This window comes from Festucalex cinctus, chromosome 6, assembly GCF_051991245.1.
Source record: "Festucalex cinctus isolate MCC-2025b chromosome 6, RoL_Fcin_1.0, whole genome shotgun sequence".
NCBI lineage: Eukaryota > Metazoa > Chordata > Actinopteri > Syngnathiformes > Syngnathidae > Festucalex > Festucalex cinctus.
In genome coordinates, this window is record NC_135416.1 from 25152942 (window position 1) to 25225030 (window position 72089).

The 72089-nt window shown below is 42.4% G+C and overlaps 2 protein-coding genes across 4 annotated transcripts in view; both read right to left on the reverse strand.

Moving 5' to 3' along the window:
* Window positions 1-8026: 8026 nt before the first annotated feature.
* smarce1 (SWI/SNF related BAF chromatin remodeling complex subunit E1) lies at window positions 8027-35109 on the reverse strand. Of its 3 annotated transcripts, none has more exons than XM_077524675.1 (11): window positions 34942-35109; window positions 20855-20903; window positions 20623-20666; window positions 20320-20418; window positions 19579-19659; window positions 19123-19254; window positions 14116-14287; window positions 11897-12069; window positions 11714-11815; window positions 11041-11317; window positions 8027-10923 (listed from the first exon to the last, which is right to left on the reverse strand). In XM_077524675.1, exons 2-11 carry the CDS (start codon window positions 20859-20861, stop codon window positions 10718-10720), a joined length of 1293 nt encoding a protein of 430 aa, XP_077380801.1. In that variant the 5' UTR covers window positions 20862-20903; window positions 34942-35109; the 3' UTR covers window positions 8027-10717. The 3 variants fall into 3 exon arrangements, with proteins under 3 accessions (XP_077380801.1, XP_077380802.1, XP_077380800.1); XM_077524676.1 differs by having other exon boundaries at window positions 11077-11317; window positions 20314-20418; XM_077524674.1 differs by having other exon boundaries at window positions 20314-20418.
* Window positions 35110-45822: 10713 nt separating this feature from the next.
* Window positions 45823-72089, reverse strand: part of LOC144021297 (insulin-like growth factor-binding protein 4) — a 28877-nt gene continuing 2610 nt past the window's right edge. Inside the window, exons 2-4 of the mRNA XM_077525460.1 lie at window positions 59553-59716; window positions 55877-56002; window positions 45823-47980 (exon numbers count right to left, since the gene is read on the reverse strand). Coding sequence (XP_077381586.1) covers window positions 47843-47980; window positions 55877-56002; window positions 59553-59716 — 428 coding nt within the window. The 3' untranslated portion in view covers window positions 45823-47842. The remainder of the gene's footprint in view (window positions 47981-55876; window positions 56003-59552; window positions 59717-72089) is intronic.

Genomic DNA, 72089 nt, shown 5'->3' on the forward strand with positions numbered 1-72089 from the left:
CACATCTCAGTGCATGGAAGCGTCCTCACAGTCCTTGTTCCACAGTCCTTGTTCGATGTCTTGCCTTGCTTTGTCTTGCGCCCTTAGTTTGCCCCTTGTTTTCCTCCCTAGCGGAGCGCCTTTAGTTGTCCCTGTTTTTGAGTGCCCTTGTTTATTCTCCAGTTTGGAGCTCTTTTTGTTCTGCCTTTTTTCCCTCCTTGAGAGGTGTTTTTTGGTTCATTGGATTAAAGCTGCAGCCTTGTTGGCCAACTTACACTCTGCGTCTGAGTCCTACCTCCTCGCATCGTGTCAGCAAACACCTAACATCAAATAAAATCACATAGTCAAAATCACATAATACTAGCATTTAAATACATTAAATAATACATTTTAATCCAGGTGTAACAAAAACTTTCTACAATTTCACAAAAAATAAAATAAATAAATAAAATCAAAATTATTGTGAAAATTAGCCAAAATAAGACTTAATTTCAAGAAGCCTCTCCTTATGCTGTATTCGAGGATGGTCGGAAGTCGGAAATATCCGAGTTGAAACTTCCCAGTTCCAACCTCAAAGCTTTTGAGGTGAAAGTAAACAACCAAAACAGCGGAGAGTGATGAATTGTTTTTTATTTTGGTCCGCAAAACTCAATTTGACCTCCAAAACTTACCTTTTTGCAATTTTGCTTAATTTATTGTTTTAATCTTATTTCATAACCATTCCATACAGTTAAGTAGTTTACCGTATAATTTAATGCAGGGATATAGCGGCAATACTATCACGTACGTTGCCTTACATGAAGTTATGGTGAATATTTATGAATGAAAAAAGCTATCTAGTTTTATACTCGAGTAAATTGTGTTTTGCCATTCAGAGTGACGCCACATTGTAGTCCGCCGGTGAAGTCGGGTTGTTTTTTTCCGACTTCGCGAGTGGAATTTCCAAGTTCAAGGGGGCGTTCCCGGACGCACTTCCTGGTTTGAACTCTGATATTTCCGACTTCCGACCATCCTCGAATGCAGCATTATTATAGGGTAGATGGATCATGCCACGGACTTCCGGGTTTCACACACCAGCACCATTCCGCCCACTGCGCGGCCGCATTCCAACACTCACGCCCCCTAACAGGGCATCTCAGCTCTCTAAAATGCTTCGGACAACTGACAGACACACGACACACACACGCCCGTCGACGGGAAACGCGCAACCGAAGGGCACAGGGGCGGAAGCGCAAGTACTGGGACGAGACTCACGCGTTGCAAACAGCAACCGGGAAACAGCGCTGATGTGTGAAACCCAGAAGTCCCGCCTCCTCCGTGCCATATATCCCATAGCGCAGAAGTAGGCAATCCTGGTCCTTGAGAGCCACGATCCAGTGTTTTGTTTTGTTTTTGTTTTTATGTCTCCCTCTGCCAACTGACAAACAAACTCTGGAGAAGTCTGATAACAATCCTCACCTGTGTTAGAGGAGGTAGACATCTAAAAGATGCTGGACTGCGTCATTCGAGGACCACGGCTGCATACCCCCTGCTATAGTAGAACATCCATCCATTTTCCTAACCGCTTATGCCTCACAAGGGTCGTGGGGGGTGCTGGAGCCTATCCCAGCTGTCTTCGGGCAGTAGGCAGGGTACACCCTGAACCGGTTGCCAGCCAATCACAGGGCACACAGAGAACAACAACCATTCACATCCACAATCACACCTAGGGACAATTCGGAGCATCCAATTAACCTGCCATGCACGTCTTTGGAATGTGGGAGGAGACCTGAGTACCCGGAGAAGACCCACGCAGGCACGAGGAGAACATGCAAACTCCACCCAGGAAGGCCGGAGCCTTGGACTCAAACCCGAGTCCTCAGTACTGGGAGGCGGACGTGCTAACCAGTCCTCCTCCACCGTGTCGCCCATATTATTACCAGTGATTGTAAAAGAAACAAAAACAAAAAAACAAAACAAAACTGATTTTGGATTACTACAACGGTGTAACCATAATGCACAACAATAACAACAAAAATTCAGCTGAAATTGCCAGCTGCTTGTTGCCGGAGCCTGTATGATAAACTGTGTCCGAATAAGATTGGCATCATCATAACATCAGCATTGGCAAAAAGTTCAACACAAAGAATCTAAATTATTAATGAAAGCAAGAAAAAGAGTGTATATGTATGGAGCGCAGACTTTGGTGGTACATCAACGTGATGATCAGACTTGAGTGAGCCATTCTGGTTTTTCTCCAATTTCCACCACAAAGTTCTACATGACACGTGCTCACTGACACGACGAGGAGAGGTAGGACTCAGACGCAGGATAAAGGTAGGCCACAAAGGCAACAGATTTATTGCCGGTCAGCAGCTGTCTCCTCTCACACTGAGAGGAGAAAGGGGTATCAAAAAGTGGAGAACTAAAAACGCTCCACTGGGGAGGAAAAAACAGGCAAAAGGTACAGGGGACAACAAAAGGCGCTCCGCTAGGGAGGAAACAAGGCTCAAGGCACAAGGGGTAACTAAGGGCGCTCCGCTGTGGAGGATAAGGCACAAAAACAAGGCAAAACAACAAGGCAACAGGAACAAGGACTCGAGGACTGTGGGACGCTTCCATGCACTAACTGTGACACTTCGGCACTGAGGGTAGAATGTGGGTGGCTTTTATTGTCAGTCTGATTGGTGGCAGGTGTTCGTAATCATGGGCGGGGACCGGTGATTATGGAGCGGCAGGAAGGGTAAGTGACCTGGAGTGATAGGAGAGTTAGGATTTTCACAATAATACAGGAAACATGGATAACAAAATAAAAGCATGGCCTGTCACGCAGGTGGCGGCGTGACAGTACCCCCCCCTCAATGGCCGGCTCCTGACGGCCATCCGACCCATAGGGTCCAAAAACAAGGGCGGGCGGAAGGGGGCACGGAGGTGGGAACACGGCCCACCCCTCCGTCCCAGACAAAAGGGCAGTCCAGGAGGGCGACCATGAAGCCAGACAAGGGGCCGTTCAGGATGTTCCCGATAGAAGAGTCCGCGGGCGGACTTGACGTGACTTGGCGAGGCGTAGCAGACGTGGCGTGGCAAGCTTGGCAGACTTGACGAGGCGTGGCAGGCTTGGCAAACGTGGCAGAATTGGCGTGACAGGCTTGGCAGACTTGGCGAGACGTGGCAGGCTTGGCTGGCTTGGCAGACGGGGCAGACTTGGCGTGGCAGGCGTGGCAGACATGACGAGGCGTGGCAGGCCTGCCGTGGCAGGCTTGGCAGACTTGACGAGGCGTGGCAGGCTTGGCGTGGCAGGACAGGCTGGGCCGACCTGGCGTGGTGTGGTAGACTTTGGCGTGGACGGCTTTGGCGTGGACGGCTTTGGCGTGGACGGCTTTGGCGTGGACGGCTTTGGCGTGGACGGCTTTGGCTTGGTCGGCTTTGGCTTGGTCGGCTTTGGCTTGGTCGGCTTTGGCTTGGTCGGCTTTGGCTTGGTCGGCTTTGGCTTGGTCGGCTTTGGCTTGGTCGGCGTGATGCAGAGACTTGGAGTGACCTGATGCAGAGACTTGGCGTGACATGATGCAGAGACTTGGTGTGGCTCAGGGTCTTGGAGATGCGCCCGGCGAGACTCGGGGGCTTGAGGCGGTGACTGGCGAGGTTCAGGAGCGAGAGACTCAAGGGTGACCAGGTTGACTGCGGCTGAGGATGCACTGGTCGCTGATTGGTCCAAAACGTGATCCCTACAATCTTTTCCCCAATCCAGTATATTCCCGGAGTTCCAGTCAATTCGGGGGTTGTGTTGACGTAGCCAAGGATATCCCAGTACCAAAGTGGGAGACGAAGCTTGGATTACGTGGAAACGGAGATTCTCAACATGTTGTCCAATTTGTACTTCCAGGGGTTCGGTGATGTGGGTGATGTTGAAGAGCTCCTTGCCATTCAGGGCTCTGGCCTGGATGATCCGGGGAAGGGGTTCGGTGGTGGCTCGTACTTGCTCAACGAGGCCCCAGTCCATGAGGCTCTCGTCGGAACCGGAGTCGATGAGTGCTGGCATGTCAATGGTCATAGCATGGTGGCGTATCTGGGCTTGCGTGATTCGTTGTGTCTTAACAGGTCGGGGTGACGGGAAACTCACCGGTGAACCTCTTTTCACGGTGCAAGTTCCCACCAGATGACCAAGTTCACCACAGTAGAAGCAGCGACCTTCTTGGCGGCGACGCTGTCGCTCCTCTGTGGTTAACTGGGCCCGACCAAGCTGCATGGGTTCCTCCTCGACGTTCCGCACTTCCCTTGGCGCAGGTCGGGGAGGCAAGATGAGCTGTGGCATTTCAATTTCCATTGGCGATGACAAGGGGGTTGGTTCTACCCTTCTATGGTGCCCGCTGGACTTGGTCAACTCCCGTCGACGTTGATCAGCCCGGATCGCTAGGGAGATCAGAGCATCCAAGTCGGTGGGAAGGTCCACGGGTATCAGGAGTTCTTGGATGGCGGGTGAGAGTCCTTTCAGAAAATGGTCCTGTAATGCTGTGGAATTCCAGCCACTGTTTGTGGCCAAGGTGCGAAAACGGATTGCGTAATCGTTGACGGGTTCTTTGTCTTGTTGGAGCCGGCTCAATGCTCGTGCCTTCTCTCGGTCATTGTTGTCGGGATCAAAGACCTGGCGCAAGGCGGCTTGAAAATCCTGTACATTCTGGCAGACCGAGGAGCCCCTGGCCCATTCCGCGGTTGCCCAGGTCTTAGCTCGTCCAGTCAGGTGGGACACCATGAAGGCTACCCGGGACCGAGCTGTGGAAAATGCCTGTGGTGAGTGTTCAAAATGGATGTCACACTCCGTGAGAAAGGTCTGACATTGTCCAGGTTCACCGGAGTATCGTTCTGGGGAGGCCAGTCTCAATCCTACCCCGGTGAATGACGTGGTCGGGACAGAGAGTTCGGGGAGGGGTAGCTGTCCGGTGGGGGCTGGAGCCCGACGCCGCGATTGGCTCACCAGTTCGTGGACCTGGCTCGACAGCTCCTTCAGCTCCGAAATCACGGCTTGCTGAATCTTTTCCTGGTTGGCAAGCCGGACCTCTAGGCTCTGCAGCGCAGCCTCGACCTTTCCTGCTGGGTCCATGCTGGCCGAAGTGTACTGACACGACGAGGAGAGGTAGGACTCAGACGCAGGATAAAGGTAGGCCACAAAGGCAACAGATTTATTGCCGGTCAGCAGCTGTCTCCTCTCACACTGAGAGGAGAAAGGGGTATCAAAAAGTGGAGAACTAAAAACGCTCCACTGGGTAGGAAAAAACAGGCAAAAGGTACAGGGGACAACAAAAGGCGCTCCGCTAGGGAGGAAACAAGGCTCAAGGGGTAACTAAGGGCGCTCCGCTGTGGAGGATAAGGCACAAAAACAAGGCAAAACAACAAGGCAACAGGAACAAGGACTCGAGGACTGTGGGACGCTTCCATGCACTAACTGTGACACTTCGGCACTGAGGGTAGAATGTGGGTGGCTTTTATTGTCAGTCTGATTGGTGGCAGGTGTTCGTAATCATGGGCGGGGACCGGTGATTATGGAGCGGCAGGAAGGGTAAGTGACCTGGAGTGATAGGAGAGTTAGGATTTTCACAATAATACAGGAAACATGGATAACAAAATAAAAGCATGGCCTGTCACGCAGGTGGCGGCGTGACACTCACCTTGCGTTTGTCTTTTTTTAAATCACATTTTCTTTTTGCCAACCATGTGCCAATCAAACTTTTACATTCCTTTCTATGAGAATAGGAAATCATGAAATGTAAATGCAGCTCAGATTGGATTTGTTTTTTTTGTTTGCCAACACCAACTGGAGCCACATTGTCAATATTGAGTTGGCCATCTGAACAGAAGCACACAACTCTAAGGTGTGCGTGTCTGAGTGTGAGAGTTGGTAGGCGGGCGGGACAATGGCAACTCTAAGATCCCATGATGGACAAAGAGAGACCCTTCCTGAAATTATTTTAAATGTGTAGCAATGATTTTAGAGGGTTGGGATGAAGATCAACACCTCCAAATCCGAGACCACTGACAAGGCGAGGACAAGTAGGACTCAGACGCAGGCGTAAGGTAGGCCACCAAGGCAGCAGGTTTATTTCCGGCCAACAAAGGTCTCCTCTCAAACTGAGAGGAGAACAGGGAGGGGAAAAAGTGGAGAACAAAAAGCGCTCCACTAGGGAGGAAAAAACAGGCAAAAGGTACTGGGGACAACAGAAAGCGCTCCGCTAGGGAGGAAAAAGGGCACAAGGCAAAAGGGGTAACTAAAGGCGCTCCAAAAGGGAGGAAAAGGCACAAAAACAAGGCAACAACGCTAGGCAACATGAACAAGGTCATAAGGACTGTGGGACGCTTCCATGCACTGACGGTGACGCTTCGGCACTGAGGGGAGAATGCAGGTGGCTTTTATTGCAGTAGGTGATTGGTGGCAGGTGGTGATAATCATGAGCGGGGACCGGTAATGAGTGAGCGGCAGGAAGGGCAAGTGACCTGGGGTGAGAGGAGAGTAAGGATTTCAAAGTAAAACGGGAAACAGAGACACAAAAATAAAAGCATGAACCGCCACGCCTGGTGGCGGCGTGACACCATGGTCCTCAGTCGGAAAAGGGGGGCGTGTCCTCTCCGGGTCGGGGATGAGATCCTGCCCCAAGTGGAGGAGTTTAAGTATCTTGGGGTCTTGTTCACGAGTCAGGGCAGGATGGAGCGGGAGATCGACAGGCGGATCGGTGCAGCGTCTGCAGTGATGCGGACTCTGTATCGGTTTGTTGCGGTGAAGAAAGAACTGAGCCAAAAGGCAAAGCTCTCGATTTACAGGTCGATCTACGTTCCAACCCTCACCTATGGTCACGAGCTGTGGGTCGTGACCGAAAGAACAAGATCCCGGATACAAGCAGCTGAAATGAGTTTCCTCCGCAGGGTTGTCCGAGCTCTCCCTTAGAGATAGGGTGAGAAGCTCGGTCATCCGGGAGGGACTCAAGAGTCGAGCCGCTGCTCCTCCGCGGAGCCAGCTGAGGTGGCTCGGGCATCTGGTTCGGATGCCTCCTGGACACCTCCCTGGTAGAGGTAAGATCGAACCTAAAAAATCCAGCCTGACCCGACCCAGGCCCGTGGGCATTAAAGCCCGACCCCGCCCAATTAACTTGATTTGCAGGCCCGAGCCCGAAGCAAACGCGAAATTTCAAATTATCCCATAGTATTTTTGGCAGAAAAAAAACGCAAGATTTTTTTTAAGGTTAAAATAATCTACATATTTTTATGATCATGATAAATACATTTGCACAACGAAATAACAATGGAACACAGAATAAGAGGCCAGACAAAGAGAGTGAAAGAGAGATCTTGATGCACACTCGCTTAATTACGCGGAGAAATAGTGCAGCACCGCCTTCTGTTTTATCCAAATTATTTTTTTACAATAAGTATTCCTTACTTTAGTATCCACACATCGTTTTAGTATACATTTTTATAAATATATATTTATTAAAAAAAAAAAAAAAAAAAAAAAGTCGGTGCGAGAGAAGCCCGACCCGGCCCGAATTACGGTCGGGCTAAAGATCTTACCGCTACTCCCTGGAGAGGTGTTCCGGGCATGTCCCACCGGCGGGAGGCCCCGGGGTCGACCCAGGACACGCTGGAGTGACTATGTCTCTCGGCTGGCCTGGGAACGCCTTGGGATGCTGCCGGAGGAGCTGGTTGAATTGGCTGGGGAGAGGAAGTCTGGGTTTCCCTCCTTAAGCTCCTGCCCTCGCGACCCCACCTCGGATAAGCGGTAAAAGATGGACGGATTTTAGAGGGGTCCAAAATGAGACCCCCCACCAAATAACACACACACACATAGCCCCAAATCATAGCTACATACCTGCTGGTAAAAATCAGTTAAGCATCAGATTCAAGGGGGTGGCAGTGTTGCCCAAGACCACCAAGGTGCTTCCTTCAAGTGCTGTGCAGTAGCTAGCGTCTTCAATGGTCAAGTCAAAATTCAGTGATAACTTCTGCTTCAGTAACTAGTAGTAATCCCCATTTTCCCAATTGTTACAATAAATAAAGTATAGCTTTTTTTTTTTTACATATATATAATTAAAAAAAAGTTTATTGGCAAAAATGCATACAGAAAAATGTGTTTCAAGACTGCGTATTCCGAAATGTCCATGCGCCTGAATGAGAAGGTGAATATTCTTATTCAAGCAAACCTCATACACTGTATGGCCGATATCGACTCAATATCTTGAGGTTTTGAGCATGTTCTGCTCTTGACTTGATTGACAGCTTTCAAACTTGACAACACTTATCATCTGATCATTGTACAGCACTGATGACTGTGTGAATATCTCATATCGCTATGGACTAGAATAACAATAATATAACACATTAAGAGTGATTAACTAGCATTACTACACTACCAGGGACAAAATATATATATATATATCTTACAGTCAACATGATACCAATTAAAAAAAAGAAAAAAAAAGAAAAAAAAAAAGTAAACTGTCTCCTGCCAACATCCCACAACTCATGACCAACTAAATTATTTGTATCTAAAAACAAAACAAAAACAAACAAAAAAAACACTACAACACATACATAGCAAAAAACACTTGATTCACATGATCATTGTTTAACATGTAATCAGATTTGATTTGCAAAGGAATGGCAGTTATGAATTGATATTCGCTGAAATGCACTTAGGGCAGTTGTGGATGAAATATGGTTACATCAGACAAAAAAAGTAAAGTTGGATAATTCAGAGACCTAGGGATGGGTACCAAAGAATCGTGGTGGGAAACGAAGCTTCATGAACTACTTTCACAAAATATAACAAGTGGTTCATGAAGCTTTATTTTCCCCATCACTACCGAGATGGCTTTTTTTTTTTTTTTTTTGTATGCACCGATCAGGGGAGGGGGGTGTCGGTACTACTGAGCACCGATTCACATGAAATCCAACAGTACCATGTTTCAGTTTCGAAGTGTGTCTTTCTAAAGTGGTGTCTATGCGGGAGTGAAAGAGTTGGCAATTTTCCATAGTGCACATGAACACAGCAGTACTCCCATACAGACAGACATCTTGAAGCTCACACCGGGCAGGAGCTGGCCTTGTGCTCGAGTCCTTGGACTGTCCTGGACTGTCAATAGGACCCTTGTGGCTGAAGCCAGTGGGCAGCCATCTTGCGTTGCCACTTTAACTGACAACTTATTTTGCTTCAAACACCTTAATCACTGCCTGTTTTAAGCTAGGATCTCTATATAGAGTAATGAGAGACATGCAAACCATGATTTGTGATACAGGGATTAGGGTTAGATTTCACAGAATTTTTTTTTCTTCTCCTGATGGGCTTGACTTGCACTTGATTGTTGATGGCTCTGACATGATGTAGATGAATCATTGAGTAGAACCCGGACATATACCTCTTTTCCTTAATAATGAAATGCTTCTCCCAGACTTATTGGTACAACAGGAATGTCATAAACGGTGGCATTTTCGCCACAGAAAATAAAAACACCATGGTGAAAATCAATGTATTGAAATTAGGCGGCCTTGGTGGCAACGTAAGATGGCCACCAGTGGCTTCACTTTTGTCAATGGCAAGTAAACGGCATTAACAGTCCATGGCCGTGTCGCATGCCCCCTGCCCGGGAGGTTGGGGTCTCGAACCCCTTTAAGCCCCATTATTTGATATTCCAAAAAATATTTATAAATTACTTTTCCAGTAATAATAATAATAATAATAATAATAATAACAAGGTTAGAGCTGCCCCTGCAGAGGACTATGTTTCACACTTTGTATTTTGTAATAGGGTTGATAAAAATAAAAAATACTCAATAGAATTGATTTTTCTTTTCCAGCCCAGTATCAGTTCATAAAACCATGAATCAATTATAGTAATCTTTTTCCCATAAATTCCTGAAAAAAAATGTAATAATTTTAAAGTCCAATTTTTTTTAATCAGTTTTCTTGACATTTATTGTTCACATAAATTTAAAAGTATATTCTTACATTTATGAAAGACCTGACTTATTGCACTTTAAGACAATTCAGAATATTTTTAACCTATGTTTACAATTATTGAATTAGAATTACAAAAATATGTTCAACTCATCCTTGCTGATGTCAATGTTATTGTAACACTTAAAGTGATTATAAAATGTGTTTCTTTCATTAATAAACTAAATCATTTAACCAGTTACTGCCTCCGTGAATTTTAATGTTTGTGTAGTTTTTATCATGGTCCTTGATATTTAAGAAGAATTGATGTTCCCTAAGGCGGGTGGTTAGCACGTCCGCCTCCCAGTACTGAGGACTCCGGTTTGAGTCCAGGTTCCGGCCTTCCTGGGTGGAGTTTGCATGTTCTCCCCGTGCCTGCGTGGGTCTTCTCCGGGTACTCCGGTCTCCTCCCCCATTCCAAAGACATGCATGGCAGGTGAATTGGGTGCTCCGAAATCGAATCGATCAGTAAATTAGATATTGATATCCAGCCCTATTTTGTAATATCAATTTGTTTGTATCATACTTTATTCATTGTAAAATAATATACCTTTATTGTTACTTCATCCTCTTTCGCCTGTTATTTTGTTAGTTGTCAAACTTCATGTTGAAAATTCATGTTAAAATTAAAAATCTCGAGATTTGTATTTTATTTTTATTTTTTTAATGTAAATTGGTACCATTTGCATACCGGTATCAATACCCAGGTAACGTGATTTGGAACCAAACGGGTTCAACTCTTAAAGGTACCCATCCCTATATCAGAAACAAGCGTGTGACTCAGTGGCTTGATCTTGCCCTGCTGGAACCTTCAGATGGCTCGCTGGTCAGCGCATCTTCTGTCTGAGCAGAAGTGGTTTCTGAACCCGTGTTACTGTCACTGGTTCCCTCCTCCATGGCTCCCTCAAGGACACTTTCCTTGTCCTCCGACGCCCCCTCTTCGCTGCCTGGCTGTTCCTGAAGTTCCTCGGCAGCCTTCTGCTTCCCTGCAGCGTGGAAAAAGAAGGAAAACATTTTAAGAAAGGGAAAAGCCTGTGGTAGAAGATACGGTTTGTTCTGTGAGCCAGACTTCTTGATTAGTCACGACTACTTATATGGCTCACCTGATGGATCTTTGCTGATCAACTCACTGTTCTCACCTCCCTTGTTGGTACTGTCACTCAGAGTATTTGCTTGGGCTTTGCCGTGTTTTTCTTCTTCTGCTGCTGCTGCTGCTGCTGCTGCTGCTGCTGCTGCTGACACACAGGCGGGGGCTTCTTTATTTCCTCTGTCCCCGGCATCTTTCTCCCGCTCAGCCATCCGTTTGCGAGCTGCCTCTTCTGCTGCTGAGATCTCGGCAGAAATCTTCTCCATGTCCACTTCCACTTTCATACAGCAAAGCTGGGGAAGAAAGAGAAACTTGAGTATCATTCAACACATCAGGTTCATCAAAAGCCTCATACTACCGTTTTATGGTACAGTATTCTATCAGAGAACTGTGGACATAAAATGAGACAAATGGCGCCACCTGTTGTAAATTGTTGTCAATGCAGCCGACAAATGCTGCATTTAATTTCAGAGGGGGGGGGGGAAATGGTAGATTACAGCTATGAGACTGCTCCAACATGTAGATGAAGTTAACAGAAGCTTGTGGCTCGAGGCAAATGAGAGCTGCTCACTATACAGTTAAACATGCAAAGTGGGCCTGGAATGGGAGTGTTTCAACAATGTTTTATGGAGAGAGATAGAGAGAGAAAAAAATAAAAAAATAAATAAAGAAATAAAAATAGGCCATACTCTTTTGAGCTCATTTGTGAAGGAATCTGTGGCTTCAATGAATTTTCGTTTCTTATCCTGGTGGCGGTCTTCAATCTGAAGCAACTCTGCTTCCAACTTTCTCTGTGGTAGGAGACAAGATGCAACGGCTACCAAAATATGACTCAAACGTTATATGTATTACGGTCCAAAATGTGAATATACCTGGTGAACCATCAAAGACTGGACCTGACGTTTCAGGACCTGCATACGGGCAGTTGTGACAACAGACCGCACATCAGGCACGACACTCTCACTGAGAATCTCACTGATCAGACGGTGGTTGCGCTGGAAACGGGCTGCTGCAGAGTGCTTGATTGAAAAGCCATCATCATAATCTAGGAAGACATGAGGGGAAAAAAAATGTTAGCATTCGAAAGTATGTGTGTTCAAAGAATAGTCAGAACAGCTTCAGTAAACCTTGATGAAAATTCACAAACTTTGCAGAAAGAGTAATGTTTATGCCACTGGTAATTAGGGGATGTAATGAAATCCAAACATCACGATACGATATCACGATATGAAGGTCACGATATGATAATTAGCACGATATTGTGGGGGCGTTGGCGATATTTAAAAAAAAGATTACAACATTGTACAAAAAAGACAGCTCATACTAAAAAAAAAAAAAAAAAGCACAATATTGTGCTTTTGTGCATATTGCATAACAGCAATGCATATAAACCACCTACAATCTATAATAACAATATTGAGGCTCTTACTTGCTAATGCAAGCACACATTGATCGCTTCACAAGCAAATTAGGTTCCCCTTCATCTGACAATTAGCATAGATTTTAAACATAGAAGGCCAAAACATCCCTAAAAAAATTAAATTGCACTCATAAAATAGCCACTAGAGGGTGCTAGAACTGCACAAATGGAAATCAACCAGACTTTTTTTTTTTAACAGATGTGTTCCTTTAAAATATTGTGAACATGACGACGACGATATTGTGGCAGTTTTAATATCACGATATTGCCCTTTTCGTGACATCCCTACTGATAATGTAGTGGATAACCATGGTGTGTGGTGTGCATCTCTCCACAAAGATGACTCGATACGGTTTTGATATGTTGGGTGCCAAACGATTCAAGGATAGTTCGATTTGAAAGTGGAACGATTCCATTTGGTAAGGCTCCATTTGTAACGACATAATGGCTTTTTGTCAACATTTTATATACGTTTCAACTTGTCATTACAGTGAATGTGCCATTTCCTTCAAAGATATATCTCTCCAATAAAAAGGCGATACAATATGTTTCTAGATATATTTCATAGTGGAACGATTCAATTCAGTTCAATTAGATGCACTTGCATCTTTGAAACTAAAAGAAAAAAAAAATCCAGTTCAAATAGTTTTTTGGGTACTACTGTAGAGGTAAGTAAATAATTGACTCAACATAATGACCCTAACTTGATGAATCTAGAATTATCTAATTGGGAACTTTAAAGGGCAACTCAACAGGAAGTCAGACTCTTGCTCCACCCCTCACTAGGATTTGAAATCAGCACTCAAAGGGGGTGCTGCCTGGAGGAGCGTTGGGTTGCAAATGGGGAAGAGGGCTGCGCGTGGTCTGGCTGTGATTGACAGCAGCAATTCTCTAAGAAGGCCTTTAAGGAGACGTATATGAGAATGAGCCGATGGGTGACGGGGCCGACTACGTCATGATCCACGAGTGACGTAATCGGCCACTTCTTGTGTAATGAGAGGACAAACAGCCAAATTGTGTTTATTTCAGTGTTTTGCTTGAGATGGCACCAAACACGCTTTTTGCCCCAAATTCAAGCTTTCAACAAAAATGCACTAAAATGGCAAAATAGTGACCAGGACATGTACACAGCATTTGCAGACACTAGTTTTTACACAGTTTATTAAAAAAATAAATAAATAAATAAATAAATAAATAAAATAAAATAAGTTTATTTTGTATTGAGTTACCCTTTAAATTATGAACAAGAAATAAAGTGTGTTGCTTTGGTTAATGTATTTACAGACATCAAGTAATGAATCACAATATGCTTGTAGCCTTTGGGAGTACTAATGCTGTTATCTTCCACTGTCAGCCATCTACAATCTGTGCAAGTATCATTTCCTCAACATGGGTGTAACTCATGTTAACGTTTTCTTTTGTGAGTAGGGGTGCGTGCGTGCGTGTGTTTGTGTTTAAACAGGAACAAAAAGAATGTTCATTTTGCAGAACGTGCAAGCTGTGCATGACATTTTGGCTGCTCAATAGACAAAACTGGCAAATCATTATATTAAAAAAAAAAATAGTGGTACCTGCAGAAAACACAAGTCTAGTTTGTGTGCTCCTGCTAAAGTAATTGCAGCACTGTGCTGTAAAGTGTATTGGAAAACAAACGAAGCCAAGTGGCCTTACCATCTGGATCCTCAGCTGGCTGAATACTCATGTACGGCTCGCCCTTGTCCAGTCGAGACTGCCGCTGGCGGCTCTCTTCTTCGAGCGCTGCTTCGGCGCGGCTTTTTGCATTGACGTAGGCCAGGTAAGCTGGCGAGTTGTGATAGGCCTTCATGCTTTCATTATATTCAATCTACGTTGGAGATAACAGGAATTAACCAGAAGACAAGCAAGCACACACACACCAGCTAAATCTAGATAAGGAAAGAGGATTGTTATACAGGAAGCAATGATGACTGGAGGGACCCACAACTGCTGGAGACGCATCAGTCTAAACACCCCCAAAAATTGTTGAAATCTCAGGTTTTTGTGATGGAAATGAGGAGACACCAAGATAAGTCATTTCAAATGTTTGTTTGTTTTTTCCATCTATAACATGCACAAATTGAAGAAAAAAATAGGGGGGTGGGGGGAGTAGGAATAATGTACTTGTAAACCCAACACCCTCTTATAATTGGTGACGTTAGTGGCTGTATTCAAAGGTCTCATCAGTAACATGGCTTTTCCTGGGTACAAAATTGAGAGGCGGCCACCTCCAGCCTGAGAAACTGATATCGCTCAACACAGCGCTTCACCTGTGTTGAGTGAGCTCGGCAGGAATGCATTTTACCTGCAAGTTGCACTGATGCGCCATTATGGAGGCGCTATATCAACAGCAATGCATCGGAAAGACCAGAAGCAACAACCGAAGAAGAAACATCTTAATTTTTTTTCCCTGAAACTTTAATGTACCGAAGAAGAAACAGATAATGGAGCAACCGTTGCGCACACCCATTTCCTGGTTGTGAGGAAGAGGTGGTGCACTCCAGCCATCGCCAAAGTCATAAAAACACACTACAGTGGTACCTCTACTTACGAATGTCTCTTCAGAGGAAATTTTAGAGTTACGAAACGCCTCAACGGGGAAATACTGCCTCTTGTTACGAAAGAAATTTCTTGATACAAAAGGTAAAAATACATTACCGAACGCAACATACATTCAGCTATGGCTATTACCTACCATAGGTATCTATCAGCCTAGATAATAGATCGGTGTCTATACAGCATCCTCATCATTCATCTCGCGGCCCATGAGGTGTTTCGAGTTTTTATTAAATGTATTAACTAACGGTGGACGAATTTTTGCAAAAATTCAAACAATTGGTGATTGATGAAGGCACAGTAAGTTTTAATTGTGACGAGACGGGCCTTTTTTGGAAAAAGATGCCTCGTCATACCGGAAGTTTCCATGAAGTTTCGGAATTTGTTTAAAAGAATCACCCAGAAAAAGTGTTCACCAGTCAGGCGTTTGCTCGCTTAGATTATGTTTGCCTTGTACATTTTCGAAGGATTGTTGTTGTTGTTGTTTTTTAAATAATAAAAAAAGAAAAACTAATAATAAAAAAAAGCAAACATCCTTGGATCAGTTCTTTACAAAACACCAGGCAAAAACACTTCTGAGAGAGAGAGAACATGAATCAACGAGGACAAAGAACGAAGAGGACAGCAGTTAAAAAGGTAAATGAGCATCATTTTTATTCTTTATTCTTTGATTTTTACATTATGCACAGCTCTCATTTATTGTGCAATAATCTAATTGTAACATGTATTTGTTACATGTTTTGATGCTTTATAAAACATTTATGTCTGAATTTTGGGAGGCTTGGAACGGATTAGGGCATTTACATGGAAAATGCGTCTCTACTTACAAAATTTTCTACTAAAGAACTTTCTTCCAGAACCAATTAATTTCGTAAGTAGAGGTACCACTGGATATACAATAAACTAGGGGTGTTAAAAAAAAAATCTATTCGGCAATATATCGCGATACTGCAGCACGCAATTCTCGAATCGATTCAATAGGCAGCCGAATCGATTTTTTAACATCCATTTTTGATGAAAAAATATAGTATAATAATAAACAACAAAACGTCTAACGTTCACACCTTAAGCATGGAAGAATGTTATATTAATGGAACATTAAGTAGTAATATTTTATTTCAATGCTGTTCTAACATGAAAAAGGTTACGACCTGTTTGTTAAATACAGTGGCTCACAGTTATAACACTGAAGTTTGAGATCAATAAATAATAAATTTTCATACAAATCTTACAGTGTTCATGTACAAGTTTACTGAATGGTATTTTCTAAATTGAGTAAAACAAAATCGTAACAATCGACTTGTAAATTCATATCGGGATTAATCGGCATCGAATCGAATCGTGACCTATGAATTGTGATACGGATCGAATCGTCAGGTACTAGGCAATTCACACCCCTACAATAAACATAATAGTGTTTTACAACAACACTGAACCACATTTATAATTTGATTCTTAACTAGTGGATGAATTTTTAATGATTGTAGTTTAAAAAAAATGTCAAAAATTAATGACACATTTGCATTCATATAATTTCTCATTTCTAGTCATTGACCGTAAAATGGCTGCAGGAGAGTGGCCCATAATGGCATCTTTCACCACCGGGAGTACGATACCTTAAAATAAGACTGGTATTGGCACCAATACCGATACCTGGTATCGGTAGTCACCCATCATAGCCAGGGTGATGCCTGAATTTGAGCAAGGAAAAACCCTGAGTAAGGAGAACAAAAGAATTTCCAAGGCATTTAACCATGGAACACAGCGAAGACCATCATCAAGTGGAAAAAAGAAAAGTTACAAGTACAACAGTGATATTATACCTTCCCCCCCCCCCCCCCCCCCCCAAGAGGCCGATACCAATAGAAGTATTCAAATCGAGTCATTGATACCAAGTACCAATTCCGATGGTAACTTTTGACACACAAAACCAATAGACCCGTATATATAATTTTCCTTTAAACTAGATCTCCCAGAGCCTGTTCTCAAAACTGGATTTGTTGTTACTCTGTTTACATAGACAACAATATTCCAGGTCTTTTGTATATTCTCTCTCATTCATTCATTCATTCATTCATTCATACATATATACATACATACATACATACATAAACCGTATTTTCCGCACTATAAGGCGCACCTAAGAGCCTTCAATTTTTTTCAAAAGCTGACCATGCTCCTTATAATCCGGTGCGCCTTATATATGGATCAATATTGAGCCGCAACAGGTCTCGCTGTCAAGACGCTATCGGTGACCCTGCACGATCGGTGACGCGCATGCGCAGAAGATCCCGCCATCTTGGATCGCTAGCTAATATTAATACTTTACCTCAGAGAATATAATAAAACAGCTGTTTATTCATTTTGGGAGTGAATGGAGTTGTCAGAAAGCTGGTTTGTAATCTATTAATAAAGTTTGACTGACCTATCTGACAGTTTTGTTGACATTCCCTTTAGCGCAGCACCATCTAAATGGATGCATAACGTAACCCCAGCCTCTACTGTAGCGCCTTATATATGGAAAAAGTTTTAAAACAAGTCATTCATTGAAGGTGTGCCTTGTAGTGCGGAAAATCTGGTATGTATGTATATTATATATATATATATATATATATATATATATATATATATATATATATATATATATATATATATATATATATATATTAGTGCTGTCAAAATTAAAGCGTTAACTAATTAATTAATCACAAAAAACTATGGCATTAATCATTGTATTACCACTGATTAATCACACTATTAATTTTGACCGCAGATGATCCTTTTTAGCAGACAGCGGATGGTTACGTTAAAGGAAGCCAGTCGAGTTTGAGCAATAAACATAACTACATGCATTAAAGTAAAGCATTTATTAAATGTTTACATATGCAATAGGTCATTTTTTCCCATTTTAAATTATGCAAACAAGTAATTGATTAGAAAAAGTAAGATGAGCGTGTGCAGTGCATATAAATTTTTGAAGATGTCCTCATAACATTAAATGTCGAAAAAATTAACACATAACAGGTGCGCTTCAAATTTAGCGGGCAAATATGTTGGGGAAAAAAAAGCCTTTTTAAGTCAGTGATTAATCAAAAAAAATATTCAATCAAACTTTCAGCAATATTTTTTTATAATCGATTTAAAAAATTAAGGAAGGTGCTTAAAAAATAACTATTAAAAGTTTTTGACTCGAAATATTCTTTGTATGTGATGATTCTACATTAATTTAAACACTGTGCTTGGGTAAATATTTGTTACAACATTTAGAGAAAAAAATGTATCAGCAAAAGTAAAAAAATAAATAAATAAATAAAAAAAAATAAAAAATTAATCGCGATTAACTATAAAAAATTGCGCGATTAATAAATGTTTTTTTTAATTGTTTGACAGCCCTAATACATACATACATACATACATACATATATATATATATATATATATATATATATATATATATATATATATATATATATATACACATACACATACATACATATATGTATATATATATATATTTTATTATTATTTTTATTTATTTATGTATTTATTTATTTATTTATTTTAGGGGTGGGTGATATGGCCTAAAAATTATATCACGATATTTTAAAGAAATTTGCGGCGACGATATTTTTGCCGACATTGGTAATAATGAACTGAACAATAGATTTGTGATTGACACTTCAGAATAAGTCAGTGTTGGCTCAAAATCTTCATGCTTCCGATCGAAACCAAAAACATGTCAGGAACAGGATACTCGAATATGTGAACTTTATTTTGGGAAACACAGAAACACTTTAAATTATGGCAAGTGTTTACTGACTCACGTTTACCAGCGCTTGAATGCAATTGGTTAATTTTGCACACAAGCCACATTCCCAATTATAAATGGGTGTTCACACTTGTGCAACTACTTTATTCAATTAAGTGATCCAAGTGTCAGATCCCAATAAGAGTAGAAAAAGTTGAGGATTTATTTACCGATGTTTCATTGTTTTTTTAAATCACAAAAAATAGTCTTTAAACAGGGGTGTGTAGACTTTATATCCACTGTATATCGTGGCCATCAGTCATAAAAGACCCATAAACATTCCTTGTAAAACAACCAACCTTCTCTGCTTCGTAGTCATTCAAATAATCCTGTTTCTCCTCATCAGTGAGGTCCCTCCACATGCCACCGATTATCTTCCCAATTTCCCATAGCTTCAGATCGGGATTGGAGGCTTTTACTTGATCCCAAACCTGGTGATGAGAACCAGACATGGGGGTGGGATTGGGCTGGGTTGGAGGGGCTTTAAGTGGATATCTCTTTGCAGAGAGGTCACAAACCAGAGGAGGCCGTGTGCTTTAAGCTCCATCTCCAAGTTGATAAATCCCACTATACATAAAAAGGACTGTCCTAACTGTGTCCTCGTTTAATTTTACAACACCTACCTTGATAAGGAAACACTGACATTTCAAACACAGTTTATATTTTACAGACTCAAAAGTGATCAAAGTATCCATGTGTTCCAAATGTGAACATGATGATGTAAAAATATATTTCACAAAGCGTTCTGTTCTTACCTTACGACTGTATCTCATATATGGCATCAATGGCTTATCAGGTGGCTTTGGTGGCTTTGGAATATTTATTCCAGAGGAATTCTGAGAAAACAAAACAGCAAAAAAACAGAGCCTATGATATCTGTATGAGGAACCAGGATAACTTTAAGCATGCTAGCTAATGTCTATATTTGAGAGTATGCAGTGTAAGACAGCAAAATGCAGTACCACACGATACAATAAAGAATAATCCACTACGTAAACAAAAAATAAAGGAAATATTTCTAAAGCTGAGATTTGCCAGCTGTGGGACCCAAGCACAGCTTTCCTGCAGCGACTGAATTAGTGTGAAGCAGCCACAGTCATGCCAAGCAGCAAGCGTATGATGCCATGACAACGGGGATGGCATGGGTTACTTAACATGGCCGTTAGAAATGCAGCAATTCAATGCAGGTGGCGTTTGAATACACAGATGGATGGTAAGCCAGTCGCACTGTTATGAAGTCAGGACTTAGGAAAAGCAGTTTGGAATGCGGCGGTTCAGACTCTTGTTTTATGCATGGAATCATACTAATACTCTACTACATGCAATATGTTTAAATAAAGTAAAGGGTGAGTCTTGTGAATGGCTTCCTTATTTATTTATTTATTTATTTATTTATTTATTTATTTTGACAAATATCGCTTTCAGTCAACTCATTAGCAGTGCATTAAATTTACTGGTTGTTTTTGTTTTGGCTATGACAAAATTCATACCGTTACCCGACTGTTGCTGCTTTGACTCCCTCCCAGTCTGTAGTTGTTGTAGGCCAGATGGCTGTAGGGGTTGTACCCCACAAATCCTGCAGTATTGGGCAGTTGCTAATGGAAACAAATGGGACAGAAACACAAATGAGAAATGGCTTAAAGATATGAAAGAAACCAATAAAGCAAATGGTAAATGAGAGCGAAATAAATAAGTGGTAGTAGGATACAATATTTGGATATAGTGGAAAAATCTATGGAAATATCCATAAATTAGATACCAAGTCATTATTGTAGGTAAATATGCTAAACTGTACTTACAGTTGTGGGTGCAGGGGGAGGTGGGGGAGCATAGGATGGCCTCTCTGGAGGGAAAAAAAAAAAAAAAAAAGACCCCAAAAATTATAAACCTAAACTCCAATGTCTCCAGCTGGACACCAAACATTCATTTGCACTGGGTTACAATTAGTTGACTTGAACTGAATTGTTATTATTGCATGTATCAAAGGCAGATCCACCGTCCAAACAAACAAAACAAAAAACGTTTCCTTACTTGACATCCTGGGACAGATACAGGTTTTAGTCCGATCCAGTCATCAGTTCTGTAACATACATTTAGGACTTCGTGTAAATAAATATAAAAGGAAGTTTTCCAAATGCTTTGAAAATGAAGCGAAGTGGACATTTTTGCTGTGACAGGCACCTCGCCAGCTAGCTATATTTGCCGTGAATCGCGCGAGAACTGCAAGTACACTGAATGTGTACCAGCACAAATCTGCAGATATTACTGGATAGCCGATAGTCCATACATACTTGTGCAAGCCACTGTAGCCACTATCGATATATTAGGGCTGGGCAATAAATCGAATTAATTTGATGCATCGTCATTTTAAAAAGTCGAATCATTGAAAATTTGCTAAATCGTGAAATCGAATTTTGTCTTCTGGATGATTAAAAGCTCCTGTTCTTATGTTCTGTTACATCCAAATGCTTTTATGTGTTGTAATTTTTCACAAGTGGCAGAATGTTGGATGGGTGGTTTACAAGGCATGTTTACAATAGCGACCAACTACAGGCTTCGTCAACGGGGGCGTGTTTGATCTCGGGGAACATGCTTTTTCATTTTGATTTTTTTTTTTTTTACTGTCTTAGAATAAAGTGCAATTGCACCTCCACTACATTAGGGGGCAGTGGTGCTCTCATTGGCAGAGTGCACAGGGAGCATTCGCTCGGTGGTGTAGGGGTTTTTGCACACAGCACAGAAGAGTATGAGTATCAAGTGTAGGCACGAAGTGTAGCAGACCCTCAAGTGACACCATAAAATGAGATGAGTGAGATGTTTTCTTCTTCTTCCTGGGGGGGGGCATGACAGAAAATAATTGAGAAGCACTGATTTAAGGCAAGTTGTAAAATGTTCTAAATCAAAAGTCCTGTAAAAGTCCTCTTGTTTATGTTTAGCACATTTAAAACATTCTAAATCATGCTGTTTGCACAAAGTACTGTATCAAATGTTCTCCAATTTCGATACTGTAAATGAATGTATAGGCTTTTATGCCGAGAAACGTTTGTTGGGAGTGGCTTCAAACGTTTTGGCGGATAGGCTACCCAATAATATATGCAGATCAGTGTGTACTACTAGCTCATGACATATTATTGAGGAATGTATTTTCCGTTATTATAAGGCTACCTAAGAGCCTTCGATTTTTTCAAAAGCTGACCCTGCACGATCGGTGACGCGCATGCGCAGAAGATCCCGCCATCTTGGATCGCTAGGTAATACTAATACTTTACCTCAGAGAAAATAATAAAACAGCTGTTTATTCATTTTGGGAGTGAATGGAGTTGTCGAAAAGCTGGTTTGTAATCTATTAATAAAGTTTGACTGACCTATCTGACTGTTTTGTTGACATTCCCTTTAGCGTAGCACCATCTAATGGATGCATAACGTAACCCCAGCCTCTACTGTAGCGCCTTATATATGGAAAAAGTTTTAAAATAAGTCATTCATTGAAGGTGTGCCTTATAATGCGGTGCGCCTTATAGTGCGGAAAATACGGTAAATACATTTGGATGTCCATGTACTGTAAGTGTACGTTTCTGTGTTTATGTGTGTGTGTACTCATATAAATGTGCATGTGAATGTGTGCCCACATTTGTTTAACAATTAATGTTCTGGGCATTTGTTGTGTTGTACATGTGGGGCTTTGCTTTGGTTTCTTTCTCTCTTTTCTTTATTATCTGTGTACATTGGGATATGCATGTTTCTTTTTATTGTTTTAATTTTATTTGTATGTTATTGAATAGGAACAATTTGTTAGTATATAAATGATAATAGGGACTAGATAAGTAGTAAGTAGTGCTTCCTCCTCCTTAAACATGTAAATTATGGAATTTATTGTTGACAAATTTTCCTTTCTTCCTTTAAATTTTTATATTATTTCAACTTGTTTTTTTTTGTTACACTTGTGATGTGTTTATGTTTATATGTTCAAAATTAATAAGCCAAACTAGTCCTGCACGATATAACGTTTAAACATCGCGATTGCGATGAGCACATGCGCGATAGTCACATCACGGGACGTGGGGTGTTTTTATTTATTTATTTTTGAACACGCAAACTTTTGTTTTGCTTCATAAAAGCAGCAAGCTACGTCACGCTCGTGGGAGCCTGTCTCGCTGTCTCGCTCTCTCCCCTCCGTCCTGCTCATCTCCTGACGTCACTTCCACAATACGTCACACAAGCATGGACTGTCGGCGCAAAAAAACAAAACAAAAAAACGACTATCAGCCAAACTTTTTTTTTTTTTTTTTTTTTAATAAAACCAAAAATGTAAACACAAAGAATGAGAACATCTTCGAGGAGCGTAGAGGATAAATACAAATTACAATAAAATATAAAAAAAAAAAAAAAAAAAAAATCTTTACTTGTGTTTTACAACTTTATTCGTGCAACTCACAATAACAAAACCTGGGGGGAGATCACCGGGTGTACTACTAACCTGACACATTCTTCATCCACTGCTGATCAAATCACTCACGCACATTGTAAAAATGTAAACAACGACGACGACGACAAAAAAAAACAAAAACAAAAAAAAGTTTTGTGTCTGGAGTCAATGCCACAGAAACGAAGGCTAAGCGTACTCAAATCACCTGGCAGGGGATAAAGTAGCACCTAGGCTTCGCTGCAGCCAGTCCGCATTCCCCCCGCTGATGTAGTGAGTCCTAAGCGCGTTGAGGCCGCCGCCAAGAGCGGGGCCAAGAGCACAGCCCACGGTTCACCCGCCGGGTACGAGGAGGCAGCCTTCGGTCTCCTGGAGCCATCCAGGAGGACTTCCAGGAGACCGAGAATTTCCAACTTTACCCGGGCGGCAGTGGGTAAATTGTGGGACCGTGTCGGTCCTTTATCTCCGGAACGGTATGTCGTGGGGCGACAGGACCGACACGTTTGAAGCTCCCGCGGAGCTACTGGGGGGCTACAGACCCCGCCACTACCACAGTACCTTCTGGTATTGAAACAAACGAAAACTCTGCTCACTGGCGCAGTACTTCGATGTCGTCCAACGTGGACCCGTGTAAATTTGCGTCTGACGAGCAGATGAGCACTAGCAGTACACCCGCTGTCAACAATGGCTAGAGTTGCTTTAATGCTTGAGGTAGTGTGTGTGAGTGAGTGATGTGCACTGTTGCCTGTAACAACACTTACTAAGTAACGCGTTACTCAAAAAAAATTGCTTTCCAAAGTAACTAGTAGTCTAACGCGTTACTTTATTCTACAATGTAGTCTGATTAAAGTTACTGTCCAGAGATTCAATGCGTTACTCCACATTTTCATAAAGAAGGCAAAATATCTCACTGTTGTAACAGTCATAAACAACTGCCGCTAACTACGAAGATGAGGCGGAAGTCATTGATCACCACACTGCATTCAGCCATGGTCTGGTCGTGAATGTTTTGCACATTCAAAACAAAAGTGATGATACGTTTACTACTAGTTTTATTAACCAACAGGCACACAACGCAACAAAAAAAAAAGTGTACATTATGGACCATAAAAATGGTAAAAAATAAATAAATAAAATATTTCCATCCTCAACTGGTCCGTGAAGCATTATGGGATGAGGTTGTCTCTGCCCTCTCGCCAGGGGGAGTGACGTCAGACAAGTCACGTTTTCAGTAGGGGTGGAACAAAAAACCGATTCGACCAAACCATTGTTTGTCAAGGGGAGCTAAACGACCGCATTGGTAGCAGACTTGTCAACCGATACAAAATCCGCCGGGAATCCTTAGATACATTGCTTGTAAAGCTGTGGACCGGATATCGCGTGGCTGTGAATCGGTTGCGAGTGAGGCTTTATGGTTTTCATAACAATAGCAAGAGTTCTGCGCCGTGCTCTACTTGTTTTGTTTACATTTCAGTAGCATCACTATTCAAGCTACTTCCGTGTTTACAGAGAGCTAGCAAAGTAGCGCTCAGAGACGCTTCATTCCCCGGATGTTGTAAACATAATGCAAAGACGTTACGCACCTTTTTTGGGGGGGAGCCTACCGTCAACGCCGTGCTCGCGACACGGCGCGCGCACGCACGAGTGACAACATGCAACTGGAGACAGTTAGCAGAAGCCGGTGCCGTACATCTCTGTATTTCCCATGGCTATCGAGTTCTCTCAGTGCACTTGTATGTCCCGGACCGGCATTGGTACTGCGCGCGAGCCAAAAAGAATAACTCCCGTGACGATCCAATGCATGGATTCAAACGACACAGGTATGTCCCACAGCCAACACACCAGCTATGCTAAAAGCACACTGCAAGTATCTCATTTCTCAGTTTGTGGCTCCCTGTCAATGTCTACAACTAGCATGAGCAGCAGATAGGAGAACTGAGACGTGCCCGCGATTACGTCATCAAACTCAAAATGAACGACAGCCCAAAAAAACAAAATATAAACAGTAGTGATTCTGTGGTCATCATCGTGACTCAGATTAAAAAAACAAAAAAGATGTCATACATTAACTAAAATGAATGTGGTGGCAAAAGAAAAACAAAAATTGTTAAAAACAAAAATTGTTGATTAAAAAGGGAAATGAACTTTTGGAAATATTTTTGCATATATTAAGTGGTTAAAATGTGTTTGATAGATTTATTGTTCCATAAGGTGGCTTCATATTTCTTTTGGCTGGACGGTAGGTTTATTTCATGTCTTAAATTTATGTTTCTGAAATACTTCACAATGTGCAAAAAAACAAACAAAATAAAAACAATTATAACCGTCAATAACTACTAATAAATATTTTAACTGATACATTTTTCAGTCATATCGCCCAGCCCTATGTTGCGGTATATTTAAATAATTGATTCAAAATATAAAAATATATGGGAAAAAGACTTGTCTATAGTTCCGGAACCAGACTTTTGGACCCAAATCTGTGAAAATGTATTTAAAATGACCAAACAGACAAATTTGCAACTTATCAGTATAAGATACTTCATAGTACATATATTACACAATATATGATGAAAAAAATGGGACTCTCTGACTCCGACATTTGTCTCCAGTGCTCACAAAACACTGCCGATACTTATCTTCATGCTTTATGGTCATGTGCACTCCAGTGCTGCATTTCTGGACTAAAATCTTGGAAAAGCTCGCTGATATATTAAACTGTAGGCTTCCTTTATCTCCAAGATTGTGTTTACTAGGTGACTTAACAATAACTGACCTACCATGTAAACAATCCCAATCTATATTTATAGCCCTTACTATTGCTAAAAAAAATAATCCTTGTCAATTGGAAAAATAAACAATCTCTAAATATCGACCACTGGTTAAACTTACTAATAAATTATATCTCAATGGAAAAAATCTCTGCCTTAAATAAAAATCAAGTATCAAGATTTAAACAAATATGGTCTATGTACATAGAATATTTTAATCTTAGTTTGGCTACTTAATCCTGCCAAGATTCTGCCTGTTAACGAGAGCCACCACATCGTTACAACTTCTGTTTTCGCTGCTTCTGTATTTGGTATTTTGTATCTGATTGTTTTTATTTTTATATAGTCAGGAACCTAGTTGCTGCTAGTGGGCTCGAGCATACCACACTATACGACACTATACTCACTAACTCCTTAAGAGTTATTTCTAGTGGGCACTAAGCATCAACACTTGGTGTTACTGCATGCTAATTAGTCAATTTTCTTGTCGCCGTCCCCCGTGGTCGGGCGGGGGTGGTTCTGCCCCCCCCCCCCCCCGTTGTCTGCTCGGTAGCGGTTGCGTCTTGGCCGCTCCCTGGGCCCCCTGTGGGGTACGGTGTTGGGGTGCTTTCCCTGGTGCCCGGGGCGGCGCGGTCCCGGCGCGGTCCGCTGCTCCGTGCCCGGCGGCGCGGTTCGGGGCGGGTGGGCCTCTGGGCCTCTGGTGTGCCCCGTGGCTCCCTCTCCCCTCCCCCTTCCTCCCCCCCGTCACCTCTCCCTCCTCGCCTCCTCCCGCCCATCCTCCTCTGCCTCCCGGTCCCTTTTCCCTTGTCGCCCTCCCTCCTCCCCCCCCCCCCCTCCTGCCCTGCAGCCGCCCTTTCGCCTTCTTGTCGTCTTCCCCCCGCTTCCCCCTCCCCCCTTCCCTGTCTGCCCCCCGCCCCCTCCCCCTCCCTCTCCCTGGGCCTGGGGCTCCCTCCCCGGCCCGGGCGTCGGGCTCCGGGGGCCGGGCGGGGGTTTGAGGCCTGCCCCACTCCGGTTGCTCGCTTTGCTGGACCGCGGTTGACGGCTTCTTTCTTTGGTGGTGGTCCTTATGCATGCCAGATCCGTCGCACCAGCATCTACTGAAACTCAACAGAAGTAGCCTCTCCCTCCCACAGCCCCTTGAATCAGTGGGTGCTGGTGTCTGTGGATCTCACTTTGCTTTATCTATCCTTCCCTCCTTCCTCTCTTTAGTTTTTCCTCTGGTCACTTGAGATCTCAATTTATTGGAAGTTTGAGGTTTCTGGGGTTGGCATAAGACTCTGGTTTTGTAACCACGCAGGAGGGGTTTTGTTGGTGCTGGATTTCACTTTGATGGATTGGATGTACTGGCTTCTATGGATCTCACTCTGCCTTATCGATCCTTCCCTCCTTCCTCTCTTTAGTTTTTCCTCTGGTCTCTTGAGATCTCGCTAAATTTGCTGGAATTTAGAGGCTTCCGGGGTTGGCGTAAGACTTTGATTTTGTAATCATGGGGAAGGCAGGAAGTGTGGTCTGTGCTGGATTTCACTTTGATTTATCTTTCTTTTCTCTTTATTTTTTTCTGACCTTTTCTCTGGTCTCCTGACCATTTAAACCTCACGACTCTGGCAAGATTCTGAAGTACCTGGTTAAGGCGAAGGGTAATGGGATATTTATAAGGCTTTAGGTGAATTAATGAGTATAAATTTATACGTATTTGCACGCACGCAAACGCACGCACGCACACAAAAAAAAAAAAAAAAAAAAAAAGAGCAATGATGATAAGACGGTGAATCGGTAAGACTACCGAATGAACAATTCTGAGCTCTACAAAAAAATAAAAATAAAAAAAAAAATAAAATAAAATATATAAAAATATAGAAGACATATTTGTTGTTCTTTTTTAACACATTTGTAGATACTGTAAAAATTTGTGGTGTTTTAAGATTAATGTTTACAAGCAACAAATGTCACTATAAGTTTTGAATATTGAAATGAATCGTATCGAATCGAAAATTGTATCGTTCCCAAACTTAATCGAACCGTATCGAACCGTTCTGTTCTGTTCTGTTCTGAAAGATAATCGTTTTTCAATCGAATCACAACCTGTTTATCGAGATACATATCGAATCGGCCTCATTTCAGATTCCCACCCCTAGTTTTCAGCATGCACGAGTCGACTCAAGTGTACACACTGGAATAGCGGAACAAACAATACAGGAATTAAGGGGATTTTCATTTTCAACCTGGATAGATTTTTATTTTATAAAAAGTATTTACGTTACAAGAAGTCAAGAGAGACTGCCTTTTTTGTTTTTCATAAAAATTAAAAAAAAACTTTATTTTCATGTTAAAAATGCCCTTTGTATTAGAGATAGACCGATAATCGGTCGGGCCGATAATCGGGGCCGATATTTGACATATTGGTACATATCAGTATCGGTCTGTTTTATTAATCTGACGGCCGATATGAGCGATCCATTTAAAACTCCGTCTTTTCGCTTCGAATGCAGCCCAGAGCGTCTCTGTCTGTTATGGAGTCCAACTCCAGCAATGTAACGCCCATAGCAGCATTTGATTGGTTAGCCGTGCAAGAGCCAGAACCAATCAGTAGTGTATGCCGTGTATCACAGTAGCCGGTCACACACGCACCCACAGACACAACGCAACAGACACATGCTTCGAAGGTAAGTTAAAAGAGAAGAGACTCCGCCGATCGTTTCACCATGATAAGCTAAACACATTGAATTATGTTGTGTATTAAATGCACTATATGAATGGAGCTGCATTGCCTTGCATTGAATCCCCGCTAGCTAACAGTGGTGTGTTCAGCTTAGCATGTAGGCTAACACCCAGTAGCTAATTCGCTACTTGAACTACTCGGGGAGGGAATCACACACATTTTCACTTAATTAAGTAAATAATGTTTGTTAGAAAGGTTCCAAATATTAACAGTTGTCATTATTATATTGTCTAGTTCCATGTTAAGAGTAGAGTAACGTCATTATATTTACCTCTCGTGACGCACACATTACATTCTGGGTCACGTCCACTACTTGTTGCATAGCGGTTATTATGCAGTGAGATGCCACAGTGACACTAAATAGCGTTTAGTTACTTTATATTGTGTTTATTTGTCGCACTGGTTTGCCATTGTGTGCCTTAAGCTTCGACGTCGATTTGATTGACAGCTCGTTGTGCACCTCGTTAAAGTCCGCTCCGTACCTAATTAAGTGTCTCAAACACAGTTTAACTACACGAACGTGTTCTCTTCCGTATGTTTGGCATTAGTAGAGAAGTGCACTAAAGTATAGTGTGCTTATTTGCTCGTTTTGTCTCTCTTTTCACGTCATGTCTGCTGTCAGTTGGGACATTATGCTCTCAATGGATGCCACTAATATGTAACATCTACGGCCGTAGTCGGCTGCAATTAATGTTCAGTGATGTAATTTCGTTGCGTGCCTCATACTTTGAATAATGAGCTCATGTTTGGTGTGTTGTATAACTTTCTCGTGTGTTAGTAACTATTCATGTGGACAGCTAAGACAGTGCTTGTTAATGTGAATTAGCAATGTTGCAGCCCAGTTATTATTTAGACAAGTACATCTGTGCCATTAAGTGATACAGTACAGTACAGTAGTGAGAGAATATTGAGCCCATATACACACACGTCTATAAGTGTAAAACACATTAAACAGCAGAAAGTGGCAGCGGTCCACCGCAACAATGTCTGTTTAACCAAGTTATTCTTACTATTATTATAACCAAGTTATTTTACTCTACCTTTTTCTGCGTTGATTGGGGCATCCTAAGTGGCAGTAAACTACATGATGAAGTGTCTTTTGACAGTTCTCTTGTAGAGAGGAGTAGCATGATATTGCTGTTCTCGATTTAAGATCCTCAGCTTATCAAAACTGTCTATATGGTAACAATAACAATAATTATAATAAGGTCTACAAGAACTGTATGGTGTTCAGGGATGAATAGTTTTTCTCATGGAATTTTTTAATTTTTTTTTGCTGTAGTAATAAGTAATGCCACAGCTGATGCACATTTTGAATGACAGGGTTCCTCCTATTACTTCAAAATATAAAAATATAACATGTATAGAATAAAACTACAAGTATCCCAAATGCTATAAAAGGTAATGTCACATTGGCCCGCACATTTAACTCCCCCCGCCACCAACGTCTTATTGCAGATAGAAGGATGTAAAATGAAAAGTGCAGTGTGAGAATCCATTGTAAAGAACTGTTAGGGTTTGCATTATTCAAAAATTTGGTGCCAACATTTTAACTTTTACTGCAAATGAATATCGGCTTCAAATATCGGTTATCTGCCTCCTTGACTACCGATAATCGGAATCGGTATCGGCCCTGAAAAAAGCATATCGGTCTATCTCTACTTTGTATAAAGTATTTGGAACTCCGTTTCTACCGCATTATTTTTATGTTGAGATGGTATTATCGGCAGCTACTGAAAGTAACTAAAAAAGTAACTTTTAATCTAACTTAGTTACTTTTAAAATCAAATATACAGCAACGCAATTTAGTTACTTTTAAAACCAAGTAATCAGTAAAGTAACTAAGTTACTTTTTCAAGGTAACTGTGGCAACACTGGTGATGTGTGTAGAGCGATGACGTAAAACTTTGTTTACGACTGTTATACGTGAATGCGGATCAGGAGAAAAACACAAATATTCACTTTGGCCGGAGTTTTTTTTTTAACCTTCGTTTTTCAGGGGGGAAATAAAAAACAGGGACGTGTAGCAAACAGGGCAAAACGCATACAAATCCCTTCCGTTTGCAAAAACCCCAGCTACGTGTAGACTGGACCTTAGTCACCAAAAGAAAGTCAACATCCGAAATATACAAGTATTTAGGCTATAAAAAAAATAAGATACAGAACAAAAAAACAAAATCATCCGAAGCTGACAGTGCCTCGCCGTTGTTGCCGCAACACCGTCCAAACAGGACCGAGAAATCACTGACTTTTTAATTGGCGAAAGACATTCATTCAACACTGTAAATAAATAGGGGTTAAAAAAAAAAAAAAGATCCACACGCTCGACAAGCAGTATGAAATGCCAGACTGACCCCGGGATTACACCGGATGCGTGTGCGTTGCATCTCCACTCCGCTGCATCTTGACTGCGTGCTCCGGATGCGTCAATTTTTGGGCCAACACTGACCCCGGGATTACACCGGTTGCGTGTGGGGTGTGGCTGCGGTGCGGTGCGCCTTGTCTGCGTGCTCCGGACACATCAATTTTTTGGCCAACTCACACAGCACAGCTGCGGTCCGGCAGCTCCGTCGCCGACCACTTCCCGCCGTGTCTCGCGTGACCGCGCGTGATCATGTGGCATTCAAAACAACGACAAATACACAGAAAGTCTGTGCTCAACAGAGAAGCAGAAAGAGAGGTGGACTTTTATTATTTTGTGGCTTTCCACCTCCAATATAAACCTCTCCTCGTCTATGTTCGCTGGTGTCGAAACCGTGAATGAGCACCTCGCACGTTAACTCCAGGCCCGGCTACGCCCACATCACGTTTTGCTAACATGCTTGCGAAATAGGAGCTGGCGAGTGTTTTATCTTGAAAGGTAACCGGAAATTTATTTTGAAACTGCGTCGGTCTTCCTGTCCAGCTCAATGTGTTTTGTGCTAGCTTGCCATTTGCCGGAGGCTGACCGATGCGGCATCTGGCAAAAATAGAAAATAGGTCTATCCTTGCGGAAGGGCTGCGGCACGCCGCAGCTGAGACGCAGTCGACACGCAGCGCACACGCAAGCGGTATATTTCGCACCATTCCAATGAATGGAATCTAATTGGTTGCGTCGCCGGAACGCACCGCAGCCGCAACCGGTGTGAGTCCTGGGACACACACAGCTGCGGTCCGGCAGCTCCGCCGCCGACCACTTCCCGCCGTGTCTCGCGTGATAATGTCGCATTAAAAACGACAAACACACAGAAAGTCTGTGCTCAACAGAGAAGCAGAAAGAGAGGTGGACTTTCTTAGATTGAACTCAGCGTCCACTCCCATAGCTTCTGCTATGACGTTCCATGCAGCATTCCTTTTAAAGAGTTCCTTATAAAAAGGATGTGCCACGTCATATATAATTTTGCTGCTTTCCACCTCGATTATAAATCTCTCCTCGTCCATGTTCACCGGTGTTTAAACAGTGAATTAAGCATTATGACGTTTTGCTGACATGATTGCGAAATAGGAGCTGGCGAGTATTTTATTCTGAAAAGTAACCGGAAATTTATTTTGAAACTGCGTCGGCCTTCCTGTCCCGCTCGATGTGTTCTGTGCTAGCTTGCCATTTGCCGGAGGCCGACGGATGCGGCACCCGGTAAAAATAGAAAATAGGTCTATCCGTGCGGAGGGCTGCGGCACTATGCAGCTAGAGGTGGGAATCTTGGGGCACCTCACGATTCGATTGCGATTACGATTCAGAGGCTACGATTCGATTATAAAACGATTATTGATTTCCCCCCAGGCAGCAGAAAAAACCCCAATGTATTTTGGTGCTTTTAATGTTTCGTACATTAGTTACAAAAATAGTACAAAAGTCCTCTCAGGCCTAAATAAACTACTATTTCAGTATCAAGTTAACAGTTCAAAACAGTAAATAAAATACTCAAGTCCTCATTCTGTAACAACAGCTTTTAAGTATATTCAGTCTTCAACAGAATAAAACATAGCATTGAGCAAAAATATATTATTTTTATCCACTCAAAAGTGCACTGAGATATAAATGAAAGACAATGTGAACTACTACTTCAATACAAATGCCTAAAAAAAAAAAAGTGCTTTCCTGCTTTTTAAGTTGTGTAAAGATGAACATGTAAACATTAAAGTTTCTCAGAGGTACAAAAAAAAAAACCCTCAAGTGCTTTTCTGCTTTTTAACTTGTGTAAACATGAACGTGTAAACATTAAAGGGATCGTTCGGCTTTTTTAACATGAATCTCAATTTGATCCTCACCTCCCGTGTGTGCGATCAACACTGACTTCTTTCTGACAGCGTTCGGTGACACGCGTTCATGTTCGACGTTGGACGAGAGGAAAATAGTCCAGCAAGCTGGCTGGGGTCTCGGAAATAAAGCGTTTTTCTTCTAAAAAAAAAACTATTTGTTTTCAAAAGCGTGATACATTTCCACCACAATACTCTTTTCTGAATAAAGTCAGACGCCATTACCGCCAGCCACTACTTTTCTGTTCGTTCGTTCGTATCACTGCGCGGCGCCCTGTAGAACGCTAACCGACGCACTGCAGCCAGCTAGCTGATACTTCCGCCTGAAGTTGTTTGCCTTTTCGGAGCAGGTCTGATCTGACGAAGAGGTGGGTTGGTCAGCTCAGCCATGCTTGTTGTTGTTTTGAATGTCGAGGCGTGAGTTGTGGATGTGTACTCTCGGTCCGTCCCATTAAGCGTCCCGAAGACCGCGCGCGCTACTGCGTTTCAGTTCCGCGTACTTTCCGCTCCGGTCCACTTTTAGTTTCGGTTCCCTTGGCATATTTATATAATCGGAATTTGGACTTTTGTGAATCGTTCTCGATTGTTCCACGGCCGAATCGTGAATAATCTAAGAATCGGAAATTTTGCACACCTCTATATGCAGCTGAGATGCATTCGACGCAATGCACACGCAACCGGTGTAATTAGGACCATTCGAATGAATGGAAACAAATGGGCTGCGCTGCCGGAACACACCGCACACGCATCCGGTGTAATCCCGGGGTGACAGACAATGCTGCAAACATGGTGAGGGCAGCTGCCTTAAATGAGTTGACCAGGCTGTGTAAGTTAATAATAATAATAATAATAATAATAAAAATGGAGACTTGAGTACAGTACAGTTATTTTTTTTGTATTTGTCACATTCCTAACACAACAATATGATTTGGAAAAAAATAATTACCCCCCCATTTGTTAAAATGGAGACCAAATGCAATGCACATTTGATATTTTAAATGAATACAATGGTGTCATGTTGTGTTAACCAAATTCTTAGCAAACAGAGCTATTCAAGTCATCTGGTGAAAATTCTTCTGTTTTTAGTATCGCAGACACCAAAAAAAATCGCAATGTCAGTTTTTTCCAATGTCGTGCAGCCATAAGCCACGCCAAAGTAAACTGTGTGAAATGCTTAAATATTTAATAAGATAAAATAAACATGAAATGAAGCAAAATTGCGAGAAGGCAAGTTTGCTGCGGTCAAAATGAGTTTTCAGGACCAAAATAAAAAATAATTTATACTATCCGCCATTTTTAGTTGTTTACTTTCGCCTAGAACGCTTTCAGGTCGGAACTGGGAAAAAACAACTCGGATAAATCCGACTTTCGACCATCCTCGAATGCATAACTCGGTCAGGCGATTGACCAATCATAGCAGTTCACGGCGAACTAGCGCTAAAAGCGAAGCGAGTCGCCGGTCACGGCAAAAATATCGACTGTTTTTTGAAAACGCAAAAGCTATAATGAATGAGGGACGGCTTTATGAGTCAATGTCGTGCAAGAACACGATTAAATACAGAAAACGGCTCGTTCTTTTGGAATCGAAAAGTTACCCACGTATGCTAAGCTAACGATTAAGTCAGACAATAACACAATGGGGGTCGATAGCGTGTAACCCTAGAGTTTATAGCACAAGTAGAATTTTACATAAGGCACCACGAATTTGCCAGTGGTGAATTAATCGAGTTAGGCATTGGGTGCCGTTATTGTGTAAAAAAAAAAAAAAAAGAAAAGAAAAGAACATGCAATGAGGATATATGGTCGGATTGCAAAACTAGCAAATGCTTTTTGCTAGCATGCTAGCTAGCTTTGCTAGCGTGCGAACTAGATGCACCGACGTCGCAGCAACTCGAGATTTTAACGTGCCAATCAAACGATGTCTAGCCAGTTAGTTATAATAATAACATACTGAGGGGGGGAAACTCACCCAAAACGCCGAGCCACCTTCACAGTATCCTCCGCTTTGACTCGGATGTTAACCCGCTAGCAAGTGCTGATAACCAGGTTTCACGCAAACGAATGAAAAGGCGTCACGCTCTGAGAAGAAGCCCCAATACCGCCCACAAGAACACGCACGCACATTACCACCCGGCCTCCAAATGTTTTAATTTCGCTGTTTTCTGATCAGGACAATACATGGAATTGATTGCTATTATATTAATTGCTGTTGTGAGCAAAAGACAGGCACGAATCAACACAGCAAATGAAAAGATAGGCTAATTCTCAGAAACAACTTTAGATTCTATCAGACTGGTTCAGTATTTCAACAGAATACTGTAGTACTAAACTGACTTATTTATACTGTGCCATGCTGTTGGAGAAATCGATGTTTCTCTTCTCGATGCTCCAGTGTTATTAGAAGTGAAATGCTTCACATTCTTTTCACATTTTTGGAGAGCTGCTCCAGGTCCGTAGTGTGCTCCCTTAATATAAACAACCTAAAGCTCTCTGTATTTAGCCTACATCTCTATCCGTTCAACCTGAATAAAACTTGTTTTAGTTATGAAAATTGATTGTGTTATCTGTGGTCCTCTGGTACACTGGGAAATAACAAAGGATGGTTGCAGGTGCCTTTCAATTTTGCCTGACCTGCATCCTTGTAAATGTTAGCATTTTTTTTTTAATTTAAACCAAAAAATAGTTTTCAGTCACGTGTAGAGCGTTCAAAAATGTATTGATTAATCGATAAGTAATTGATTATCAAATGATTCGACAACTATTTTAGTAATCAGGAAATCGTTTGGAGCCATTTTGTAAAGTAAAATTGTCCATATCCTCTGATTTCAGCATATCAACAGCAATTATTCACTGAATCCTGTCATCATTCATAAAAGAAGACTTATCATCTTCTGTGTTTAATCAAAATAAGACATTTGCAAACATCTATTTTTACTTTAGAAAACAATGAGCAAATCAGGAACATAGTACAGTCTTCCCTCGGTATAACGCGGTTCACTTTTCGCGGTCTCGCTGTATCGCAGATTTTTTTTTTAAGTGCAATTTTGCATTTTTTTTACAGTAATATTCCCATTTTATAAAATTTATGAAGGTTTGAACATTGTCAATGTTTGAACAAGAGAGAAATGTGAGAACATGTAAATGCCTCAATGAGAAAAGTGTATAAATTGTGCAGTCGGGGATTTTAGAGCCTTAAAACATTTATAAGAGTTGTAAAACATAAAGCTAACTACTTCGCGGATTTCATTTATTGCGGGTATTTTTTGGAACCTAACCCCAGCGGAAAACGAGTTAACACTGTACATCAATCCCCCCTTTTTTTTCTTCTTCTTTTTTTTTGTTACAAAACAATCATTGGTTAAGTCCTGCGATTGGCTGGCAACCAGTCCAGGGTGCCCCCCCCCCCCCCCCCCCTACTGCCCAGACCCAGCTGAGATAGGCGCCAGCACCCCCCACGACCCTTGTGAGGAATGAGCGGTCAAGAAAATTGATGGATGGATGGATCACTGGTTAATAAACAGTAATTGGGGGAAATGCTTTTGTCACTTTAATGCAAAATTAAAATGAATATGATTAATCGATTCAAACAATATTCACTTGTGACAGAACTAGTCGCGCGATCAGTATTTGTCTACCATATTGGCGGTTGAGATTGGGAGCATGTAATGCTGCATCTCGTGAAAGTGAGAAGCCGGAGATTTCCTACATCCGACCAGGAAATGTGCATTGGAATGCCGCTCAAACGAGGGAGGTCATACTTGCGAAGTCGAAGAAAAAATACGTAGCCAACACCAACTTTACTGAGTTGCTTCAATCCCATACTTGACAATGACGGCGACCACCATGAAGGCACAGACCATGAATAGACCAACAATTATAAAAATGAGTCAAATGATGACGACAACTAACCAGCTGGCACATGTTTGCCAGGGGTTTCAAACTCAATTTGTGGAATTACAGTCTGGGTGTGTATCCGCTGCATCAATTATTCAACCAAAAAGGGGGTTAAAAATTGTATCATCAGAGTGACTTAGGCCTATAACCTTGGGAAATTGAATAATGTATCTAAACAGTACAGGTACTTACATCTCTGTATTTGTAGCATGGGAACAGTAAGGCGTAGCCATGGGCGCAGATGGTACTGGGGATGGCGGGGGACATGTCCCCCTCAGTTTCACAAAGACTGATCCGTCCCATCCACTTTCGAAGGGTTTGTTTCACAGTGTGCACCTGCGAGCACATGTTTTTCTGCCTTCATCATACACATACACAGCACGGTTTTTCCCCGCTGTGGTCGATATTCTCCCAGGCTATAGGAGGAAGTGACTACGTTTACATACAGGCAATAGCCCTTTTAAGTCCTGAATATTGGCAATATTCCGGTTTTAAAAGGCCATGCAAATACGCGCAATAACTGGAATATGGTCTTATTCGGGTTTTAAAAAGCGCACACGTTTGTGTGCACCTACAATTCCTCTCTGTAACCCAGAAATCCCCTTGCTCAACACACTCATAATACAAGCAGGATCAAATCTAAATAAAAATCAACACTTTAGTGAGATTAATTAACTAAATAATGCCATTTTATTTGCTGTTTCCTTGCTTATAGCGTATGTCTATTTCATGCCTTGAATCGCATTTGATAGCTAAGAACTTCCATACCAAAGAGGACATTTGCATCATGACTTGAGGTCAAAGGCCTTTTGGGGGGCTCAAATCTGAATATGGTACAGGGAGTGATTGAGTTTCGCTGGCGATGTAACCCGAATTTAAACCTTAGTCAGATTTCACTGTTAAAGTCGATATTTACATCAAAATACGCTGTACAGTAATTTAAAACAAATATATTTGCGCCACCCGGAACTTAAACATGGAAGTGTGACGTGCCTGACGGCAAGCTGCTCGATGGATGCCTGTTGGTGGCGGTAACAACACAACTTTAAATAACTTTAAAATGGTGTGATTACTGTGGGAAATTAATGACAAAGAAGGTACTACGGATGAGGCACAGGCGTCGTATAGTCGAAATGTAGTTTTTGGACGACGCAACTCCCTGTATTTTGTTTACTTCGACTACCTTTAATACTTACATTTGTTTGATGATCCTAAACATTAATGTGGGGAAGCTACACCAAAAAAAAGACAATTTGAGCAACTACTTTTTCAGAGCACTTTATACAAGTACATTCACGATGATTGTCAGGTGTCCAGTCCAGGGTGTACCCCGTCTCTCGCCTAAAGTCAGCTGGGATACGATCCAGCACACCCACGACCCTAGTAAGCTGTACAGAGAATGGATAGAAGGATAATAGAGTGGTACCTCTACTTACGAAATTAATTGGTTCTGAAAGAAAGTTCTTAAGTAGAAAATTTTGTAAGTAGAGACGCATTTTCCATGTAAATGCCCTAATCCGTTCCAAGCCTCCCAAAATTCAGACCTAAATGATTTATAAAGCATAAAAATGCATCAAAATATGTACCAAATACATGTTAAAATTAGATTATTGCACAATAAATGAGAGTTGTGCATAATATAAAAAAACAAAGAATAGAGTAAAGAATAAAAATTATGGTGATTTACCTTTTTAACTGCTGTCCTCTTTGTTTTTTGCCCTCTTTGGTTCATGTTCTCTCTGTGTTTTTGCCTGGTATTTTGTAAGAACTGATCCAATGATGTTCGTTTTTTTAACAATCTTGTTTTTTTTTGTTTTTTGTTTTAATTTTTATTTATCGCTCACTCGCTCAATCACTCGCTCACTCACTCACTCACTCACTCACTCACTCACTCACTCACTCACTCACTCACTCACTCACTCACTCACTCACTCACTCACTCACTCACGCTTGACAGTGTAAGCCACACATCATCTCCCGAAGGCAAGTGACGGTTCCACTCCTCCACCTGGAGCCCTTGTTTTTTTTTTTTTTTTTTTTTTTTTAACAAGCCTTCGAAAATGTCCATCATCATAGTGAGTGATCGCCCAAATGGTGAACACTTTTTCTGGGTGATTGTTTTCAATAAATTCCGAAACTTGATGGAAATTTCAGTTACGGCGAGGCATCTTTTTTCAAAAAGAAAAAAAAATCTTTTTTTTTTAAATTTCGTCGCAATTAAAAACTTACTGTGCAACGTAGCCTTCATCAATCACCAATTGTTTGAATTTTTGCATGAATTCGTCGGCCGTTAGTTAATACATTTACGTAAAACTATCTAAACACCTCATGGCCGGAGGGGCGAATAACGAGGACGCTACATAGACACATTGTATTCTGTATTATGGTCACATACAGTACAGGTCCCTCTTATGCCAGGGATGCCAGGAAGATGCCAGTAATAGCCAATGGCAGAGCAGCTGTAAGTATTTTGCGTTCAGGACACTCTGGGAGCTGTGAGTAGCAGCCCATACGGTAGTTTTACCTTTCGTATCCTGAAACATCTTTCGTAACAAGAGGCAATATTTTCCTGTTGAGGAGTTTCGTAACTTGAAAATTTCGTATGAAGGGACGTTTGTAAGTAGAGGTTGCCACTGTAGCTGTAAATGTTCATCTTTTGAAAATTAGGTACTGTATTTACAAGTGTCATGTCAAAGAAGGAAGTCAAAGAAACATATCTCTACTAAAACTAAAAAAAAAAAAAAAAACATCTTCAAACTTTGCATTTGGATCACACATAGTTGAAATACAAGAGAAAGGGTGGAGGTTGAATGGCTCCTTTAATCTGCTATTCTTAACATGCTTCACATGCACACACACCTACACACACACAGGGCCTCACAGGCACAGCTGTGGATGCCCAGGGGCAGAGAGTAGGCCTGTGACATTTTAAATCAATCGGTGGATGACCTAAAAAGCTGTTCTTGTAGTGCAGATACAACCACAGTTCCTAAGCCTCCAGAGCTCCCCAAAATGGACCCACTTACTGGAACTAAGCAGACTTGAAAGTTTATTCTGGTGCTGGGCAATAGAAGTATTTTTAGAAGCTGCTGAGGTCAGGATATTATGATGTATCATTCCAGAGGTTTTGCTTGAACGCTTGCTGCAAGTATAATTAAACTGTTTTTACCGGTTCTCACAATGTATGACACACAGCCCCAATAAACCATAGCAAGTACACAATTTACTATGACTCTTCCGGGTCTAACATATTTCTAGACACTTACTATGGAAATGAATGTACCAAAGAATGTGAGTGAGTGTTTGTGGAGCAATACAAGCGCGTTATATTCCAAATTAAAATATACAGAAAAGTGGAACTATTGAGGCTAAAGCAGACAGGTTAAACAACAACGGTGTCGCTCTCTCTCAGCATGGAACGCAAAATAATCCCCATTTTTCATAAAGGTACCTGTAAAATGATTAGGTGTTGATTTTTCCTGGTCCTTTCTTTTATAAATGAATGAAATAAATGAAATGGGGAATGCCCTGCGATTGGCTGGCAACCAGTCCAGGGTGTCCCCCGCCTACTGCCCAGAGCCAGCTGAGATAGGCGCCAGCACCCCCCGCGACCCTTGTGAGGAATAAGCGGTCAAGAAAATGGATGGATGGATGGATGAAATGGGGGAAAAAAAGTGTAACAGAACAGTTATTTACTCTGAGGTTGCCGTGGGCAAACACAAAATACTACGTCTAGCCATCCATCTATTATCTACCACTTTATCCGCAGTTGGGTCGCGGGGGCAGCAGCTTTAACAGGGACGCTCAGACTTCCCTCTCCCCAGCCACTTACGGCAGGTCTTCCAGCGGGATACCAAGGCGTTCCCAGGCCGGCTGAGAGACATCAGGGGCAAAAGCGAACTAGGCGGTTACCAAAGGCGCCATCTAGTGGAGAGGGCACCAAAGTAAAGGGCAAAAAAATATATGTATATATTTTCCCCCCTCAGGTTTTCTAAAATAAAATATCCATCCATCCAAGCACATCCAGGGAAAATAAAATATTATACAGCAAATGTTTTATATAATAATTAGTTTTTTTTTATGACTTCTACACCAAATAAATGACTCTGAGATCATGACCTGGCGCCCTGAACCTACAGTGAAAAGTAGGGGGAGTGGTCGCACATCATCTCAGAGTGTTAACGCGATTGATAGATAGATGGCATACTTGTGTTGTTGTCTATACATCAAAAACATTTACAATGAAAAGGTCCAAGCCCTCAGGTGCTACATTAAGAAAGAGGCAAAAGGAAGAGGAGGGAAAAACAGGCCCAGGGTAGAGGTATGTATGTCAGTCAATCATCGTCTATAAAAAATAAACATGAAAATAGCGGGAGTTTCACATAACCACGTTAATTAATTTATGAAAAATAAGAATTGTGTGCGGGCGGCACGGTAGGCGAGTGGTTAGCACATCCGCTTCCCAGTTCTGAGGTCTCCGGTTCGAGTCCAGGCTCGGACCTTCCTGGGTGGAGTTTGCATGTTCTCCCCGTGCCCGCGTGGGTCTTCTCCGGGTACTCCGGTCTCCTCCCACATTCCAAAGACATGCATGGCAGGTTAATTGGGTGCTCCGAATTGTCCCCAGGTGTGCGTGTGAGTGTGGATGGTTGTTCGTCTCTGTGTGCCCTGCGATTGGTTGGCAACCAGTCCAGGGTGTCCCCTGCCTACTGCCCAGAGCCAGCTGAGATAGGCGCCAGCAGCCCCCGCGACCCTTGTGAGGAATAAGCGGTCAAGAAAATGGATGGATGGAAGAATTGTGTGCTGGTTTAATATAAATTTATCATAAAGGCGGGGGCAGCAGCTTTAGGAGGGAAACCCAGACCTCCCTTTCCCCAGCCACTTCAACCAGCTCTGCCGGCGGCCTCCCAAGGCGTTCCCAGGCCAGCCGAGAGACATAGTCTCTCCAGCGTGTCCTGGGTCGACCCGGGGGCCTCCTGCCTGTGGGACATGCCCGCAACACATCCCTAGGGAGGCGTCCAGGAGGCATCTGAACCAGATGCCCGAGCCACCTCAGCTGGCTCCTCTCAACGCGGAGGAGCAGCGGCTCGAGTCTGAGTCCCTCCCGGATGACCGAGCTTCTCACCCTATCTCTAAGGGAAAGCCCGGACACCCTGCAGAGGAAACTCATTTCGGCAGCTTGTATCCTGGATCCTGTTCTTTCGGTCACGACCCACAGCTCGTGACCATAGGTGAGGGTTGGAATGTAGATCGACCGGTAAATCGAGAGCTTTGCCTTTTGGCTCAGCTCTTTCTTCACCACGACGAACCGATACAGTCCGCATCACTGCAGACAATGCACCGATCCGCCTGTCGATCTCCCACTCCATCCTGCCCTCATTCATGAACAAGACCCTAAGATACTTGAACTTCTCCACTTGGGGCAGGATCTCATCCCCGACCCGGAGAGGACACGCCACCCTTTTCCGACTGAGGACCATGGTCTCGGATTTGGAGGTGCTGATCTTCATACCAACCGCTTCACACTCGGCTGCGAATCGCTCCAGTGAGAGATCACGGCTTGATGAAGCCAACAGCACCACATCATCTGCAAAAAGCAGAGATGCAATGCTGAGGCCACCAAACCGGAACCCCTCAACGTCTCGGCTGCGCCTTGAAATTCTGTCCATAAAAATTATGAACCGGTAACAAAGGGCAACCTTGGCGGAGTCCAACACTCACTGGAAACGAATACGACTTACTGCCGGCAATGCGGACCAGACTCTGGCAACGGTCGTACAGGGACCGAACAGTGCGTATCAGGGGGCCCGGTACCCTGTACTCCTGAGGCACCCCCCACAGGACTCCCCGAGGGAGACGGTCGAACGCCTTCTCCAAATCCACAAAACACATGTGGACTGGTTGAGCGAACTCCCACGCACCCTCGAGGATCCTGCTGAGGGTGTAGAGCTGGTCCACTGTACGCACCCTCGAGGATCCTGCTGAGGGTGTAGAGTTGGTCCACTGTTCCACGGCCAGTACGAAAACCACACTGCTCCTCCTGAATCCGAGATTCGACTTCCCGACGGACCCTCCTCTCCAGCACCCTTGAATAGACCTTACCAGGGAGGCTGAGGAGTGTGATCCCTCTGTAGTTGGAACACACCCTCCGGTCCCCCTTCTTAAAAAGGGGGAGCACCACCCCAGTCTGCCAATCCAGAGGCACTGTCCCTGATGTCCACGAGATGTTGTAGAGGCAACCATGACAGCCCCACAACATCCAGAGTCTTTAGGAACTCCGGGCGGATCTCATCCACCCCCGGGGCTCTGCCACCGAGCAGCTTTCCAACCACCTCAGTGACTTCGACCCCAGAGACTTCACACACGGCTGTGAATTGTTCTAGTGAGAGTTGGAGATCATGGCTTGAAGAAGCCAACAGCACCACATCATCCGCAAAAAGCAGAGATGCAATGTTGAAGCCACCAAACCGGACACCCTCAACGCCTATGCCGAGAAATTCTGTCCATAATAGTTATGAACAGAATCGGTGACAAAGGGCAACCTTAGCGGAGTCCAACCCTTACTGGAAATTAATTCGACTTACTGCCGGGAATGTGGACCAAACTCTTAACACTGGTTATACAGGGACCGAACAGCCCCTATCAGGGGGCTCGGTACCCCATACTCCTGAAGCACCCCAACAGGACCGCCGGGGGTCACTATCGAATGCTTTCTCCAAGTCCACAAAGCACATGTGGACTGGTTGGGTGAATTCCCACGCACCATCGAGGATCCTGCCGAGGGAAAGGGTAGAGCTGCTCCACCGTTCCACAGCCGGGACGAAAAGCACACTGCTCCTCCTGAATCCAAGATTCAAGTTCCCAACGGACCCTCCTCTCCAGAACCCCTGAATAGACTTTACCAGAGAGGCTGAGGAGTGTGATAGTTATAGTTGGAACACACCCTTCAGTCCTCACACCCAAGTCTGCCAATCTAGAGGCACTGTCCCCGATTTCCACACGATGTTGTAGAAGTGTGTCAACCACGACAGCCACACAACATCCAGAGCCTTTAGGAACTCTGGGCGGATCTCATCCACCACTTGCCACTGAGGAGCGTTCCAACGACCTCAGTGACTTCGACCCCAGAGATAGGACAGCCCACCTCAGATTCCCCAGACTCTGATTCGTCAAAGGAAGGCGGTGGACTTGAGGAGGTCGTCAAAGTATTCTCCCCACTGAGTCGGGACGTTGTGAGTCAGTGGCACCGACTCACAACGTCCCGAGTCAAGGTCAGCAGCACTCCATCGCCACTATACACAGTGTTAATGGTGCACTGCTTTCCTCTCCTGAGACGCCGCATGGTGGACCAGAATTTCCTCGAAGCCATCCTGAAGTAGTTTTCCATGGCCTCGCCTAACTCCTCCCAAGCCTGAGTTTTTGCCTCAGCGACCACCGAAGCTGCATTCCACTTGGCCAACCGGTACCAGTCAGATGCCTCCGGAGTCCCACAATCAAGAGGTCTTTAAAAGGACTCCCAGCGCGACAGATCAGTGTCGGATTATTTCTTGCACGCAGTCCTTGCTCAAGACGTTCTCTAGACCTTTTTTCCTGAATCTTAGTCTCGCGTTTCTAGTATAGTCTTGTTTAGATTTGATAAGTTAGTATTTTTCCACGTGTATCTGGCACGGCGCTTCCTGTTTTGTATATAGTTAGATTATAGTGTGTGTTATTGTGATTAGATAGAACTAGCTTGCGTTGTAAGTATTTTTTGTTAACCCCTGTTTCTCCTTGCCTTTTGCAAGTGTTTTTTGTTCTTAACTTTTCCGAGTATTGTACTCGCGCTTTATGTTGTTTTTTCTCCTGGCATCTGAGCCAGCGTTTTGCGTTTTGGTGGGTTTGTGAATAAACCTCATCTAAATTGTATTTTCCTGTCTGGGCCTCCATTTTCTGGCATCCACTTTTTCACCGACAGCAGTCGGCACGTCACACCACCAGGTGGTGATCAGTTGACAGATTCACCCCTCTCTTTACCCGAGTGTCCAACACATGCGGTCGCAAATCTGACGACATGACTACAAAGTCGATCATTGAACTGCGGCCTAGGATGTCTTGGTGCTAAGTGCACATATGGACACCCTTGTGTTTGAACATTTTTGTTATGGACAATCCATGATGAGCACAGAAGTCCAACAACAGAATACTGCTCGGGTTCTGATCAGGGGGGCCGTTCTTCCCACTTACGCCCTTCCAGGTCTCACTGTCATTGCCCACGTGAGCAATGAAGTCCCCCAGCAGAATGAGGGTGTCCCCAGAGGGAGCGCTCTCCAGCACACCTTCCAAGGACTCCAAAAAGGGTGGGTATGCTGAGCTGTTGTTCGGTGCATACACCCTGAACTGTTTGCCAGCCAATTGCAGGGCACACAGAGATGAACAACCATCCACACTAGGGACAATTCGGACCGCCCAATTAACCTGGCATGCATGTCTTTGGAATGTGGGAGGAGACCGGAGTACCCGGAGAAGACTCACGCAGACACAGGGAGAACATGCAAACTCCACCCAGGAAGGCCGAAGCCTGGACTCGATCTTTCGCCCTCAGTACTGGGAGGCGGACATGCTAACCAGTCATCCACCATGCTGCCCTGTTTTGTTTTGTTTTGTTTTGTTGTTGTTTTTTAAATTGATGATGAGCAGGTGAACTGTGATGGTTTGAGTCACCATGCATGCAATGTCATCTCTTGTCAGCATATACAAAATGTAAATCAATGGCTTCAATGTAGGCCATCCATAATTAGTGACCAAATGAAGCAATCACTGCGATTGGTTGGCAACCAGTCCAGGGTGTCCCCCGCCTACTGCCCAGAGCCAGCTGAGATAGGCGCCAGCAGCCCCCGCGACCCTTGTGAGGAATAAGCGGTCAAGAAAATGGATGGATGGATGGATGGATGAAGCAATCAAGTAACGACAACATGAGCAATGTGGTTTCTAAAATGTTTTAATTAATGCTTTACAATGTTTAATCAAATAAACAGTAACAATGTAACTAATAATTTCATTGGATGCAAAACTCAGTTTCAGATTGTTGATCACTTCAGTGTTTGAATATAGCTGTCCTGTTGTGGACAAGACACACAAGATCTCTTTTCAGCTTTTGGCTGATTTTTGTGCATGCAAACATGACGTCAATTGCTACACATTCTATTGTTAAGAAATGTGGTTACAGTTCAGTACAGCAAAGTTAGAGACATATATTTTAAATACATAGTTTATTTAGTTAGAATATTTTCAGAGAATCAAAGCCAAGATCATTTGTTAGCTTTCTGAAAGACAGAAAAAGTTGGACAGATAAATGTTAACAAATAGTCTATGTGCAGTTCCGCATTTAATACCAACATTATAATTAGTAGTCTTTGGGAAATGTGACTTCTTTTGGTCTGTGTTATTTCAAAAGTCATTGTTTTGATTCTCTTTCTCTCTCTCTTTCTGCCTTACCAACTTCTGTCTTCATGTCAGTTTCTTGTGGTTGGTGAGCCACCTTAAGATGCTTTAACAAGATAACAGCAGAAAGATAGTATTGGTTTAATTAGAGTGTCAAACAAACATAATTTGCCATGGTAAGGTCAATTACAGGCAGATTTAATTACATTAAAAAAAAAAAAAAAAACAGAGGAAATCAAGCATCTTCTTTACATGAATTTGAGAAATGTGTCAGACTTTGTTCTTTTGTCGAGAAAATGGGGACTACATTCAATTCTCCCTTGAATGTAAATTTCACATTATAGCACCTTTCCATACTTATAGGTGAATTAAACCCCTGATTTGTAATTTTAGTGATGTTGGCTAGAAATCGGCATATATAGAAGAATTTTTAAAAAACAAAACGTTTCCTTTAGAAATGAATAACTACAGTAGCTTCTTCTATTACTGCTCTGCTAGACAACTTTTATTCTTTGGGTTTTATCAATCTACCATGAAGTGGCCTTTAATAAAGCACTTTTCGCTATCCTGTACCTTGAAAACTATTCCCACACTATTATAGAATGTAAAACGATGTGATGATGATTTACCACCAAGGTCTTTTTCATAAAACTTTAGTCCCTTTGCTTGTGTTTGTGTGTAGGACACAATAATGGTCGCTGACGAGCATATTGAATAATTGCTCCAAAGTCTTCCAAGTCCAAATTGATCATGGTCCAAAAAATACAGATTGTGTATGTGTTGGCACAATCAGTACATCCCACCACCCAAGTATTACATCAAACAGTCTGAAGAAAGTGTGCACGTTAATACTGTATATCACATACAGTGCACGTCAGAGTCATTTAGCAAATTAGCTGCAGCTGGAGAAATAAGATTATGCTATCAACACTTCTTCGATATTTTTTTTTAGCCAGTCCTTTGGGACCAGTGGGCTAAAGACAGGATGTTGGCAAAAAGATTTATAACAGGGAGAAAAATCCAATCTTTTCTGTGCGCTCACATGGCAACAATTTAGTGTTATGCTTTTTCAAACAGTTCACGTTTGCTTAGCTATGAAAAACAAATCATTTGGTTGCTAATGGAAGTATAGACTGGCCTTTCCCATTTTGTACTAATTTTTATCTTCTACTGTCAAGTGGATGAACTGGACATGTATAGTATGGTTAGTTTCCAGATATTAATCTATTTAATAGTAAGAGAAAATGAAATATTTCACTTTTTTGCATTTTTTTCCTGCCACCTGTTAGAGCATGTACAGTATCAAATGACTACAGGTCGTACGTTCACATCATAGAAACAATACATGACAAGTGCCCAAAAGACTCACATACACACAAGAAAGAATTCAACAACAAAAGACTCATTTCAATTTCAAACTCATTCCTTTTGTTGCACTAGCTCAAGTACCGTAGGCCTCAAATGAAGTGAGACTGTGGGGCATTTCCTTACGTAGATCCGCTCTTAAGCACCAGTTGAACTAAGCTGCTCCTGTACCCTCATACGGAATCCCTTGCTGTTCAATCCCTCAGAGTAGCAGTCATTAACTGGTGGCAGTCCAGTTCTCCACGCAGCTCTAGCGGGCCAGGCAGTCTCATGCCCGTCTTCTGATCCACGCACCAGCACTTTCCTCGCTGGCCATCGCGGGCTGGATGACACTGTTGGGCAGAAGTTAGAGTCATTCTTAACCTCCTTTAACATTGGCTATGGGTCACATTAATGTACTGTAATGTAGTGTCTGATTGCTCTTTGGTTTCCATGTAGTCACTTAACAGAGCGGAACAGTCTAGCAAGCTGCTATTTTTCATTTTATTACATCAACAATGATCATCAACCTGTGTGCCACTCTGCCTTTTGCTGTTATCATTCACCAGTCACCATAATTTGTCTGCTGTTTTCATACTCTTGTTAACATCCGAGTCCATCTTTCTTCTCCAGAAACATGCTATTTGTGTCGTTTTCGGATGTGGATACAGAGACCGATACAGAGACCACACTAATTCAATATTTATACAACTAAAAACTTTAAAATGTAATGAATTTGTGGAGTTTAACCGCCTTAAAATAATATATAAAGCCCATCATGACATTTTACAAATTAACATAAAAGTCTAATTCAAAAAAAGGGAAAGTGAGTACAAATTAAGAGGAGCAGATGTTTTCCAAACCGAAATATACAACAAAACAAAAAGACCGATGTATTTCAACTCAAGGTGTCAGTTTGTGAAACAATCTGGATTATAAAACAGAATCATCTCAGTCCATCTGTATTTTTAAAAAATGTATAAAAGCACAATTACTGGGAAAAAATATATATAGCACAAGGTCATGCTGTTGAATTATTTTGTGTAATTGTTATATTGAAAGCATCTTGACTGCTTGTTGTCATTCATGTGTTGATCTATTTTTGGTGTTGATCACAGGCAGATATGTTTTACTTCTTTCTGTCCTCTTTCATTTATTTATTTTTCAAGAGTGAAATAAATTTGAATTGAAATTTGAATTTGAACATAAAAGTGGAAACAAATGTTGAACTAATAGAATTATGGCAGCATCTTTTAGTCATTGAAACAGAAATTTCATAAATATGTTAAAAATGAGTGTGATATTGATTTGTGTTAAGGTCATTTATCTGCCACTAGATGGCATAATTGCATTTGTAAGACAGTGACAGCTCAGTGCATATTTCTTTTTATAAAGAGCTATCTAATATTTAACAATAATTAACTTGCGAAATTCTGCACATTTTTAAAATTGTAAAATACAACTTGACCCCAGCCTCTAGAAATATGTGCATTATTATTAAATTTAATACTGCTAAGTTTTGACGTGGACGCATCTGCTGTGTTGCGACTGACCCCCAGTACAGGCTTTTCAAGTAAGGGACGGTCATTAATCAAGCATTAAGAAAAAATAGCGGTGTTAAAGCTTCCTGCTTCCTGCATTTTTTTAAGCCATCCATCCATCCATCCATCCATCCATCCATCCATCCATCCATCCATCCATCCATCCATTTTCTGAACCGCTTATTCCTCACAAGGGTCGCGAGTGGTGCTGGAGCCTATCCCAGCTGGCTTTGGGCAGTAGGCAGGGTACACCCTGAACTGGTTGCCAGCCAATCGCAGGGCACATGGAGACGAACAACCATCCACACTCACAAGCACATCTAGGGACAATTCGGAGCGCCAAATTAACCTGTCATGCATGTCTTTGGAATGTGGGAGGAGACCGGAGTACCCGGAGAAGACCCACGCAGGCATGGGGCATGCTCCACCCAGGAAGGCCGGAGACTGGACTCGAATCCGAGTCCTGACGCTGATCATAATTTCTCGCAATATACAACACTTTATTTCTACAAATGATTTCCATTGTTCAAATTTCCAAGAAAACCGCAATGCCCCATCACTTGTGAGCTATTTTTGGAAGAAGCCAGTGAGCTACTCATGTGGTCCTTGGGGGCTATCTGACCCGCGGGCAACGCGTTGGTGACTCCTGCTGTATATACTATAGTTTTGTCTCAGCAGTGGGTTGCAGAATTGCTGGCTTGAACTCTAGAATTGATTTTCATCTGTATGAAAGCTTTTGTGCATTTGTCAGGCTGTAGCGTAATTTGTGACATTGTTACATCAAGACTGTGGCTGAGAGTCAGTCACTCGTGAAATCTGTGGCAGAAACTCAACCCACAAACTGTGAGTGTGCAGTGCAGGCTTGCACAGTTCAGTTGATCCTGCCCCAATCCCATCCCCAATTGATTGGGGGACTTGTGTAATGGAAAAGAGAGGCCAGGCCAAGCCTATCTGGAATCTGTAATGGAACAGCAGCTTTCGTCAAGTATTGAGCCTTCTTGACTGATACAATGGTCAAATGGACAGACAATGAATTGACTTCTTTAATTTCTGACAAAAATCTTTAATCTCCAACACACAGTATATTTCAATCAAATATGACCACTATGAAAGATTACATTCTAATTTAATTTTTACATATTAGTAACTAGGGCTGGGTATTGCCGCCAACCTCATGATACGATACGTATCACGATACCGGGGTCACGATGATACGTATCGCGATACATATGTATCCCAATACATGATCTTCAAGGTGATACGTCTCCCGATATTTTACATTAATTTACTTGCATTTTATAATAACAGTCATATGTATACCTAAAGGATATGTTTATTATGCTGGATGACAAATATGATTTTCTTAGTAGCTACCTCCGCCGGGTTGGGTGAGGCCCCGCTGGTCGCTCCTCTTACTTACTTCACTAGTTTTGCACTATACACTTTGTAAATATACACATAGGGCACACAACACATTTCTTGGTGGGGTGGGGAAGGGTGGAAACACCGTCTTCACCCTTCAACTCCCCTCCAATTTTAATGCACTTCATGTTCAAGGGGAGGGATGAGTTGGGGCGGGGAGCCATCAGGGGGGATGGACTGCAGTGCCTGGCAGCACTGTGGTCCCCCCCATCTGTTTCCCTGCCCCACCACTTTGTCCCTCCATTTCCTTTTTTAATGCACCACACATATACATATTCATTTTTTGGGGGGGATGCGGGTGTATCGGAGTAGGGGAAATTTTTTCCCTCTGCTCCGACTCACCTGTTCCCAATTTTAATGCACCACACGCACACACTTGTATATACACTGGGTGGGGCCACATTCACGGTGTAAGGGTAGGCCTCGCCAGTCGGCGAGCTGGCGGACTCAGTAACAGGGTTAGGTGTCACTAGTACGCTGGCGTGACGACCGGGGCCTCTTCCCACCGGGCTCGGTGTTCTGGTGTTCCGCCTCTCCCCCGGTGCTTCCTCCTCTGCTTCCCCCCTCCCGCCGCTGTGTTCCTTTCGCACGGCTGGAGGTGGGGTGGGCACGTCTTCCCTCTCTGCGCTGCTGCCCGGTGCCGGTTTCCGGGGATGGGGGGCACGCGGGGGGGTTGGCGGTGGTCGGGGGGGTGTCGGCTTGTTTGGGGGGGGGGGGGGGGGGGGGGGCTGGGTCGTGGCGGGTGGCGGGTTTGGGTGGGGTGCGGGGGTGTCGTGGGGGGATGGGGGCTGGGGACCGGTGGGGCGCTGTGGGGACCCGCCGGGCCTCGTTCTGCGGCTCGGGGGTGTGGGCCGGGGCTGGGGCGGGGGTGTTCCGGGCGTCTGGGTCGGCTTGCCGACCGGTGTCCGCTCGGGTGGCGTGGGGGTGGCCTTGGTGCTGCCGCGGCCTGGGGATTCCGGGGGGGTGCTCGCTTTGCTGGACCGCGGTTGACGGCTTCATTCTTTGGTGGTGGTCCTTATGCATGCCAGATCCATCGCACCAGCATCTACTGAAACTCAAGCAGAAGTAGCCTCTCCCTCCCACAGCCCCTTGAATCAGTGGGTGCTGGTGTCTGTGGATCTCACTTTGCTTTATCTATCCTTCCCTCCTTCCTCTCTTTAGTTTTTCTTCTGGTCACTTGAGATCTCAATTTATTGGAAGTTTGAGGTTTCTGGGGTTGGCATAAGACTCTGGTTTTGTAACCACGCAGGAGGGGTTTTGTTGGTGCTGGATTTCACTTTGATGGATTGGATGTACTGGCTTCTATGGATCTCACTCTGCCTCATCGATCCTTCCCTCCTTCCTCTCTTTAGTTTTTCCTCTGGTCTCTTGAGATCTCGTTAATTTGTTGGAATTTAGAGGCTTCCGTGGTTGGCGTAAGACTTTGATTTTGTAACCATGGGGAAGGCAGGAAGTGTTTGGTCGGTGCTGGATTTCACTTTGATTTATCTTTCTTTTCTCTTTATTTTTTCTGACCTTTTCTCTGGTCTCCTGACCATTTGAACCTCACGACTCTGGCAAGATTCTGAAGTACCTGGTTAAGGCGAAGGGTAATGGGATATTTATATGGTTTTAGGTGAATTAATGAGTATAAATTTATACGTATTTGCACGCACACGCACGCGCACGCACGCACGCAAACGCACACACGCAAACGCACGCAAACGCACGCACACATACACCCAAAAAAAAAACAAAAAAAAACAAAAAAAAAACATGGTTGTTATAGTAACAGTTGCGAGAAAGATGACATTATTAGAAAGCGAGGTTGGATTGAGAGTAAGCATTTAGAGCGCCATTAAGCTGTACAAAGCAGAGAGGACGACAACGACGTCATTCATTCATAAAGTACAAATTATTGGTGCGATCGTGTTTTAAAAATATATTTTCAGAGGTTGGCGTGGGTATACAGTATGCATCTGGCACATAAGAATGATCGTAAATTGCCTCCCCGCCATTGCCGATCAGCCCGGGTTACGATATGGGTCCTAAACAAACAAGGAAATATTTCCCCCTCTCTCCTCTCTGTGTGATCAGCCGCGCATGTTGTGCGGCAAATGGCATGCACTGCCGGAGATCGAGGTGTGTCAGGTTAATACATGCTTTCCAAAAACGTCATTTGCGTCACACAAACGCGGTGTTGCTATTTGCGCTGGCGTTTGTGAATTAGACGCTGCATATCAATGAGTCTCATTTGCATTGGGGTGGGCTTATTTTGCGCGGGGCAAAGACGACGCAAACCTTTAGTGAATAGGCCCCTTAGTTTTTTTAAACGAAATATAGGAAAATTGGTACATTGAGACACGTGCGATGTTAAGTTTATAAGTAAATAAATGTTGATATTCTTCCTCTGCTTTAATTTTTCTTAGCAAGACACAGTGTCCAATCACTGGTGAGCTATTTTTACATTAATTGAAGGTAATTAACTACAAAGACCCTGCTGTTTTGTTGTTGTTGTTGTTGTTTGTTTTGTTTTTTTTAAGTACAATGCAAGCTGCCTATTTAAAGTTTCTGATGCCTGCATATCGATATGTGTATTGTAATGAGGACCGCAACGATATATTGCCATATCGATTTTTTGAGCACACCCCTATTAGTAACCAACTTATTGGCTGGAACAGTCATACATTAAATCTGAAATTAATTAGACCAGCCCAAACAGAAGATAGCGTTCATACTAACTGCAGTACAATTCCTGTTCTCAGCATTAATAAGTACAGTAGGAAACACACAAAAAGGATGTAACTACAAAACTTTAGCAGAAACTGATTAGCAGTAAGGGAAATAACTCATTTAACCAGTGGATTAGTGACAAGCAAAATGTAATGATAATATCTTGGACCCCTAAACTGTTTAAACAATGGGGTATATGCCACGGAAGAGGCGGGACTGTTTTTGCACATCAGTTTGTTTCTGGTTCGGTTTGCAACGTGTGGGCTGTGTCAAAAATACTTGTGCTTCTGACTGTGTGCCCCTCGGTTGCGCATTCGCAACCCGGACCGGAAATAAACTGATGTGCAAATTCGCGTCCCGCCTCTTCCGTGGCATATACCCCATTGTTCTGTCAAACAGTAATAATTTGGCAACAAGGTACAATGACTGGTCTTATTTTACTTTTGTTACGTTGGTCTTCTTGTGTTATATGACACTCAATATTTGTGTTGCTTGTAAATAAATTCAACACAGGCCTATAAACATGACCAGAACAGAAATCGTGGGCTGACATGCGCTGAACTCCAGACTAATGCTTTTTTTTTTTTTTTTTGCCGGAACAATAATGTTTATTTCTTTAATTGACAACTTAAAGATTCATATGTCTAAATCAGTGGTGTCAAACATACGGCCCGCGGGCCGGATCAGGCCCGCAAAAGGGTTTAATCTGGCCCGCAAGATGATTTTGTAAAGTAAAGAAAAATTGTAATCTTAGAACTATTAATCAGCCGGCCACAATCAAAACATATAAATTTGTAATTTCACAAGCAGTCTTCAGACGAGCAATGCAACTTGTACACGGAATCGTCCTGGATGTCATTATTTTACACACAATTTAAAGTTACGGTTTGTTTAAAAACATTTTTTTTTTAAATCATAGACCGACATAAATGTGTTAAATACGACACAAATTCAATTTCTGATAACACAAATACATATGACAAGGATTAACACCCTTATAATGTCATTACCTGCACCACACAATGCATTCTGGGAACAATATATATGCAAAACAACTAGATTTAACACGTCCAGAACTCATCCAGGCAAAGTGTTGCCGCGTTCCATTTTTTGGAACAATATGCTTACAGTCGAGCTCCGTAATTTAGGGATGGCCAACAAATAGCGAAAATCTGAGTATCTCATTCACTCCCAGCCATTTTCACAGAAGCAATCCCCTTTACTCCTGGCAATTTTACTGGAATTTGACTGATTTTGCAAGGCCCACAGAATATTGTGGTCTATTGCTATAAAAACATGGAAGTTGCCAAAAGAAAGATTAAAGCCTCTTCTTTCATCAGGAGCAAAAAAAAGTAAATTTCTATCTGTTTCCGTTTGGCAGCAATTAGCATTAAAATGCAGCTAAGTTTTAATTATTCACAAATCTATTTGGAATTCTGAGCAATTGAACTTTTTTTCAACATGGCCCTGGTTTATCGTCTTTGCTCTGCTGCCACCTGCCTTCTTCAACCGTTCTTTGCAGTTGAGAGGCTGCATCAAAGCCTTCTGTATTCTCTAGCTAGAATAAAACAAAAAACGTATAAATACGTCTTTGGGACACTTAAAACATTTAAAATAGAACGTATTTAAACGTTTTTGGCAGCAAATGAGCAATAGTTTTTAAGTTATATATCATTATTTTACGGATCCGGCCCACTTGGCATTATATTTTCCTCCATGCGGCCCCTGAGCTGATATGAGTTTGACACCCCTGGTCTAGATGAATAACTGAATCTCAAAGTATTACATGTTATAACTGAAGCACTGGATTTTTTTTTTTCTATGCTTCTCACAGTACAACATAGATAAAACATTTGAAATATATTTTGGACTCCATATTTTCATAAGGCCTTGAAGGCTAGTTAACAACTTTACAACTCTTCCATAAAATGTTCTTAGTTGTCACTCATGACATGCGCTTTACTTCCCAGTAATTTTTATCACAGTCAACAGGTTTATGTGGAAATTCTGCCAACAGGGATGTTGCACAATCAGGATAAGTCGGTCTGGTGAGGACGTGTGCCTTTTCAGAGCTTTGCTTTGGTTGCATACAAAGCTCAAAGTAATCTTATCTCATTTCTCTTGCCGCTCGCTCGCTCACTCGTTGCCTGTATTGTCATGCTTATCTGAATTGTTGCAGAAACTTGGCAAGGCTGAAAAATAACAAAATAAAAGAAACTGTGTCCAAAATCTAATAGCATCCATTGTTGCGATGCAATGAGTCGTGAGCAGTTGAGTAGAATGCATTTTACATGCACTCTTGATTTCTGAAAGGAAAGTAAATCATTTCGGTGTGAGATTAGAAAAGGGAGGGGGGGAAAAAAAGAGGCCTTGGTGATCTGAAAGGAGTGTCTACTTGGACACGTTTTTGTTGATTTTGTACTCAAAATATTTAATCTGCTGCAGGCATGTTTTGTATTCTGGCTCAGAGACTGCTGATGTAGTTTGAAAGGAACTACTTGATGTATAAACATCAGCCTCTCATTTTCCGTTAGATTGATAACAGCCAGGAATTGCGTGCTTGATGTCACAGACCTGTTTGGTGTGGAAATCTCCATTCTTGTCACAGTTGGGAATGGGAATTGTGAAGAGATCATCATGAGTGCGGGAATTGGATGCCAATCTGTCCAGTGCTCGCTGGAGCTCAGCACGACATGGAGCCTGAGGGGAACAAAATTGTCAGTGAATATTCAACTTGCAAATGTGTACAAAACAATTCAAGTCTTGTTCACTGGTGAATACAAAATTGTAATATCTTACTATCCCATTTATTGTGTATGTATGAGATCATTTTGCAAAACATCAATAATAGATTGTGATTTAAATCTTTTTTTATTATTATTATTATTATTATTATTATTATTATTATTATTACAATAGTGGTGTTTTTTTTTAACGAGGAAATTGCTTACATTCTTTTTCTTTGTGTAATTTAAAGGGTAAATCAACCTTAAACATGTCTTGACAATGACAATAATATATGACCTGCTCAGGCAAAATGGTCCTCTTAACTCAACTCTCAACTCAACTCAACTTAATTTATAAAGCGCTTTAAGAACAGGCGTTGCTGTATGCAAAGTGCTGTACATAAACAAACATTAGTTTTGCAGTAAACAAGAACAAAGCAACATTTTGAAGTGTGAATACAAGTTTGTTTTTTTTTACAAGTAAATATATTTTACATCAGTAAATAAATAAGAAGTAGTGAATAAAGAGATAAATAAATGCATAAATAAGTAGACCAGTGGTGTCCAAACTACGGCCCGGGGGCCATTTGCGGCCCGCCGTCCATTTTTTAGTGGCCCGTGACATATGCTAAAAATGGCATTTGACTCAGTTCAAATAAAATAAAAAACAAAAATGTTTGGAAATGGTCAAAGTAAGAAGGAAAGGTGTCGAAAAACATAGGTGCTATTAAAAGTTATTTTAGTTACCTAAAACTAACAAAACAAAAAACTAAAATTCAAAAAACTATTTCGTTAACGAAATAAAATAAAAATGAAGATGGTTTTTAAAAAAAGAAAACTAACTGAAACTATATTTTATGTTTACAAAACTAACTAAAATAAAACTATAATTATAGCAAAAATGTCCTTCGTTTTAGTCTTTGGTAATTAATTTAATGCATGAGCCTTTGTTTATGATTTTAAATGTGAATTTTAGTAGATCCATTTTGATATGAACCGGAATAGTGACGTCAAGCCCATGGTGTTTTTTAAATATTGCGCACAAGTAATACACTTTAAAAAAAAAAACTAAAACTAATACTGAAACTAACTAAACTAAAACTAAGCATTTATTAAACAAAACTAATACAAAAACTAACAGAACCACCCTGAAAACTAATTAAAACTAACTAAATTGAAAAAAACAACAACTCAAAAACAAAATAAAAACTAAAATGAAAAATTCCAAAACAATATAATAACCCTCCTGCCATATTACAATTCAATTGGTTTGTATACTGTAGCATTTCTCTAAATATGCAAAAGCACAAATAAATTATTTGTACAATTTTCAGGACTAAACACAACTTCTCTTCATAACATTATGTGGCCCTTGCGTCCTTCTGATTTTCTGTATGTGGCCCTCAAATGAAAAAGTTTGGACACCCCTGAAGTAGACTAAACATCAAAATCATACACACCACAAAACATCAAGAACAAGTCTCATGGTGCGCCAAAAGCCAAAGAATACAGATGTGTTTTGAGACGGGTTTTAAAAGAGGATAACGAGGGGGATTGCCTAATATTTAGTGGAAGGTCGTTCCAAAGGGAGGGACGGGCAACAGCAAAGGCTCGATCTCCTCTAAGCCTCCACTTAGCCCTCGGTACCTCCAATTGAGTCTGGTCTGCTGACCTGAGGCACCGGGCAGGTGAGTAGGAGTGCAAGAGCTCAGCGAGATAAGGTGGGGCAAGACCATTGAGAGATTTGAAAACAAATAGAAGAATCTTAAAGTGGATTCTAAATTTCACGGGCAACCAGTGAAGAGAGGCCAGAATATGGGTTATGTGTTCCCTCTTACGGGCACCAGTAAGGAGACGAGCAGCAGCATTTTGACAAGCTGGAGACGCTGCAGGGAGGACTGGCTGATCCCAAAATAATGTGAATTTTGAGATTTATCCACAAATAGTCTCCTTGATGTCTCTATTTTAATTTCCCAGCAGTACAAAGGTAAAAAAAATAATAGAAGTGTATGAAAATAAGCAATTATTAGACACTATGCATTGTAACTACGGGGAGTGCTTTTAGCCTAGCTGCTCGCTAGCGCAGTGTCTTTGCCATCTGTTTAATAAAAAAAAAAAAAAAAAAAACCCGGATTTCTTCGCCTCAAACATCATTCACAAATGGTTTATATAAATGTTGCGAGGATAAGCGGTTCTGATAATGGATGGACATAGCAACCAAAAAAATAATAATAATCGAAATACACATTCAGCGCGAAAGTGAACAGAACAGTTATCCTACCTTGGAGCATAAGGTTGTCGTCGAAAATAAAACAAAAGCTAAACCGTCACAGCATTTTAATTTTCTTAAAGTGATCATTTAAAATATAACATCCATGATAAATTATCAATAAAGCACTTATCCCAGGCCACATCAAATGGCAAATAATCTTTTAATTGACATAAAATTATTAAATCAAATTTCCCACTGTGGTAATAGGACGTCATTTAAGCAAGAAAATACCACAAGGAGCAGCAATAAAATAACCAAACTTTGGCTGATGCTTCAGAAGATGAATTGTAAGCTGAATGTGATCTTCAAAGTTGAAGCTGATTTCACATGTTGAGAGTTCAAGCTTTCTAAAGTTTTAAAGTGTTCAAATCTCAGTTGATTGCCTTGCCTGGTCTGCTATTGGAATGGACTTTCCACTGATATTTTAACAGTTCCTGAAAATTCCAGGTTCATATCTTTTTCCTAAAGTACTGGTTTCTATAGACATTTGAAAGATGCAAGTACCAAAACTTGAAACCCCTTTTTCTCAAAACTAGGGATTTCTACCTTCCAACATTAAAACTGCTGTAACTTTGTCAATTTTGAGGTATGTCTATATATTATACATCATTTTAAAGGGAATGAATTAAGTGTAGAATTTCAATATATGAATATCTCAAATTTGATGTGGCGGGGAGGTCACTATTTTTCAACAAGTGTATGGTATGTACTGCTTTGAAGACCCCCTTTTTTCTTTTCTCGCTCAGTTCCTTAGACCCCAGTGTTAGATTTGGCTGAGGCATCTTGCTTTTTCTACTAAGTACTGCTGAGTACTCTCTCAAATGTTCTCCAATCTCGATACTGTAAATGTATATGATCGTATGCCAAAAAAAGAAAGTTTCTTGGGAATGGTAATATGGCGGCCTCGCGATTTCAAAATTCTTGGCCTATCAGCTATCCAGTAATATATACAGATCAGTGACTGTACCACGCTGCTTCTGTTCGCCGTGACCAAGCTGTTTCCATTCACATTAGCACAAGACTAACGGAGCAGAAGCCAGAGCCCCTTTGAGAGAGGATATGGCCTAGGCGTGGCCTGGTGCAGCTATTTACATAAACATGACACACCCTTAAAACAGGCTGTTCTGAACTGAAGTTTTTTTTGTTGTTTTTTTTCTGATTTAGGGACAGCAAAAAATGTCAGTTTTGACTAATGTTTTAATATGTGGAAAAGTAGCATAATATGGGATCTTTAAATGATGCTTTTGCTCACCAGCGCCGCCTTGGCTTCCTCCCTCGCCGTGTTGCTTCTCTGATTTGCGGATTTTGGTGGGTGTCGGGCCAGGGTCTTCTGTATGCAGCGTTTGTCTTGTGGACTGCATCGAATATTGCTGTTGTTTGGGTGCTCGGGGATGATTTCGTCCTGCCGTTCCATCACTAAAGGCAAAAAGAAACAAATCAATCTGTCAGAGTATGTCAAAGTTACTTTCCTCCTGTTTTAATATGTCTGGTACTAGGTTCGCTGTCGGGTGCTTCATAATAACTGCAGCCATGCCACGATTTATTAGGTCGTTTAAATGACAGAACCCCTGTTGCGGCCTGTACCACGTTCAAATGTGTGTGCCGAGTTCTGCGGCCCTTCAGGCAGCCAGCTGCTTCCTGAGGAAATGTCCCCTCCCTCTTCATCCTACATCTCTCCAGATGGAGGTTGTTAAAGTGTATTTGCACTGTCATACTCTAAATGAGCACTGCTGTGTATGCTTATGTGCATGTGCGCCTCACTGTGCACATATCCACGTTCATTTCACCTGTGGCTTGTGAGACTTGGCAGTGTTTGGTACTTCCAGCTTATTACCCATGGCGTTTTATAGACTGGCACCGGAATCAAAGCAGGCTAAACTGTAAAAGCTGTAGATTTGCGCTCTGCTTGCTACACAAGATCCCTGCCAGGCATCCAATTAAACACTGTTGGCAAAGAGAAAGAAAGAGAGGGCGGTTCTGTTGCCTGCATGCTAAGACCTTGCATGGTGATTTTGCTTTGGATTTTTTTTTTTTATATGATTGGCTGGCACCCAGTTCAGGGTGCACCCCGCCTACTGCCTGGAGACAGCTGGAATAGGCTCCAGCACACTTGCAACCCTTGAGAGGGAAAACGGTTCAGATGGATGGATGGATGGATGTGACACGAAAGTGGGGTGTTGGTGGCAGGACCCAAATGCAGGAGGCAACAAAAAACCGGGCAAGGCAGGGATGCAGGTAAAAAAAAAAGTATTTAATTAACAAAACTATAAACAAGGTACTATGGGAAAACTTAACTCGATCAAAAACAAACACAAGGCGTGGCAAGGAAAACAAGGACATGAACATGAACAGGCACAACAGATACTATGACTCCACAAGAACCAAACGGAAAACAGGGAACTAAATACACACAGGCTAATGACAATGACTAGACACAGCTGGGCAAGACACAAGTGGCAGGGGAAGCTGATTGGTGGATACACTGGGAAGGGAAGAAACACTCAGGTGGACGTGGTTTGACATAACGGGACAAGGGAGGAAACAAGGAACACATGACAAACGACCAAAAGACAAAAACCCACCCCCACCAAACCAAAACATGACATAACCCCCCCCTCAAGGGACGGCTCCCAGACGTCCAACATAAAAAGTCCAAAAACAAGGGCGGGCGGAAGGGGGCACGGAGGAGGGCACACGGCCCCCCCAGCCGTCCCAGACAAAAAGCAGTTCAGGAGGGCGTCCTCGACGCCCGACAAGAGAGTCCCAGCGGGGCCAGTCAGGAGGGCGTCCTCGACGCCCCACGAGAGGTGAAGGCAGCCGCAGGGCTTGCGCCGCCGGGACTTTGAGCGATGCCTGGCGAGGTTCCGGAACTTTGGGAGGCGCCCGGCGAGGTTCCGGAACTTTGGGAGGCGCCCGGCGAGGTTCCGGAACTTTGGGAGGCGCCCGGCGAGGCTCCGGAACTTTGGGAGGCGCCCGGCGAGGCTCCGGAACTTTGGGAGGCGCCCGGCGAGGCTCCGGAACTTTGGGAGGCGCCCGGCGAGGCTCCGGAACTTTGGGCGGCGCCCGGCGAGGCTCCGGAACTTTGGGCGGCGCCCGGCGAGGCTCCCGGACTTTGGGCGGCGCCCGGCGAGGCTCCCGGACTTTGGGCGGCGCCCGGCGAGGCTCCCGGACTTTGGGCGGCGCCCGGCGAGGCTCCCGGACTTTGGGCGGCGCCCGGCGAGGCTCCCGGACTTTGGGCGGCGCCCGGCGAGGCTCCCGGACTTTGGGCGGCGCCCGGCGAGGCTCCCGGACTTTGGGCGGCGCCCGGCGAGGCTCCCGGACTTTGGGCGGCGCCCGGCGAGGCTCCCGGACTTTGGGCGGCGCCCGGCGAGGCTCCCGGACTTTGGGCGGCGCCCGGCGAGGCTCCCGGACTTTGGGCGGCGCCCGGCGAGGCTCCCGGACTTTGGGCGGCGCCCGGCGAGGCTCCCGGACTTTGGGCGGCGCCCGGCGAGGCTCCCGGACTTTGGGCGGCGCCCGGCGAGGCTCCCGGACTTTGGGCGGCGCCCGGCGAGGCTCAGGGGCGAGAGGTTGCAGCAGACGAGGTTCAGGAGCGAGAGGCTCCAGCAGACGAGGTTCAGGAGCGAGAGGCTCCAGCAGACGAGGTTCAGGAGCGAGAGGCTCCAGCAGACGAGGTTCAGGAGCGAGAGGCTCCAGCAGACGAGGTTCAGGAGCGAGAGGCTCCAGCAGACGAGGTTCAGGAGCGAGAGGCTCCAGCAGACGAGGTTCAGGAGCGAGAGGCTCCAGCAGACGAGGTTCAGGAGCGAGAGGCTCCAGCAGACGAGGTTCAGGAGCGAAAGGCTCCAGCAGACGAGGTTCAGGAGCGAGAGGCTCCAGCAGACGAGGTTCAGGAGCGAGAAGCTCCAGCAGACGAGGTTCAGGAGCGAGAGGCCGCAGCAGACGACACAAAGGAACGAGAGGCTGGAGCAGACGAGATTCAGGAGCGAGAGGTCGCAGCAGACGAGGCCCAGGGACTTGAGGCCTGTCTGACCCGTCACTCCCGACGCCACGGAGCCTAGCCAGTACCTCTTTTAGCCCGGCAATGGCTCGGTCGCAGGACTCAAGCGCCTTCTTCGCCCCGGGCTCCCATTCCACCCTTGCCCCCGCTGGGTCCAGTTCTGGTGGAGTCATTCTGACACGAAAGTGGGGTGTTGGTGGCAGGACCCAAATGCAGGAGGCAACAAAAAACCGGGCAAGGCAGGGATGCAGGTAAAAAAAAAGTATTTAATTAACAAAACTATAAACAAGGTACTATGGGAAAACTTAACTCGATCAAAAACAAACACAAGGCGTGGCAAGGAAAACAAGGACATGAACATGAACAGGCACAACAGATACTATGACTCCACAAGAACCAAACGGAAAACAGGGAACTAAATACACACAGGCTAATGACAATGACTAGACACAGCTGGGCAAGACACAAGTGGCAGGGGAAGCTGATTGGTGGATACACTGGGAAGGGAAGAAACACTCAGGTGGACGTGGTTTGACATAACGGGACAAGGGAGGAAACAAGGAACACATGACAAACGACCAAAAGACAAAAACCCACCCCCACCAAACCAAAACATGACAGGATGGATGGATATGTTGTCTTAGTTGTGTCATTATTAGAAGAGCATGGTGTTACTTTTTGACTGTTGACATCAAAACAATTAATTAGTTTTTATCCTCACCCTGTAGGAACTTGTAGAAAATACATTCGACATACAGTATATTAACGCAAATGTTGCAAGCCTGCCGTGATCCTATTGTATAAAAAATTATGATTGGTGAACTGTCTGCCCTGGCACGTCTGGGGAAATTGTGCCGATTCTGTTTATTTTTTTTGTCTCGCTGCTTTTAATCTTCGCTCATCAGCACTTCCTCTCGCATGCGCCAGCATTGTTTGAGTTGTTTCCGACATCCAAAGTTGTTAATTCTTCTCTTTTGTCTCTTCATACTTCCGATTGCATGCAGTCTTACTGGATTTGGGAGTGGGTCAAGAGTGAGATGTCTTGTTTGTTGCTTCAATTACTGTTTTACTTGTGGGAAATCAACACTACTTTGATTAGGATAATGGAGTCTTCTGTTTTTGATACTCTTTTGTGCATCATTACTACTACAATAACATAATTACTATATTGTTATTTTCCCTAAGTACTACTGAAACTGCACACATACGTTTCATTTGCAGATGTTATTACATTATATTTATGTTACTTTAAAAGAAGCTAGAGGTGGGTTAATTTGATGAAAATCAATGGAATATACACCCATCCATCCATTTTCTTGACCGCTTATTCCTCACAAGGGTTGCGGGGGGTGCTGGCGCCTATCTCAGCTGGCTCTGGGCAGTAGGCGGGGGACACCCTGGACTGGTTGCCAGCCAATCGCAGGGCACACAGAGACGAACAACCATCCACACTCACAAGCACACCGAGGGACAATCCGGAGCAGCCAATTAACCTGCCATGCATGTCTTTGGAATGTGGGAGGAGACCAGAGCACCCGGAGAAGACCCAGGCGGGCACGGGGAGAACATGCAAACTCCACTCAGGAAGGCCGGAACCTGGACTCAAACCCAGGTCCTCAGTACTGGGAGGCGGACGTGCTAACCACTCAACCACCGTGCCGCCATCAATGGAATATTTCTAGCAAATTTCAAAAGAAGCCTACACCTCTAAATAGTACAAAGAGTCATTTCCCATTACAATTATTTTTGCCTTTGTTCAGCTATGCACACTTAAAATGGCAAGGTCAAAAGTAACCCAAATTGAATGAATTGGATCCAAAGCGTTCCGAGCTGTGTTATTTATACTTAGTACAGGGGCTGAGGATTTCACCAACCACGTTGAGTCAAGATTTTGATCCAAGAAGGGATCAACACTACCCATATTGATTTGTTAAAACTACCAATAATTGAGTTGCCAGGTTATCAGTATAACTGAAAAAAAAAATCATACTCATTTTATGCCCAATATTTTCTAAGAAGAAGAAATAGCAAGTTTCCCCATCAGGAGTCAACACAGCAAGTCACTTGCATGATGTTTGACAGTTTTTGCATCAGATGCCCTTCGTGACACAACCAACCCAAAGGGTGGGCCTTCTCCCCTGACCAGGACTTGAACCCTGATCCTTGACTTCTAAGTCAGTGGTGTTACCCAGTGAGCAATCCAATCACAAGCGGCACTGCTGAAGCATGAAGGTCAGTAAGATTCACTTCAACTTCATTGCAGGCGACCAGCTTCAGCTCTCATCTCTGTTTAGAACAGGGGCGGGCCTCGAGGGCTGAAGTCTTGCAGGTTTTGGAGGGTTCACTTTTCCAACACAGCTGATTCCAATCAACAGGATCATTATCAGGCTAATGCAGAGCTTGCTGATGAGCTGATCATATATCTGCTGTGTTGGAGAAGGGAAACATGCAAAACCTGCAGGACTCCGGCCCTCGAGGAGTGAGTTTGCCCACCCCTGGTTTAGATGAAAAGTTGTACTAAATCTAAAGATGAATGCTAGCTGACCCAGGATGAGGCCAAATCAGTACAAATCTTTACAGCACTTTACAGGTTTTGTTCATTTTGGGGCTGCTTATGGAGTCAAACACAACCCCCCTAAGTCCATTCCACTGATTGACTTGACATTTCTGTTTTCTACAAAAATATCTTTTGGGACACTAAGAATAAGTGTACAAAAAACATGATGATTCTGAATGATAAACATCAAAGGCCAAGGCAAAGTCACTATGTTTTTCTTTCATCACTTTACCAGACACTTTCCTTACATCTGACCGAATAACGAGACTATTGGCTTAAAACCAAATGACCCAGGATGACTGTGGTAGCCTGGGTCGAAGGTCAGCTCTCTCAGAATATGTTACTCATCAGCGCGCTTTGTGATGTCCACCCCAACTCCCTCAGAGCAAGTCAATAAAGCAACCAGACACCCTAAAAGCAAGACTCTGTCAAGTTGTACTGAAAGTCACATATTTCAGGAATTCTTGCTCATGCTTCGAACATTTCACTGCAGAAGGGTCTCAGCAAACAATTGATACTGATTCTGAGGGATTAATAGACTTTATAGGTTATAGTTTAGTTTATTTAAAGGGCAATGGGAAGTAGCATTAAAAAGATGGCTGCACCAGATTTAGCACTATGCTAGTTTCCATTGGTGGTCCTCGATTCTTACGTATTTTAAATCACATTGGTTACATCACCCATCCATCCATTGTTTTATACGCTTATCCCAGAGGCGTCCAAACTACGGCCCGGGGGCCATTTGTGGGCCGCCGTCCATTTTTCAGAGGCCCGCGACATATGCTAAAAATGGCATTTGACTCAGTTCAAACATCCATCCATCCATCCATTTTCTTGACCGCTTATTCCTCACAAGGGTTGCGGGGGCTGCTGGCGCCTATCTCAGCTGGCTCTGGGCAGTAGGCGGGGGACACCCTGGACTGGTTGCCAACCAATCGCAGGGCACACAGAGACGAACAACCATCCACACTCACACGCATACCTAGGGACAATTCGGGGCGCCCAATTAACCTTCCATGCATGTCTTTGGAATGTGGGAGGAGACCGGAGTACCCGGAGAAGACCCACGCGGGCACGGGGAGAACATGCAAACTCCACCCAGGAAGGTCCGAGCCTGGACTCGAACCGGAGACCTCAGAACTGGGAAGCGGACATGCTAACCACTCGACTACCGTGCCGCCCTCAGTTCAAACAAAATAAACAAAACAAAACAAAAATGTTTGTAGATGGTCAAAGTTAACTAAAACTAATTAAAAAAAAACTAAAACTAAAAATTCAAAAAAACAATACAATGTTACCGAAATAAAATAAAAACGAAAATGCTTTTTAAAAAAACGAAAACAAACTGAAACTACATTTTGTGTTTACAAAACTAACTAAAACTAACTATAATTATAGCAAACATGTCCTTCGTTTTAGTCTTTGGTAATTAATTTGATGCATGAGCCTTTGAGGATGATTTTAAATGTGATTTTTAGTAGATTTATTTGATATCAACCGGAATAATGACGTTTGAAAGTATGTCACACAGAAGTGACGTCATCTAGCAGCAGCCAATCCCGAAAAACTGAAAAACAAAACTGAAAACTAAAACTAAGCATTTTTTAAAGAACTAAACTAATAAAAACTAACAGCCTGAAAACTAATATAACTAAAATGAAAAATTCGAAAACTATAATAACCCTACTGCCATATTACAAATAAATTGGTTTATATGCTGTAGCATTTTCTAAATAAGCAAAAGCACAAATAAATTATTTGTACATTTTTTAGGACTAAACACAATTTCTCTTCATAACATTATGTGGCCCTTGCGTCCTTCTGATTTTCTGTATGTGGCGCTCAAATGAAAAAGTTTGGACACCCCTGGCTTATCCTATTCAGGGTCAGAGGGAGCTAGAGCCTATCGCAGGAAAAAGGCAGACTGCACCAAATCACAAGGCACATACGATATAATACAGACAACCATTCACACTGACTGAATGAGACCTGAGCCCACACAGTCTGCACAGAAGCCAGGATAGTGAACCGCTACACCATCATTGACCTGTTTAACATGATTCGAGCTTTCAACAATCTAAAAGTCACATTTTATAGCTCTGAATGTCTTGAATTGATGTATCTCTAATAGACACGAGACCTGCCGCTGGCATGCCTGAAATATGACGTGGTTTACTTTGGATCACGAGCCACTTTTTTCACTGCACTTGTTTGTTTGTTTTTCTGTTCCCTTCAGTGTGGTCCAACTTAATCTTGGTTTCATCTTCAAAGAACCTCATTCCAAGAGCTGTGACGGTGTTTGAAGCTCACTGCATTTTTACAAAGATGGTTTGTAATTTTTGTCTTCTCAATCAACTAGTTACTTTTGTAGGTTTGACCATTGAGGGAGATGTAAAATGATAGCTGCAACTCTTAAATTATTATTATTATTATTATTATTATTATTATTATTATTATTATTTAAATCGCTAAATCAAACCTGTAAGGCTTCACTTCAGTTGTACTGGCAAGTCTGTCAAAAATTCATTTTTGTGAACGAAAAATCAGTGCAATAGATAGATATTACATCACTTCTTATATGGGTTTCCAGTCCACATAAAAAAAATTAAAAAAAAACAACACTAATCAAGCCAAGAATAATGAGGCTGAAGAAATGAAACAAAATTTACTTCTATGTCTCATGGGAGGATAAGAATAACTAATTACATGTTTCATGTACACAGGTTATTCAGTAAAAACAATGATTTTCTTTTCATTTGTTTTGTTTTTGGTTTGTTGTTAATTATCTGGCAGAAAAAGTCACCCAGACTTTCTTCAAGGAAATGGGAACGCCCTTTTCAGAGTCAACATCAAATGTTGCCAAAGCAGCAAACCACTCTAAACATACAGTACCCGCCAGAAGTATTGGTATTTCAAGGTCAAATTCTTTGTTTTTGTTGTATTCTAAAGACATGTTGGGTTTAGATTAAAAGATGAGTATGTGTCAAAAGTTTAAAATTCCAGATTTTATTTTAAGGTATTCACATCCAGATGTGTTAAACAACTCAGGACAGGACATTGAGAGAAGAAATATACAGACCACAAGATGCAAAGCACTCATCAGCAAAAAGAATTCAAAGGATTAGATTTTGCAACGAAATACATAGTTGAGCCACAAAAGTTTTCGAACAAAGTTTCATGGCCTGATGAGACCAAGATTAACCTCTACTAATGTGACGGAAAGGCCAAAGTATGGAGAAAGAAAGGAGCTACTAATGATCCAAAAACAATCAAGCTCATCCGTGAAGCAGGTGCAGGTAAGTGTCATATATGTTGCGTTTGCATGGCTGCTCCTGGAATGGGCTCACGAGTCTTTATTGATGACTTATGATAATAACAGGAAAATAAATTCTACAAAACCCATCCATCCATCAATTTTTTTGACCGCTTATTCCTCACAAGGATCGCGGGGGGTGCTGGAGCCTATCTCAGCTGGATATGGGCAGTAGGCGGGGTACACCCTGGATTGGTTGCCAGCCAGTCACAGTTCTACAAAACCATTTTGTCTAATAATAATAATATGATTTGATGTAAATAAGCAAATTTGTTATTTTCGAAATAAATATCCACTGGTTGCCCTGCTCTAATCAGTAGCCAAGAAGTAGCTCTCAACTTGCAATAGAACATGCATTTCATCTCCTGAAGATGAGACTGAAGCAAGAAACTGTCAATAACTAACAAGAACTTGAAGAGGCCGCAGGAAAGGCCTGGAAAAGCATTTCAAGTCAATGGGTTGCAGGCTTGATGCAGGCATTGCAAGAATGAGTTATATCACCAAATATTATTCACTTTATAAGTGAATTTGATCATGTCTGCTCCAATACCTTTGTTCCATTAAAAAGTGGATGGGTTCAACCAAAATGTACTCTATGTCCTGATTTTTTTTTTAAATACATCTAGATGTAAATAGTATGAAATTAAAGCTGGAATTCTGAACTTTTCTCTCACATAATAACATAATTCTGTTGGAGAGGACTGTAGCACCGTCCAAGTCTCAAGCAATTGTAAGAACAAGCGAATCAATTGAATCCCTGGTAAAGGTGTGCTTTAAAAGGGCAACGAGAGCATAATTTGCTCAAGCCAAAACAGAATAGTAAATCAACAGAAATTTCCAAAAGGAAAAAAAAGCTGCTGCTACATTGCCACATGCTGCTCTAACCATTTCCCAGTCTTCCAGCTGATGCCAAAACAGATCTCCAGGTGCGCAATGTGTTTGGAGTCATGAATCCACCAAGAGCAGGGCAGGGATGGTTTGTTTGATAGATTGTTGGTTTATTCCACAAGAAACAATACAGTACATCTGAAAATAATTGATTGAATAAGGCACATGCCGTCATTGTACAGGATTCCTTTGAACTTCAAATGTCTTTTTAATATTCTTAACTGAGCATGGATCACAGAAAGTGAAGATAGATGTAAAATGAGTAATCAATCTTAGTAGCAGCAGCAGATTTTTGGATGTTCTGTACCATTAATGAAAAAACATTTCAGTAGCCTTGTTGTCCAGTATTCCAAATGAAATTTTTAAACGCCGATTAGCCAACAACAAATACAGAATAAAAAGTCTTCCAGATGGATCATCATTTGAATAAACATTTTCTTCCTAACAAATGACTTTTGGATGAAAGCCTCTGTGAGCTGAAAACAAACCCTGTTTTGTGTTTTCCCACATTAAGCCTCCTCTGGGATTCATACTTTCCTTTGCATTCGGTAAGAAATCAAATTATTTATTGAGGAGAAAATATAATTGTTGTAATGTCATTACCTGGAATATAATTATAAGGAAAGAATATTTGAAGTTGTTCAGGTAAAGCTGAAGCCTTTTTTTTTTTTTTTTTGCATTGCTCAACTCTTGAGTAACCGATTCCATATACTTTTGATCCACAAAATTTCTATTAAACCAATGACGGATAAAAGAAAGATTTTAAAAAAGAGACCTTTCATTTATCTCTGACAAAACGCACAACACTAACTCTGCAATAAAGTCCAAAATAGAACATCCATCCATCCATCCATTTTCTTGACCGCTTATTCATCACAAGGGTCGTGGGGGGTGCTGGCGCCTATCTCAGCTGGCTATGGGCAGTAGGCGGGGGACACCCTGGACTGGTTGCCAGCCAATCGCAGGGCACACAGAGACGAACAACCATCCACACTCACAAGCACACCTAGGGACAATTCGGAGCGCCCAATTAACCTGCCATGCATGTCTTTGGAATGTGGGAGGAGTACCCGGAGAAGACCCAAAATAGAACATAAACAACAAATTCTGAACAAAAGTGCAAGATAATACTGACAACTCCCTGAGTTTATAATTAATTAAATTAATTAAAGTGCAAAATAATACAGTTTCAACTGTTAACAGTTAAGCATGACACTATGAAGTTGTAAAATGGGCGATACAGCTGAAAATTTGATTTACAATGTAAATATTTCATGATGAATCGATGAATCGATATTTCCTTTAAACTTTTGAAAATAAGAAAAATGTGAAAAAGATTAATGATAAAATGTAGTAAAATATAACCCTTCAGAGAAAAATTACCATTCATATTAAAAAAAAAATATAGGTACATAATAGTACAGAAAAAGTAGGCAACAAGTTAGTATAGGACTCTACACATGAGTAAATAAAAGCACTATATTGCTTGTACTGCATTCAGCAGGAAAAATAGACCCCATTAATGGACTGAATAATTAAGCAGCATATATTAATAATAATAATAATAATAATAATAATAATAATAATAATAATAATAATAATAATAATAATAATAATAATAATAATAATAATAGTGTTCTCGGTCGATGAAAACAGGCAAATGTGCAAAAAAGGTATATGCATGCAATAATGTCATGTAAGTCATCATACTGTACCACCCAAATTGAGTTAGCAAATAAAATACAATGTTAGAAGCAGAACAGTTGGAAGGAATGTACTCTATGCATTCATATAAATCTTACAAACATACATATATTGACAGAAATTGCATCATCATGGGCATATGAAAGGATGGACATCGATAGAATTCAAAAAAGAAAATGCAGTGTAAGCCATGCAGATACGGGGCAGCAACACACTAATATTGCACTGTAAGCATGAAAATTAACCTTCTAAACAAACAGTCCATATATTTACATAAATTGTATCTAAAAATGTCACACACATTTATTAAATATATGACTGTTGAATGTCAGCATATGGAGCACATGTGTAATCAAACATTTTTATGGGCTATAAAGAGAAACAGCAATGACCGCCTGCGTCAATTAATGGGTGCAGTCGCGTGAGGCACGAAAGAGCCTATGATTCATCGCAGCCGCTCTTCAACCCCCCCCCCCCCCCCCCCATTTATTTCAACAGGAAATAAGAAAAAGAACAGAAGGAAAAGAAAATGAATGTAAAGCACGTGCCAGAGAACTAAAATGGAAAATCATTCAATGTCATCATTATTAGGTTCCTGTGTTAGTGTTGTCAAACACAACTGCACAATTTCCCGTGATTAATCACATTTTTCTACTTAAGCTTATAACGGATATTTACTGAGTAAACTCTTGCAATTAATGCAACATCACCATTTAGAAAATATATATCTCGATTCAATGTGCATTTCATTTGTGTTGTAATGATTGTCTTTTTCCGTGCATTGTAAGCTAATAGGTTGGTGTCTGAATCCCTATCATCTCCCAGGCCAGGGATTGTCTGTCTTTCCCAAAGTTCAATGTTGGATTGTTTGTGGATCTCTTGGCTGCAGCACTGCGAGGGGTCCCTGTGCACGAAAGGACAGCAAGTAGCTTATCACATTTACTCCCGCATTAGAGCCGCAGCTGAACAAATGCACTGCAGCGCTCCAAGTAAGTAAATACACAACACCAACATACATCTAAGAGGCATTTTTTAAATCCTTAATTAATATCAAGAGAACAGACACATTTAATAATACTATTTCTAAAACATGCTGTGGGGGTGCAAGAGAAATGAGGGCTGAATTGTCACACACTTACATTTATGCTCTTGTGCTTTTTAGCCGGAATACTTTTAAGCGTTATATCCCTTACATCTGTATCCATTTGTAAATATTATTGTTTTATTTTTCCACGAAAGGAAGAATTTGTGTGTTGTACTGGTAAAGACTTGAAAGGAATGTTGGCCCAGATGCCAACACACACACACACACACACACACACACACACACGAA

What these genes read in the sequence shown, in the direction of transcription:
- smarce1 (XM_077524674.1), bottom strand. An exon ending in ATGACTACGAAGCAGAGAAG is followed by an intron (nt 14,288 to 19,122) that starts GTTGGTTGTTTT and finishes TCTCCAACGTAG; the next exon opens with ATTGAATATAATGAAAGCAT. An exon ending in GATCAGCAAAGATCCATCAG is followed by an intron (nt 10,924 to 11,040) that starts GTGAGCCATATA and finishes TCCACGCTGCAG; the next exon opens with GGAAGCAGAAGGCTGCCGAG.